The 72,089-nt window shown below is 40.3% G+C and overlaps 2 pseudogenes; both read left to right on the forward strand.

Annotated features, from left to right (window-relative positions):
* The first annotated feature begins 28,510 nt into the window (after positions 1-28,510).
* LOC148009784 (protein NARROW LEAF 1-like) lies at positions 28,511-30,405 on the forward strand (annotated as a pseudogene).
* Position 30,406: 1 nt separating this feature from the next.
* Positions 30,407-31,920, forward strand: LOC148009785 (pyrophosphate-energized vacuolar membrane proton pump 1 pseudogene; annotated as a pseudogene).
* The last annotated feature ends 40,169 nt before the right edge of the window (positions 31,921-72,089 follow it).

Consider the following 72,089-nt stretch of genomic DNA (forward strand, 5'->3'; position numbering starts at 1 on the left):
GGAGGGAGGAGAGAGAAAGATTGATTTTTTAACTTTTTCACTAGGCAAACATTATGTGATCAAGGATTAGCAATGAAGAGCAAAAAATTATAGAAGATGATTGCATTGATCTGTTTAATGTGTTGCTCTTGTAGCCTCCAACCCTCCTCCTTTAAAAAATGACACCATGGGGGGGCATGTTTGCTATATGCCGCCATTTCAAAAATGCCCCGACCCCCCATCACAAGAAATTTTGGGGACAATTGGCCCCCTTAAGATCCATGCCCATTGTGTTGGTCCCTTTTTTTGGTCAAATTCAAGCTTTAAATTGCCTAGCTTCTTGTATCTCTTCCACTTGACGAACTGATTTCAGATTTGAAAAATCCAACATGTTTGACTTGACATTTGCAATGGCCGAGAAGTTATCTCTCTTCAATCGAAGCATCGAAAAAATTACTAAAAATCCCCAACCACCACAACAGCTAAAGTTTTGCATTTCCGTCTTCCTCGGTCTCTAAAAATTGTCGAATCTTCATGTTCCACTTCCATCGGCTTTAAATTCCCGCACAAAATTTGCATTAATCCACTTTGTTTCAGCACTTCACATGTCTTTAAATGCTACTCTCATTAGTGACCACGGGATAGGGTGACTCAGCCCCCCTCGAATCCCACAAAATGATCTGCGCAAATAATAACCAAAGAAACTATCAAGCTACCACAAGAAATATACTCAACAAATCACAAGAACAGCTCTCAGCCTACTCCTTGATGCATGAGAATCCGCAAGGGATAGGTCCAACATAATCTGATAGAAATTTAGAGTGAGTCTCTTACCAACTGCTTAAACATGAATTGGCTAAAAACCCTATCAAAGAGCTCATCCTACTGGTGGTCTGAACTACCTACCTAACTTAGGACAATTGAACAAGGACCTCCTACTAGGCGAGGACTCCTATGGCCTAGTCACCATATTTTCCTTTCTTGTAACTCATTTTTCTCCCAATATTTCCATACTCGAGCATGTAAAAAGGAGGAAGCTAAGCATAGATTGACCCAAGGAGAATAGGGCATCGGCCTCAGGTCATGACTCGGTACCCAAGAATCTACCAAGCTCTCATGAGGTGACACTTAATCCTTTTTTCTTTTGCTCACTTTTATTTTCGCTCCAATCTGCCTTATTTCTTTACTTCAGCTAGTTGCTACCCGAAGGAAGAACAAGGCATCAGACTCATCTGCAGGAACCTACCACGCCTCCGCAAGGCAATAAATAATTGCTTGTAAGAATTTTCTTTTTCTTTTTTTTTCCATTTATGATTGAGGGGTTAGAACCCCTTTTTACACACCTCTGTACTTTTTTTTGTGTAGATATATTCAACACTTGCTTTTCTTTGCTATTTTGGTAGGCTTCTCTAACTGCCTTCTCCTAGAATAGCTGCCTAACAAGCATGAAGGACAGGGTCACAAGGACTACCCTCTATTACAGGTCTTTAATGCTTGACAATGTCCTAATAGGAGGTGGATGACTACATAAATCTCCCCCAACTATACCTAACCAAACCCTAGGACTTCATGCCTTGATTGCCAATCCCCACAAATGAAAAGTAAATAACCACTACATACACATATAATACTATTAGCTTAAGAGAAAAACTCAAAAAGGTGATGACACCACCTGGACACAAGAAGCTTATGCATAGCAAAGACTCCCTCTAGGCGCTTTGTCCAAATGAAATCACTAAAACATAAAACCATTAAACATACCTGCACCAAATAGACATATGGCCCTCTTGGCCTAAAGAGATATCACATTTCACAATCAACAGAACCGGCCCTCTTGGCCTTAGGAAATAAAACATTAGAACTTGACAGAGACAGACCTCTTGGCCTTATAAAACATTTTATTACCATTCAGCACAACACACTGTTGAAATAACTCCTTAGTCCTAACGTTATTTAATTAAAGCACAAAACTGACCAAGGATAAGGCCTCTTAGGCCACCCTACACTAAGTACATCAAGTTATTAGCTAACACCTTGCATAAATAGCAAGGGGTGTCTAAAGAATATGACAATACACAATTTGATGAGTCCATGATAGAGTAGAAAGGTTCTCACTTACTACCTGGCTCATAACCCAAACTAACCATCAGCAGAGCTGAAAGATGACAGGTCAGCAAGATGACCCCAAAGTAGTCCAGGGCTAATGTTAGGAGGTAATTGTAAGGGCTCCCCTAGACCACAATTGAAAAAGACATCTTCCACGAAAGCATAGTTAGCCAGGGAATCCACAAAGTGGTTCTATTGTTGAGAAACTAACTAACAAGTCACCATCTCAAAGATAGGAAACACATCCAAGTTTGCACGATGGTACATCCGTAAGATCGGATCCCACATAGTATAGGTCCCATTTAGCTTATTGATTACTAATTGAAGTCACCTTTAACCAATAATCTGGTGGATACCACCACATCGGGCTACATTTAGCCCCATGATCAAGGCATTGTATTCTTCCATATTATTAGTAAAAGAGGGTCCTAAATATACTCCCATCTTCATGACAACCCTACGTCGAGGATCTTTGATGACCACACCAATGCTCGAATGTTTAGCGGGTCCTCTTGAAGCTTTGTTAAAATATAGAGTATAAAACTAGGCTTCATTGATAGACCCGTCATAATAATCATCTCACTCGTACTTATGATAATCAAAATCAAGCTAAGAGAGAGGATGTATAATAGGCACAATCCCTCCTTCTTCACTGAACTCAATACAAATGCTAGTCAGAAGTCATTAACAATGGTGGCAATAGACCTTAATTTCCCATGTAAAGGATCGGTCTTGCCACTCGATAACTCGATACCCTTTGTTCGACCAGATCACTCGACCTTGGTGGTAATGTTGCTCAATATACAGATGCTCTAGATATGGAATCATGTGTCCCATCTGCTTGTCTTGGTACCTACTGCACATTAAAGATGGATCCTGAAGGACCTGCATAGGCACCAAGCCCAACATTAGCCCTTACACATAGTAAGACTTCATCTTATTCCCATTGGTTGTGTATTTGTACTCTCAACCTGACCGTTCACTTGAGGATTATATGGGATAGTCTTTTTGTGCTTAATCTTCAAAGCTTCAATCATCACAAGGCTACTATAACCTTATTCAAGAAGTGTGTCCCTCGATTAGACATAATCTACTTTGGTGGACCAAAACAGCAAACAACTTGCTCCATAATGAAACTGGTTGTCTCCTTAGCATTGTCCTTCACCGTTTCTCGAGCTTCAAACCACTTTGTAAAGTGGTCCCAATATAGCGCTTCCGCATAGTTGATGAAGGGTATATTGGTCCCGCAAAATCAATAGCCCATTTTTCAAAGGGTAATGTAACCAAAATGGGATTTAGAGGTCGCCTATGATTTTCCTTTGCATCGTGTCTTTGACAAATATCACAACGCTTAACATAACTGAAAGAATCTTGGAAAATCGATGGCCACCAATATCCAGCGCCACAAAGAGCTTTTTGGGTGGTGAGCTGGCCAACAAAATGTCCTTCACATGCTGAATTATGGCACTCCTCAAGAATAAATGGTACCTCATCGGCGGGTACTACACAACGACGATAGATATCATCTACTCCTCTCCGATACAAGGTACCCACAATAATTGAAAAGTGTAATGCTTGTTGCTTGATCTTTCTCTTTTCAGACTTCGATAAAGTAGCCCCAAATCCTCCTATAGGTAAATAATATGTTATTGATGCATACCAAGAAGGGATGGGAGCTGTATCGATTTGAATTAGACTTTCAATATCATTTCCCTTAGCCAGAATTTCCTTTGGCTCCCCAAAATCCAAAGACATTCTACAATACCCTGTAGCTTTGGTGGCTTGCTCCTAATCTCATAATTGAACTCCTGCAAAGTGATTAATCACTTTGCTAAATGGTTAGGCGGATGCATCTTTTTCAGCAACAATCTGAGTCCTTCCACCTTGGTAAAGAATACTACCTTCTCATATAGAATATAATGCCTAAATTTCTTCATCGCAAGACCATTCCAAGACACAATTTCTCCATGTACGTAAAGGTAACTTCAGATATCCCCAATTTCCTACTAGCAAAGGCAATCAGATAATACCATTTCTCCTCCAAAATTTGAGCTAAACAGCAGCCGATACTATGCATTGTGGTTGTTGAAAATATGTAGAAAACTTCACCTCTTTTCAGTGCTTTTAGGATTGGAAATTTTGCTAATTTCTGCTTCACATCCTCAAAGGATACCAAAAGGATACTTGATAGGCTTCATTCCACTCAAACAAATAGTTAAAAGATAGAAGGTTCTCGTCAATGGTAATGCTAGAAGGTCCGCCTTCCATATTGGGATTAAGAACTTACGGCCCCTTATCATCTTGCTTGGAGTTTCCCTTGATAGGTTTTGTCTTGGATTTGTCGACTTCTTTACCCATTTGACCTCTTGTAATAACCCACAGATTAGAAGCTTCAGTGTCATCGACACAAATAACTTCTCTAAGGCTAACTCCATTGCCACTAGGTAGCTCCTCTACCATAGCTTTTCCTCTTTGTAATATTTGTTCCGATCCTTCATCTTGCTGCACATTATTCCCTTGGGCTCGATGATTAACCAGACCTGGTTGTTTACTTCCTTGCTGGAGAAAGCTAATCTTACTCCAACATGTACTTTTCTTAAGGAAAATGACATCAACGGCTATTTGTCTATATTGTTGGCTAATCATATCAATATAGTGCTTCATCATATCCTTAACTTCACCAAGGACATTCAAGGCACTTGACTCATAGCTGTGATCATCTACCTGCTATTCCCTTGGCCTAACCATTGGATTAGGGATTGTCTCTTGATTCCCTATAACAATTATAGAATTTATCATTGGGCTTCCAACAGTTGGTGAGCCATCTGACTAGTCATAGGCATGGTCACATTAGGAGGAGCTGGCAACATGGGCACATTTGGAATTATGCTTCCTTTCCCATTAGGAGAACTTATGGGTATCCCTTGAACTCTATTCGTCATTGGTAAAGTATTTCCAAACCCTAATTTCAAATTCCAGTTTGACCTAAAGGCATAAGTTGCTTGTAATTGCGATTCTACCTCTTCTGCTTGTGTAATAGTTGTATCAATGTCGGCAAGAGCAACACTTCTCAACTGCACTTGAATGTTAAATTCTGGCCCATTCAAAAAGTATTGCAACTGAGTAGACGTAGTTGGAATAGGAATATAGGTTTTCAAATTACGGAATATCTTCTTTAATTTCTTGGTATACCCACGGACATTCTCGTGAGGTTCTTGACATGTAACATTGAGGACACATAGCCAATACTGACCTCCCCTTTCAAGGGCACACTCTCTTCAAAAGGTCGCAAAGAATAAGTCAATCAGAGTTATGATTCCAGTCTCTAGGTTGTGGTACCATACTGTAGCTCATCCTTTCAGAGTTATGTTGAAGAACATCATCGTGTCCTTCATCTTGAATTCAATATTTAAACATCAACTTTTGAAATTCATTGATATGCAATTTTGCATCTTCCTCTACTAACCCATTAAAAATGGGTAGAGGAAACCCTAAGGGTTGGCAAGTTTAATGTCCCTGCTCGGATTTAATGGGTTGTGCCACCATGGTAACAACTAGATTCACAAAAGGAGTTTGAACAATTGTAACTATCACTCTACTTGAAGTGGACGGACTGATCGAAAGAGGGAAAGTACTAGAGCTTCCTCCCCTCCTATTAACAAACTATGCATTGAGCTAGGTTTACTAAGATCCGGCCCTTGTAAGGATATTGGACCACTTCTTTGAGAAGAACATTTTCTATTTATTTCAGCTTGATGTCTAGCCCGTTGAGCTCTTTCTTTCTTTTGAAGCTCCGCTTGATGGTCTTGTGAGTCTATATCATTGATTTTTGCCATGCACTAATGAATTGGTCCTTATTGATTGAGATTTGGAGACCCCCACTTATTAGTGGCTCCTGGCAAACGCACCAACTGTCTGACCTAAAACGGGCCCCACATTGGCTCTAAGCACTAGCTGGGCCTCTCTATACTCAAAAAACACACCCTCTCGACCTCACGGCTAGGAGTGTCTAAGAGACATACTGCCCTAACCTAACTTCTATCATCAATTTTGCATTTTTTTAGTTGTAGTCCAACTGTTAAGCCTTTCCCACACTCCTCTCAGAGGGAGTACCTACACATAGATCGGTGTACAAACACCTCCTCAGCACAAATAGAAGGAGGCATCCCTCAGCTCAATGTCGTGGCCCCACTATAGCTCTTCTACACCTCAGGGACTAGCCCGTCAATGCAATGCTAACACGAATGACACAAACATCACAAACTCCACTTTATTTTAAAATGTTCCACGAGATAAGATATTTCCTCACTTAATAGTTTCCTAAGGGACCTGAACGCCTAAACCTATAGGTTAGGTATCTCACAACTCATTTTGGGTCTTATGTATAAGAAACCAATTGCAATGCATTCAGGAGTTCCACCATGTGACATGCGCAATGCAACTATGAATGCCATAGTGCTTAGATATTTTATGATTTATAAATCAACATTGTGAAGTGCAATAAACATGTCTTTCAATGATTTCATCCTACACCTCATGTTGCGTCGCTAAGGGTTAGCACCGAGCATTCTCATGTTGCTTGACCCCTTTACACTTAATTTATATATGTCCTATATGGCATGCACAAACAAATAGATAATAATTTCAAATGTTATCAGCAAGTAATCAACATCAAAACCCCTCTTCCCCATTTAGGTTATGCATCCTTGATAGGTGTAAAGAGTGGTCTTTCATGTGTTTTTCTTGTAAAAAGTAAAAAAAATGGACTTTAACATGAAGAAAAGGCTGAATTGAGGCTCATCTCTCATGCTCCAATCATGCCATACGTTCACAAATAAAAAACATATTTTTTCTTAATTTTCTAGTGGGAAAAACTAAATTTTCTTATTTTTTTACTTTTTCTTCATTTATTTAGATAGAAATTGTAATAATTTTTATTTGTGGGTTTGGAATGATCACAATCATTGAGAAGTGATTTTACATTCATTTCTAGCCCATATGAACTGCAAAATCACAATAAAATCCCCAAATTTTATCATTTTTATAAAAATTGAATAATTGCGGGTGTTACATGTTCTGATATAAATTGTTAAACGACTAAGTTTTTTGGTTTTTTTCAAGATTTTTGATAAATTTAAGCAATATCAATCAAAGACATCCATTTACAAACAATTTCATCAAACATCTATCATGCAACAAATGAAATGATTGCTTATGCATAGAAACCCGATTTTGAAGGTGCATATTAATGGTTAGGAGCTTGCTGATGCTCATTTTTTGCCGCTAATTCTCTCTCCAACTTTGATTGATATATGATCTCCTTCACTCCGATTCCATTATTCCGTTAGCATCTTGCATCCAACTCCTTCCCCTTCTCCCATAGAATCACGCATGTGAACAGCCATCCAAGAGAAGGGAGGAGAGAGAAAGATTGATTTTTTAACTTCTCCACCCGGCAACCATTCCATGATCAAAGAATAGCGATGAAGAGTGAAAAAATGCAAAAGATGATTGCATTGATTTGTTTGATGTGTTGCTTGTAGCCTCCAAACCTCCTCCTAAAAAAAACCGACGCCATGGAGGGGCGCGTTTGCTACATGCCCCTATTTCAAAAACACCCCCCCCCCCAATCACAAAATTTTTTGGGGCCAATTGGCCCCCTAAAGGCCCATTCCCATTGTGTTGGTCACTTTTGTTGGTCAACTTCAACCTTTAAATTGCCTAGCTTCTCGTATCTCTTCCGTCTAAATCTGATTTCAGATTTGAAAAATCCAGCATGTCCAGCTTGACATCCCGAATAGCCGGGAAGTTATCTCTCTTAAATCCGACTGTAAGAAAAGTTAACAAAAACCCACAACCACCACAATGGCCAGAGTTTTGCATTTTTATCTTCCTTAGTTTTTAAAAATTGTCGAATCTTCATGTTTCACTTCCGCCGGCTTGAAATTCCCACACAAAGTTTGCATTAATCTGCTTCATTTTGGCACTTCACGGGTCTTTAAATGATGCTTTCACCTGGCCACCCACAAGATTGCTAGCATCCACCGTGGTAGAAGAGCCTTGGGTGGGTGTAGCAACTGGGGTGGTGGCTACTAGGATGGGTAAGATGGGGTTGATTAGACCTTTGCCCTTGGCCTCGATTACTAGGGGTGGTTGTTTTTGGGTGCTTGGGAGCTGGTTCTTGGGCCTTCCTTCTAGGTGGACTCATGGTGCTTTGGCCTTCCTTCTAGGTGGACTCATGGTGCTTTGGCCTTCCTTCTAGGTGGACTCATGGTAGCCATGTCTTCTTCCCTTGAAGGCTACTCCATTGAGAGGCGGATGGCAAGGGCTATGTGTTCTTCTTCATTCCTTCTTAACTACTCGGCCTCTTGCTATGCTTTCCTCCTCCTTTCCACTTCAACCTTCCTGGATTCCTCTTTTACACTTTTCATCTCCTCATTCTCTCTTCTTTTTCTTTTTTCTTCGGCACTTTCGGACTTCTTTGGGCTTCTGTTAGATCTTCTTTTTCTTTCTTCTTGCTGGCTTCTTCGGCCTTCTTTTGTGGAGTCTTTTTCTTTGATTTCTTAGTCCCTCCTTCGCTAGATTGTGCTTGCCACTCTCCTTCTTTCTCACTCATCGTCCTTTTGTTGGATTGCTCTCATTCAAGGTGGGGAGATGACCTTTCTGGTGTCTCCTGCACCCCTTCTTCTTCATCATTCTCTACATCTTTTTCACTACCTCTTGGATAAGAGACGTCAAAACTCCCCCATACCCAATGAACATGGCTTTTGATGATGTTTTCTTTCTTTTAGCTCCACCTTTTGATGCCGGACATTCTCCACTTGTTGGTTTGCTCCCTAGGGCTAGTGCCTTGGCTGATTAGTTGATTGTCTTTCTCACATACCCATTCTTATCAACCTCATCTAATGAATGGGCTACCAGGATCTCCAACATGGGCACACTGATTCTATGCATAAGCAAATTATACCTTTGGCTAGAGAATAGGGAGTGGATGACTTTTGCTTGAAGCCTTAGTTCTGGATCCTATATGTCTTAGATGCTGATGGCATCATTGGTCAAAACTTGGTCCTTCTTCATGTTCAACATGTCATAGACATCCCTTTTGGGCCTCTTGTCCACTTTGTGCTCTAGCCCTAGTGCCTTCTCCACAAAGGCTTTACTCAACTAGATCTATACAGTGTCACATTATGTGTCGCGATCGTAGGTTCTCAAGAACTTTTTGCACTTAGTGTGGTCGATCTCTTGCCTAAATTTCTCAACATATTTAGTAAGATTGCATTATTCCACAACTCTTTTGGCAGCCTCCTCCTTGGCCACAACTTCTTTAATGTTGTGGATAGTTCTGAACTTTAGCTGGTTGTAGGCACAATTATCTAGGGAGATACGGTACTTTGCCCTTTCTTCTTCCGTAAATGGAAGCCGATGGGCCTGATCTTGTTGTGCTGCCATTTTGAGTTCTTGCCATGATACCATAGGTCACTATTAGTGTCCTTAAGATAATTTCTTACTGAAAGGTAAGCAGGAGTTGATTATGCTTTTATGGAAAGAATAATTTGCTTAAGTGAAAAAATAGAATTTTTCTTTAAGCAGTCCATTCATTGCAAAAGATTTATGACACTTTGCATCAGTCACAAGTTCATTTTCATCCACTCTTTTCTGCTTTTGGACATTGATTGAGGCTTTTTTTCCTGCAAGTTTAATTCACCTTACATGTTTGATTCACTTTACCCCCTCCCCTTTGGAATTGAGAAGAATCCTTCCTAGTATTAAGGTTGGAGAGGTCAAGGACATTCAACACGTGCTCGCAGTGTCGTACTTTTGCATGAGCCAAGCATAGAAGTTTGGATTGTATTCTAGATCAGCATAGTGGTCCATGTCGAAAGGACGGATGCCTACTTGAGTGATATAGGTGAGAACATCTGTGAGGAAGTCACTAGAGTGGATTCAATTGGCAATGTGTAACTTCTCCTCAGTCGAAAGTCGACTTAAATATGAGTGGGTCAGGATGTGCTTTTCTAGGGTTCACTTATTATGAATGGTGGTCAACACCCTATAGGAGGTTGGAGCTATAGACGTGGGTCATACTCTGAGGTTTTGATGGCATAGTGTTGCTTAGCGTTAGTCATGATTTGGTATCCCTGTAGCTCCCATTGAAGTCAGAGAGCATACCATTTCCTCAAGAAAGAGAAGTCGTTGTCAGCAAGCCATTTCAACTCCATTTCTTGGTCAGTGGCAAGGATTGTGCTCTTGTCATAAGATGTAATGAGGCATTGTTTTCGTGCATATTCTCAGGATATATCAGTGGCAATTAATTCCTCGGCTGGTTGGGGAGCCTTAACAAAGATGAATTCGGATTCCTTCCATAAACAAAAGACAGCATATGTACCTCCGTTGTTAAAGGCTCATCCAAAAGACCTAGGTCTAGTCGATCATAGCTTTTAGCAAGTGTGGTAAATGTGGTGTTCAACCATGGAAGGGAGGCAACCAAGTCATCCTCTGTATTTATAGTGAATTATGTGGCCAAAAAGAGAATTGATCTTCGTTTGTAAGAGGGTCTAAGGCCTGCACAAGTGGTTGGGGTTTGATGGAACTAGATAATTCAACAGTTGATGGTTGCCGCTTTGGTTGTTCTTCATGGCGCAATTCAGTCATTGGTGCACTTGGCTTGGCTTGTGATACAAATATTGAGCTACTAGATGATGGTGAGGTTTTAGAGACACTAACAGGACTAGGTTGAGGTAGTGTGTAAGTAGCAGGCTGCAACTTTGGTTGATAGACTTGTTTAGTCTCTATCGGCTTATGCGTTTGAGGCTCTATGGGCTTCCCACCGTGAAGTGTTTGAGGCATTGGAGTGTTTTCTATCATGTAGCTTGGTGTGGTCAAGGTTGTGGATGGCATTTGAATAGTGCCCTTGGCCATCTTGGCTTTGGGTACCCATATCCAGGCCTTACCCTTCTAATAGCCTTGTGCTTGCAATAAGGCCTTGGGGATCCTTCGCTGCTTGACCATTCGTCGATGCTTATAGTTCCTTTTGTGCCTCCTAGGTTTCGAATACGAGTTTCTAGCCTTGTGAGGTCATGAGTGTGCGCTTTTAGGTGGCGTCCCATGATGTTTAAGCATCCATTTGCGCTATGGTGCATAAGCCTTAGCTTTGATTTTGACAGTTTACTTGCTTTAAGGTTTGGCAGGTTGTGACGAGTTATGACCCCCTCCTTAGGCTAGGTGGTGGGGTACTCTAGTGGCGGCTTTGTAGGCTTTGATGGAGCTGCACTGTCCTTGCTAAAAGCCCTGACTATAAGAACGTTGCCAATGGCTAGATGAATGCACTATGACTAGTAGTCAACATTACAAAGTGTTTACTTTTTAAACGTTGCCGTGCTGCTATGCGCACACAGTGTGAAAAACTCTAGAGTGTGGCTTTCTTTTTTATCTAAAGAGCCAATGCCATATTAGTCATCAATGTCAGTGTCTGTAGTATGGATGGTCCAAAAACATTAGATTTTTGGACAAGTTTAACCAATTTTTTATATTCTCTCTTATGAAAATCCAAGAAATATAGACAACTTCTAGAATAGGATGACATGTAAAAGAAAGTAGGTATCTCTTAGCAATTTTGAGAGGATTTTATGTAAAAAGGAGGATTGGAAAAATCGTGCGATGTGTGATCGCTGTTTTTAGGTAGTGAGCAGCACTCGAAAGTGGAAGATAAAGAAGGAGTGATCATTCTGGCCAGGAGTCATGGTATTTTACCCTACTTTCGGAGCCAATAGAAGGATCAAATTGGCAGTCTGAGCAGTATAGAGCAAGGTATTGTTTTATGTACGTTTTCGTCTACAAGAGATTTATCTTCTCATAATACAAAAATAAACTAGCAGGCTCCATCTCTGTGAGTATTCTTCTGCATCTTCTATTTTCTTTGAACTCCTTCTCTTCCGTCTACTCCTCTCCTTGAATCTCCCTTCACCCTGCTATCTCTTATCCTCACAGTAGACTTTCGACCCCAAACGCTTTGACTATGGTGAACCTGAGCTATAAAACAATACTATAATAGTATAAGATGAAAAAGCTATTGCTTCATATATTAGATACAAAAGCTAGGTTTTTAGTAGGACCCATGGTAAAACAAGACTATGATAGTTTATGATGGGAAAAGCTCTCACCTCATATCTTACATATAGGTGCTTCTTCTACACAGTGTATTGGATCTTTAGTAAGAGGTTTCGTATGTTTTCAAAGGATTGACAGCATGAAAAGGGTTGTAGAATAGTATGTTTTTAGAGTACCAAAAGACATGAAACTAAATTATTTGTCAGAATCTCAACAATGCATTACTAGCATGTATAGAATGGTTGAACTTTCATCTATGCTAAAATCTAAGTTAAATGTTGAAAATAATATGGTACATGTGTGCTCTTTGGATATGCATCAGGTGATAGTATAGTTTATGAAGTAGAGATGTTTATGCTTAGATGACATGGTTGAAGCTAGGATTGATACAAAGTAAGATAAAAGAAATTGCATAACTCTCACCTCTAAATAGTTAGGAGATAATTGGGTTGTCTTCTAATTAGTGGAACTTGAGGGATCCAAAAGATTGTTGGCCATAGGTTTACCATAGGATCTCTTAAAAAGAGAAAATTGGATGTGATGACTTTCTTTTAACTTGTAGAGAAACATTGTTTTGTAGGTATGTTGGCTAGGCATTGAAGAGCTTTTGCATTTCAATCACATAAGATTGGCTAGGTGGATCTCAGTATCGTTGCATCTATGACCATACTCACTATTCTACATGTACCATAGAACTTGCACCTAATTCCAGTACCAATGCTCAACTACCTAAGCTAATTCATCTATTGAATGAAAAGATAAAGATAGGGATTTTGAATCCTTCTTCGGCTCCTTACACTAACACATGGTTCACAGTATCCAAGAAAAATATGATATTGAGATTCATTTAGGATATGAAGACAATTAATAATGTGACTATTAGGAATGTGGGAGTAGTCTTGTTATGGATCATTAATTTCAAGAGGCTTTTGATGGGAGAGCTATATATTCATTGGGTGACTTATACCTTTGTTATGATCAGTTCTAGTTAGCAATTGAAATAAGGGATCTCACTACCATGAATACACAATTGAAATTAGTGCAAATATACACTTTACCACAAGGAGCAATGAATTTTATTGCACACATGATGGATGCAATGAATAAACTATAGTGGGATTACGTATCTCATCTTACCATGCCTCTTCTAGATGGTTGGCCAGTAAAAGTGCCATGTTATGGTGGATTGCCTGCATAAAATATATGAATCCCAAATTCTGACATATTCTAGGAAAGGTTAATCATGTACATGAATTTCATGAGAATCTATTGGCTTGTCATAGAGGTGTCCTGACTACATTCAAGAAGATCAAAGAGAGGTACTCGAGGTGGAAGGCCATGTGCAAGGATGTTTTTAAGTTTGTTGAGACTTGTAGGACACATAAGATGTATTCCTCTTGTAGGCACCGTGATGGTTTGTATCCAACCTACCCTACTGAGGGGTCTAGCTTATAGAACATGTAAGATAATATATGATTTCAAAAGAAAGGGTATTTGATTTAGTAAAATTTATAAGATTATCTATATAAATTGGGTTTTTAAATTAAAATTTGAAAAAAATCCATAATTTTAGTAAAGTAAAAGGGATCATGTTAAAGGCATTATAGTATGTTAAAAAAGAATATTTCTTAAGATCCTTTGAACGCACATTATATGGATGATTTCTTATAGGTGGGGGGGGCCTACCCTCTCTCTATGCATTACAAATGGGTTGTATATGGTGGCTTGTAGTAAAAAGGATCTTAGGTGATCGAACACAAGGATTCCTTACCATTTTGCTATGATTCTTGTGTTCGGAGAATCAGAGGATGGCCCTACAAAAAATAGGATGGCCCTACAAAAAATCCCTCCATATTCATCATAGGTGAAGGATTCCTTCTCGGGCATTTGTTCCACCTAGCAGAGTGGACCTTTTTAACATGTGGTGATTGACAGCAGTACGATTGCACTCGGAGTACCCCTGAGAGGCTACTACTAAGCATGACCTCTCCTTGAGAACTACTCTATTAATGGTTAGGGTGATCTAGCGTGTGCTGAGGGTTCAACGGGAGCCCTAGTTATAACTAGGGTTTTTGGTTTTGTTTTTTTCTTTTTGTGTGGTTGATCCATCGAATTGCGCCTGCGTGGAATTCACCCCAGCAATCAGTATGGAACTCATCGGGTTGTCTCGTTTTGTACACCGTCAATATTTTCTGAAAGGAATTGACGAATCACGATGCTGTGGCCTGCCTCGTCGGTCGGACGTTTCGAGTTGAGCCGAGTATATAATACGCACCTTTCCATTATTCATATTCACGAGTTCACAACAGTTTGTGCTAACTCTTTTTTGACCAGAGCGACACAGATCAAGCAGCTAGTCCAACTGATATGGCGGCCTCTCTACCAGTCGACATGAGGGCATTTTTCGTTGGCTTAGCGGCAATCGCTTGGATAAGCCTGGGTAGGTATTTAATAAACGTAGACGAGCATAAAGTGCGATCTACCTTTTATAAGATATGTTTGCTAACGGCGGTACTGTTGCTCATGTGTTAATGCAACTGCAGGTCATGTCAATGCTGCTGCCGCGGCCGCTTGCACTGCCGAGCAGAACGTGGTGGTGGCACAAGAGGATCTTCACTTCAACCATCCAATAAGCGCAGCCAGCGTTTCGTTCACGTGTCCTTGCAAGACAAGCCAGGTGCAGCTCAGCTGCTCGGACCCCGCCTGGAGCGAAGCCCGGATGCTGGTGGAGCCGTCGCCTTTGCGCGTGTTGGGCAATGGGGTCTGCCTTCTCACATCGCCCTCGAGCTCAGATTTCTTTTCCCCCAACGACCGAGTGGAATTCGCCTACCTCCACTCTCCCCCTCTTGACCTCAAGCCCCTGCACGCAACCTTCCAGTGCTAGACAAGGTGGTAATTCCACGCAATATATTTGCGGAAAGTCGGAATAAAAATGTCCTTTCCTCTGCGTTTTCTGTTGCCGACGTAATGTAATTCGACGTTGCCGACATGATGCAGAGCCCTTATTGAGTTCTATACAGTTGCATCCAATTGGGACTTCCGCGTTCAGCAAATGTACTTACTAGCAATATGGTCTTTCTTTTCTGCTCTTCTCCTTGGTAGCTTTCTCTTCCGATTCCTCTGTTTTGTAAAGCTGGAGGCGTCTTACGCGTCTCCTATACTGGGTTTTGTACTGTTGCCGTTGCCGCCCGACGGTCATTAGTCTACGGTCCATGACTGTGTTGCTGATGTGCACATCATTCCGGGTTGGGAGAAAGGTAAAGTCATGGCTATCATCGAATCTCCAGGCATGGTATTATATATACCCAAAAATGGCAATGGTCTCATTGGTCCAAAGAAGGCATGCATGCCCCTTCGGTATGAACTAGAAGCATTGCAACTATTTGATGCTCCTAGCATGAAGGTAATTACTAAGGTCAAATTTGTAGAGTTTGCAGTTTGTGGACTCCTGCATGTGTGTTGAGGGAATGACCACTTTCCCTAGACTAGTGAAAGAAGCAACCATTTGAAATATATAGGTAGAGAGAGCGACTATGAACAAGAAAAAGAGAAGAGCACAAAGGAAGGAGAGCATGTGAGACCATGGCTCGAGTGACGCAAGCAACAATGAGCCTTGAGGTAAGGCCCTTTCTCCTCACTACAAGAAAGGGGTGTCATTAGTGAGCCAACCCAGAAAAATGTTGAGCATCCCTTTGTGATACTCGTAAAAAGCATGGCATATGTGCCATTATTTGCATCTCTTAAATGAGGAATTTGAGCATTTCTAGTAACATAAATCTATGATAAGTTTTGAGATGCTAGCAAATTGAATTTTGATGCATAAATGACACCGAAGAAATTGTGTTGCATAGGCGATACCTTGGATTTGAATTTCCCATAAATACTTCTACTTGTTTCAACTCCTTTTGGTCCAATATTCTCTCAATCTATAGTAGAGGGTGGACACCATCATGAGGATTGTATGAGCTAGTGGTAGGTATTTTTCTCCCTCATATTGCCTCATATTCTTGATTCAGCAAGACATTTGTCCTTTTCCTTTCATGGAGTTGTTATTGAGTTTTCTTCATCGTCACCTTGTCTTGAGTTTAGGGTTTCCCATTTGGTTACTATGTCTCTGGTCGTGGCTTGTGCACAATTTAGAGTTTTCCCTCTTGTTGTCATCACATACCACAAACTTGACTACTTATTTGCATCTTGACTATAATGTTTTGCAAAGAGCAAGATGATGTAATTTAATCTTGTTTAGTACAATGCTTGTCTTATGAGTTCTTTTCACTCTTGATTCTCACCTTACATACCTCCATGTTAATGAGAATTGATACTTTGAGATAGAATGCTTGTTTTTTTTTGTTTGATGGAAATTGGCAATTTATGATTTGTTTGCTTTTCTTTTTTGAGTGAATATGATGCCAGGAGGCATATTCCACGGTGGATTCCGTAAGATTTTTTTTACCGGGGTTCATACACAAAGTGGATTCTTTGTGCGAGAAGTCGATGGGGACGCCTATCCTTTTCGGGCGTTTTATTAATTTTATGTATACATGGGTGATTCCATAGCGGGTGATTCCGCAAAATACATATTTAAATTAATAAACATTTATGAGTTTAGAGTGCGCACTCATGATAAATTAAGGTTAGGATTGATTTCTAACCAATTTATTTATGTAGCTGAAGACTGCTAGGTATTCACTTTTGTCAGTTTAATTGTATTATTTTACTAATGATTGTGAATGCTTCAGTTGATATGTAGAGATAGCAGCGGTGGCAGTAGAAAGCATTGGAGGATAGCGTGTATTCAAATTATCGTCAATATTTTGATGGGCGTGTGTCTTAGGAATGACGCCTATATTTTGTCGTGCTTATTTATCAAGGCACTTGATATTTAATTATTATTTTTGTATGCGCATGGGCGCACGATTTAGATATTTGTATTGGGCATTGTATTTGGGTATGCCTGACTTCTTGGGCGCCCATTAGCTTTAATTCTATTTGGCACAAAAGCAAACTCAAAAGCTAAAGCATGCTATTTTGTAATTTGGGCTATTATTTGAGCTTGAAGATGATTAATATATGAAATACATGCTTTGTGGAGTGCTCACACAAGGCATGGGGAGAGATTACACCTAATTGGTCTCTTGTTCATGTCGTGCAAGCTTTCTACATTGATTTGTGTGCAAAAAGTAGAGTTCTTTTGTTCTTGGGGACCTTCTGACGCTCACTACGCGCGCTTATGGCATCCGATCTGCACACCAGTGGTATCAGAGCGAAGCTGAGATTGAGAGCTTCCAATCGCTTACCATCTTGCGCGAAGGCGGAGCTCCTAGAACGATCGAGCTCTACACTCAGTTTCGTCGCGAATGGTCGATACTATATTTAAATTAATAAACGTTTATGAGTTTAGAGTGCATACTCGTGATAAATTAAGGTTAGGATTGATTTCTAACCAATTTATTTATGTAGCTGAAGACTGTTAGGTATTCACTTTTGTCAATTTAATTGTATTATTTTACTAACGATTGTGAATGCTTCAGTTGATGTGTAGAGATAGCAGCGGTGGCAGTAGAAAGCATTGGAGGATAGCGTGTATTCAAATTATCGTCAATATTTTGATGGGCGCGTGTCTTAGGCATGGCGCCTATATTTTGTCGTGCTTATTTATCAAGGCACTTGATATTTAATTATTATTTTTGTATGCGCATGGGCGCAGGATTTAGATATTTGTATTGGACATTGTATTTGGATACGCCTGACTTTTTGGGCGCCCATTAGCTTTAATTCTATTTGGCACAAAAGCAAACTCAAAAGCTAACGCATGCTATTTTGTAATTTGGGCTATTATTTGAGCTTGAAGATGATTAATATATAAAATACATGCTTTGTGGAGTGCTCACACAAGGCATGGGGGAGATTACACCTAATTGGTCTCTTGTTCATGTCGTGCAAGCTTTCTACATTGATTTGTGTGCAAAAAGTAGAGTTCTTTTGTTCTTGGGGACCTTCTGACGCTCACTACGCGCGCTTACGACATCCGATCTGCGCACCAGTGGTATCAGAGCGAAGCTAAGATTGAGAGCTTCCAATCGCTTACCATCTTGTGCGAAGACGAAGCTCCTGGAACAATCGAGCTCTACACTCAGTTTCGTCGCGAACAGTCGATACTAGTGTGTTCCTGGCGGTCAAGAATCCCCTTCTGCACTCTCTGATCGCAAAGGACCAGCCTCTGGAGGTGAAGGACCACGTAGATAGCTCCTTTTTCAAGTCGTCTGTAAACAGTAAGCTCCATAGCCAAAAAGCTTAAAAGCTTTATCTCAAAGGTTCAAAAGCTTAATAGTACGCTTAATAAGAAAGCTTAAGCCCTTAAATTTGACGAAATTATGCCGCGGGATGCTGACGCCACAATCGACGGCGTGAAAAACGGCCCCCTCAAAAATCCAACGGCGACAGCTTAAGTCTCCTAAAGCTTAAGTCAATTAAGCTTTAAAGAAGCTTAATCACCTAAGTTACACTAAGCTTACTTACTCCTGCAAGTTACTTAAGTCACAGAGGTCACTACAGACTTATTCAACAACTCCCATAAAGGCAGTTCATACGCAGAAGCATAGAATCCATTTATTGCTCTCTGAAATAGACTCTGTTCACACCTGCAGACTTGCTGAACCAGTTTTAGCAAGAACAGAAGGTCATACACAGGTCATACGAAGATTATACGTCATTTCTACGAAGACGATTGTGACAACGAATACCGTAATTGTAAAGGACAAAGACCATAAAAGCCGAACAAAATATACAAGCCTTGTATACCCGCCTTTGAGCTACGCTCATCTCGCTAATAAGATTTCGAAAGTGTGAGGTCTTTTAGATTTTACAGGATGACTGAACAAAATATGGACAATTTTATGGTTGAAGGTGATTTACCCAAACCAACGATGGAGCAAAAGTTGGATTTGATTATGATGCAACTCGATGAAGAAGGAAGAGCCGGACAAGCTTTCCAAGCTCAATTGGCCAATTTGCAACGATCTACCACCGACCAAGATGGACTACAACCCGAAGATCTTATACGACGTACCATCGATCCGACACTTGAAGCCCAATCCATCCGCAAAGAAACAAAGATAAGTAAAAGAAACTTCAAATTTCGTACTTTCAATGGATCTCGAGATGAAAAGACTGTACTTTCTTTTATCAGTCAATTTGATGATTACTTCTATGAAGAAACATATGCTGAGAAAGACAAAATTAAATGTGTCACTAACCATTTAGTCGATCGAGCATCTTTATGGTGGATTGCAGTCCGCAAGAGCATTGATTGTCCCACTACCTGGGAGAGTTTCCAAAAGAAGTTTTTGCAGAATTTCATTCCTCCTCAGTTCCATGAAAAAGCCATCAAGCAATGGGATCTTCTACAGCAAAGAGATCGCGAACCTATTTCCCAATACACTGAACGTTTTTGGAATGCCCTACTACAACTACGCATGCTCGAAGATGTACCTGAAGCGACTCATAAACGCAAGTTTATGTCCGGCCTACTTGGACATTATTATGTTGAAGTCAATATGTTCAAGTCAACAACCCTTGAAGATACAATTTCCTTGGCTCATGACACTGAAGACAAGATTCGCGGAAGAGACAAGCGACCACAACAATTTCCAACTAATGGTAACTATGGTTCCAAACAATTCAATTCAAATTTTCGAAGATTCAATCAAAGTCGTTTTCTTCCATCTTCATTCCGTAACTCTTGGACACGACCACTTGCTTTGCCATCAAATACCAATCCAAACCCTAAGCTATCTTCACAGCCAAATCCCAACATTTCTAAACTTCCTGCCATTACTAACAATGTATCTAAAGCCAAACACATAGTTTGTTACAAATGCTATCAACCTGGACATCTAACAGCCAATTGCCAAACCAAAAAGTCACCTGTCCATATCAATTATCTTGGAGCAATGGAAGAAGAAGAACGTGAGGAAATGCCTGACTTTACGGAAGATGATGATGACATTGGTACTACTTCAGATACTTTGCCAGGTATGCTAACTCCACATTCTTTGTTAACAATGAAATGTTTTGTGCATGGTAAAGAAAAGATTATTTTACATGATGATGGAAGCACACATGACTTTATTTTCACAAAGTTAGTTAAAGAATTGAATTTACAAACAGTTTCTACACATTATCACATTAAAGTTGCATTCCTAGGAACAAGATATAATGGAACACAAGAGGTGCATAACTTCGAAATTAAAATTGGTGAATATACTGAACGAAGAAATTTCCTAGTTGTACCTTTGCAGTCTAGTGACATTATCTTATGAATGCCTTGGCGTCATCAATATAATCATGACATAGATTATTCTACACATTCAATTAAAATTTATTTTCAAGGAAAATAAATCACATTGCATGGTATGCACGCTTCTAATAATTTTCCACTGCTTATTCATACTCAAGCTAAACGTGCATTACGCAAAAGTAGCAAATCTTATTTAATATGGGTGAATGAACTTCAAGCTAAAGAAAAACAAATGCATCCTAGGCATACACAATTTCTTGCCCAATTTCAAGATTGTTTTGCTGATGATTTACCACTTGGATTACCACCTTCACGACCTGAAGCTCACAAAATAGATTTAATTCCTGGAACAAAACCACCATGTAAAGCACCATATAGACATAACCAAATTGAACAGAAAGAAATTCAAAATCAAAAAGAGGAATTGCTTAACAGAGGATTAATTAGACCTAGTAGTTCTCCATTTGGCGCACATATTTTATTAGTAAAGAAGAATAATAATACTTATCGCATATGCATTGATTATCGTGCCTTAAATAAAATTAATGTTAAGAATAGATATCCGATTCCTAGGGTAGATGATCTTATTGATAAACTACAAGGTTCTGCCATATTCAGTAAGATAGATCGTAAATCTGGTTATCATCAAGTAAGATTGGATAAATCTGATATATTCAAAACTGCATTTAGAACACAATTTGAACACTATGAATTTCTAGTGATGCCTTTCGGTCTAACTAATGCACCATCTACATTTAATCGCATGATGAATCGCATATTTCTAAAATATCAGCATTGTGTTATAGTATTCTTTGATGATATATTAGTATTCAGTAAAAATGAGAATGAGCATTATGAACATTTGTCTTTAGTTTTCAAGTTGTTAAAATACAATCAATTGTATGCTAATCTAGAAAAGAGTGACTTCTTCCAAACAGAAATTGAATATCTAGGACATATTGTTTCATCAGAAGATATTAAGATTGACCCTAAAAAGATAGAAGCAATTTTAAATTGGCCCATACCCATAAATATGCATGAGTTATGTTCTTTTCTAGGTCTTGCTAGTTTTTACAGAAAGTTTGTGCGAATTTTCTCATTACTTGCATTACCTTTGACTAAACTTTTAAAGAAATGTATTGTGTATAACTGGTCTGACAATCAAAAAAAGTCTTTTGATTTATTGAAACATGCATTAACCCATGCTCCTATATTACAACTACCTGATTTCAATAGACCATTCTTTTTAGTAGTTACTGATGCTAGTGCACAAGGAACTTTCAATCGTTCCCCACATAGGCAATTTGGTGAAATATAGGAAATTCTCCAATATTTCCTATGTAGACAAGTGCGTATTCCCCATCTATAACTAGGAAATTGCATTCCCTACATCTTATAATAGGGAATATAGAGCATGCCCTACATTCCTTTGAAAGTCCCTACGTTCCCTACATCTTATAATAGGGAATATAGAGCATTCCCCACATTCCTTTGAAAATCCCTACATAAGGAATTATAAGGATGTGATTCCCTACTTTTATGTAATAGCTGGGAATTAAAGGTACAATGAGGATAAGATAAAGATGATGTTTATCACAATTCTCTATTTCTCAATTCAAGTTGATAATGATGGTTTCGAGAAGGTAAGCACAAAGGTCACAAGAAACTCTAAACCACTTACTATATAGAAAGTTCACATTATAACTAGGAAGATTACTAACCAAACTAGGAATAATGTAGAATTTTCTGGTTATAACTAGATAATTTTGCCATCACTAGTCTCTTCTAACTAGTAACATCCTTTTCCTAGATAGTATCTAGAAAATTGAAGCCCTATCTAGCAACATTATCTAGCAAGTTATTGTATAACTAGTAATAATATCAACCTAATTAGAAAATTTTACTTTTTACTAGTCATAACTAGCAAGTACTATCCTCTAACTAGGGAATTATAGATATTCTATCAAGTTAACTTGGAACTCATGATTTTTCTAGGTATAACTAGTAAATAAATATTCATTGATTAGACATTTACATTTGTATAATACTTACTCACAGCTAAGCTTTTCACATTGACACAAAAGCAAGACCACAATTGTTGAAAGGTAATCACAATAACAAAAAAGAAAATTAAAAGAAAGATGTTTAGTACACATGAATAACAAAAACTCTGTGGCCCCAACAACAGAGTCATTGCATTTAGCAACAATAACACTTACAATGTTGAGCAAAGTACATGGCCACATTGACCAAGCATATATCATGGCCATGACATCCATCTTATTGCAAAGCTCATGATTATATTAGTGAGAAAAAAGCATATTGCACCAATGGATTAAATAGAAACTCCACACACTAACATCATATTCCCTACTGTCCAAATGAGCAACAAGAGCAAACATTCAAAGTGCATTGCAAGAAAACCACACAATCATATATACCCCATCATGAAAATTAGATAGCCATATTAAAAAGGAAAGCACATTACCAAGTGCATGACCATATTGGTCATGGAAGTGCACATGGAAAAAAAGAACCACCAAGTCAAAGCGCGTAGCCATATTGAGAAAAAGCTAAATTGCATTGCCCAAAACATGTGGCTATAGAAAATAAAGCAAACTACATTGCTAGTTGTATGATGAAATATTATCACCTTTCAAACTAGCACTAAACTTATAAACTTCATGTCTTAACACAAAAATGTAAGTACCAAGGATTCTAGTGATTGCCAACTATTGTAGCTAGCTCTATGTGGAAGCTTGCAACATGATAGATGGGAAGCTACTTTAAGGTTCACTATGAGGTGACTTGAATAACAAGAAGGCTACACCTAAATAGCCTTACAAGGGTGGAAGTATATTACCTTTACAAAGAACTAGTGCTCCAAAACAAAGAAATCCTCATTGGATATTCTCATTTTATTAGGGTTTGAAGTTGAGAAATTCCATAGAAAAGTATCGATGGGAGCATATCAAATTCTCACCAATCTCAAAGGTAGGTGAAATAATTCAAACAATGTAGAAACTCTTGCAAATTCTCAATGGAACATTGAAAGTGCATCATAATAAAAGGAAAACACAAGAGGAAAAGAAGAACAAATTAAGATTGGAAAATTTTTGAATTTATCTTTTGAGAAAAAATAAGAGAGCTAAAAAAAAGGCATGTTTTTTGTGCTAAGAACATGCTCAACAAGGCCAATATTAAAATAGAGTACTATAAAAAGCAAGGAGGGGAGGAAAGCATGTTGGGCTATTCTCTCCTATACATCTTAAACCTTCCATGTTGGGTAAAAAACCATAGGTTTGAATCTCTATAAGAGAGGCTGAACCCCTAGAGGATCTTAATGCACTCTTCGTGAGGATTTCAATCATGCTATGAATTTGGCAATTCAAAAATTATGATGTGTGCAATCTTGTGTAGCAACTTCTCCTATAGGCATCTATTTGGCTAGTATCATCTTGTGGTCATAACAAACATCAAGTGTAACATCCATGACAAGTCTATTTATGCTACCCTCTAATCCCTCCTAACTTGCTCTAGCCCTTATTCCTATAAGTCAAGCCTTAGAGGTAATTCAAAGCTCCCAAAAATCTTGGAACAACTCAAGGAAATTCATGAGCACTATCATATCCCTTCTCTACCCTTAGAAATAATAGACACATGAATTTTTAGCAAGACCATTCATATATACTTGTGAAGATCATATCCCAACGACTATATTTATGGCCCCAAAAAAGATTATTACGAATATTTTAAAATTACTCTATGAAATTATCATTTTTTCTAATTATAACAAATATTTTGAAATTATTCTCTAAAATTATTATTTTTCATGGAAAAATCTGACAAAATTTTTATCATTGTAGTTCAAGCCATTGGCATTTCCATCCCAATATGCCTTAGCATCCTATAAGATGCCAAAATACTCACTAGTGGGTTGGGATCCCATGATCTTTTAGGAGATAGGTGTTTTTGATTACATAAGTGCTTGAGAAGGAAAAAGGCCAAGTGACCCTATTATATAGGATACCTTTAATGCTGAGGGAAGCTTATCATGGCTCTAAGTTAATAAGTTCCCTACTGTGTGTTGTTGACAGAAGTAGTGTAATCACATACAACCCAATCTTATGGGGTTGGAAGCTCACATCCTAGGCTAGACAATTGTTTTCTCTATAGGGAGATGGATTTTATACTACTTCATGGAATGGTGTTTTTATATATTATATTTTGTGCAATAGAATGTTGTTTCCCAAAGTGTTTGTAATGTGCTAGATGTTGTGTTAATGGACCCTATGTAACATGATAATAAAAGGAAGCTGCTTTTTTATGTTGTAATAGTATGGTACCTTTGCTAATTAGATAAGTAAAATAAATCCCATCAAGGAACGTGAGAATACCTCAATCCTGATGACCAATCATCTATGGCTAGATGGGCCTAATAATTTGGGTATCTTTTCTAAACATTAGATGGAGTTATTAATACATGATCCTCCAAATTCAGTAGGGCATATATGAGGCTCAACTTCATTTTTGGGGGGCTAATGTGAGATGATGCCTTATCTGCAAGGGGATCAACATTTTATTCTCTTCCACTTCTCACTCTCTTTGAACCAAGTGCCAAGGTCATTCACCTTCTTATGTGCAACCAGATGGTGTGAAGCTGCAGAGCAAGAAGGATGCAGTTCCTGCTGTATATGTTGATTGCCTCCAGATTGTCACCTCCAAATTGCTGAGCTGTGCAACCTCATCCAGAGTTTGGATGTACCATACATCCATAAGTCTGTTGACAACAGATTATTCAAAGGCAGCACAGGTTGGTTGTATCTTTTGAGAAACTTTGCTACAATCTTCACGCTCAAGGTGTGCCAGTGGCCAATATTAAATGAAGATCATTGTAACTTTAGTTATGCTTTTGCATGTCTTAGACATTGTGGATTTATGCAGCTATTGTGACTTGTACATTCATAGTCTATCATTCCTTTGTCAACATGGTGGTCATTTAATTCACTTTCAAAGTTCACGTTTTGGAGGTAGATATATTTTTTGTCTTATGCTATTGAAGAGTTTGTCTTATAGAGTACTTCTTTGAGCATGCTTGATTTTTGAATTTAGGAACTTTGATGTCATCAAGACATGAGATGATCATTCAGCTTCAATCAATGCAGCAAAATTTGCTTGTGGTGGTTTCAATTTGCTGAGTGCTAGTGCAGACAAGTATGGCTTCCTCCTAAAGTCATGGTTTTTACTTTGAATTTTTAGATTCTCAAGTCTATTTTGTTTTGGCTCAATTGTAAAACCACTTACCTGTAGATCAGTGCTGTTTTGCAACATAGAGGCAACAATAATGGGCATCAAGAGTACACATCAAGGTTAGCAATGTAGGGAGCATATTATTACGACTCTTACTAAGTGTTCTAGTAATGGGATGTTTTATCAACTTCTCAAAGAAGTGGAGCATTACATGAAGGATTTGCAAAAACATAAACGTGAAGTTGCCAAAATTTAGTCTAAGGGAAATGGTATCTTATGGGGTTGGTGCTTCAACCAATTAATTTTATAAATTGATGAAGTAAAAGAAGCAACAAGAGTTCATCACTATGATAGATGATCAAGGAGGAATCATGGAATTTCTGTAGGGATGTTTCAATCTCTTTAGAATGTATTTGTAAATGGTCTATGCTTAGGTCCATTTGAGGTAAAGAGGTCGATGTGAAAGGGTGTCTCATTGCCCCATTACTCTTTGCCACCATAATCACCAACCATTAAGAAAACACTTGGTCTCCCAATTCTTTGCCAATAATAACTAACCAATATTGTGCAAGTAGAGAAGCAACTAGTAGATGTAGTTGATGAAAGTGTATGAAAGTTTTCTAGGCTATCTAGGGTTGTAACTAATGTGAGCAAAAGCAAGTTTATTTACCTAGGATTGAATGAGTTAGCAAAGTTGCTAAGGGAGCCAAGCTTCCAAGTAGCATAATTGAAGCTGTAGTTGCTTGATTCTAAATAATTTGGGTGATTTCAAGATTTCTAGCATCAGACCTTAATTACTGAGCATATGATGGAGGAATTTATTTGATTATCTTGTACATTATGTATGCTACGATTCAAGTAACATGCAACAGTGACTTGGTACAAGTAGGTTGTGTGGTAATCCTCTTGAGTAGCTTGGTACAAGTAAGTTTTTTTGGGTTTCAATAGGCATCCATGGTAGAGGATCTGTGTGTCTATGCTCGCGCTCTGTTGCAAAGTGTTTGGGCTCCTTCCATGGTAGAGGATCTGCGTGTGGTAGCATCTCCCTTCATGTGGGTCGCCCACTTCACAATCATAGCAGATGCTGGTGCTTCTGTATCAGCATGTTGGCCTTTGCAGCTAATGAGAGACTGCAAGGAGATCACCATTGTCGTGGCCAATAGCAGGACCACCAGTTGCCGCGACCGTACTTCGATTGAGCTGAAATTCAGAAGAGTCTGGGTGTGCCAGGAAGCTTATGTCTCAAGGTAAGGCTCCTCCTCCACCTGCATTGAGCTTTTGCGAGTCCTGAGGCGCCCCTTGCACTGTGGATCTGCACTTTTGCTTCGCGCTACACACTGTAAGATGGGGGAAACACAGACTCAGACATGGATCCGCTGAGGAAGCACCACAGAGTTTGAAGTAGAAGTGATTGACATTCCTCCAACTTTGACTCATGGTGAGGGAAAGTATGCTGCCTTTCCCTTCTCGAACATTGGGGTTTTGCTCCTTAACAAGTACCTGTTGAGCATCTATGGCTACAAGTACCCCATATTTTTGACCATGCTTCACATGTGCTATGTGTTGTCTACAGTTATGTTGCAATAGCATGGCTAGAGATTGTGCCAATGCAATACATCTTGTCAAAGCAGCAGCTTTTGAAGATTATTACTCTTAGTGTCATATTTTCATTTTCTGTAGTGTGTGGCAACACATCCCTGAGGTACTTGCCGGTATCTTTTAACGAGGTCAGGTTTACCAGGTTTGGAAAACAGGTTCAGCTTTCTGAGGGAGAGATTAAGCAGCTTTGCCAGTATTCCAGAGACATCTTTCTCCAAAGTATTCAACAGCCCAGGAAAGTAATCCTTCAAGATGTTTGTGGTGTTCACACTGGCTGTAAGCAAACTGCATTGATGGGACACAGTTCAAACATTGAGAAATAAGGCTTTGATGCTTATCCTGATTGTTCAGGATGAAGATGACAAAGTTAATATTTCAAAAACCAAGTTGTTGAGTCCCGTGATACAAGAAGTTTCTTTTGGAGCTGCTTCTGTAGAGCTCTTGGAAAACTTCAAATGAACAGTCAGATCTGTTTTTTGGGAAAGTAGATATTACATATTTAATTTGTGGAGTCCTATATTAATGATGCAATACAGTTCTGTTTGTTGGTCATGGATGGTGATGCACAATCAGATCATTATTAGGAGTCCTCTGAAAAATTCTTCAGCTACTGTTGTTTAGAATCACTTCCAGAGTGGGCTTTCTTGCTTCTTGGAGTTTCATCCAAGCAATGCTTTTGGGTCCTACATTTACCCACATTGTTAACAGCAAGCCACTCAGTGAGTATAAGGAGACCGGTTACATGAACTCAGTCAGTTTCGATGCTAAGAAGGCCATTCTGTATTTTCCCAAAATAAGAGTGGGAGATGATACAGAGAGGTTGTTTAGAAACCTAGTAGCTTACGAGAGCCACTTAGCAGATAAGCTTCCTCTCTCTCTCTCTCTCTCTCTACATTTCAAGATCAACATTACTTTTGGATGTTGATATTGCCATGCTTCATGATGATCATCCTCGTTTGTTATTCCATTGATGAGCATCTATATTATAGCTGATGATACATTGTTTCGTTTATATTCTTTCTAGCTGATGAGGGTCTACATTCCAGCTGATGACACATTATTTCGTTTATATTCTTTCCAGCTGATGAGGGTCTATATTCCAGCTGATGACACATTATTTCATCCCTCGCACACTATCCAACAGATTGCCTATACATGAGAAGCGTTATGATGTCAACTAAAGATCCACAGGTAATACTAGTTTCAATGTAGTGGACTTCTTGCTTAACTTCATGGTCCCTTTTTTAGAGAAGTTTCCTTGCCTGGTTTTCCATGAGTAATGTGCAGGAGAAAAGTCCAGTTTTGTAAAAGTGCTGAATCATTATCTAAGTTGGCAAGCTGACACATAAATATTATAGTTATACCCATTTGGATGATTTCAGGGACCAGCTGGAGGCATATGGTGTGATGTTGATGTGGTAGAGTTCTCTTATTTTGGTATTCTAGCCGCAACCCCTAAGCAAGAGGTATACACAGAGCTGGCTGAAGGTTTAAGGGGCAATGACCCATCCATCAGTCCAGGATCTCAAGTAAAAAGCTAGTGAATAACTTCAAAGTTTGAATACAAACTACTCGTCTTGAAATTTAGTCATTCTATAATTTTACGTTTGTTTTGGAGGTGTGCATCTTACAACCAAGTTTCTAAATTGTCTCAAGGATCCGTTGCATAGCCTTAGAGCATGGTCATAATCTGGATGTGTCTACTCTTTTGATGTCATGCTTGTGGTCTTAGTTTAATTTTTCGATCAACTGTAGGCCCTTTTATGTAATCAAGATTGATGTCTTATATTGATCTAACAAACTGTTTAGTATTTTTTATTTAATTGAGTTGTATAAACTAGCATATCAAATGAGGGCATTTGATGCATTATGATAGTGTATAGTTTAGTGGCAGATTAATATGTCTACATTGATATTCGAGGGGCATCACTCTCAAATCTATCATCATTTTGTTTACCGATATACTCAATTGTACCATGATGATGTCCATATTTGTGTATAGAAAATAGAAATGACCATCTCATGTGTTTCTGTGTTTTTGGTGTCATTAGATGTTTTCTGCACATTTTTCCCCTTCTTTCCATAAACTTTGAGAAATGCTGGGAGTGTGTACATGCTTCATCATATATCAATTAAACAACTGATGGTGTTTTTTACACTATAGAGGTGAAGATTGGCAGATTTTTAGTTGCAATATATGTAAATAATTGTTGCATCATTACTAGTTTGACAATTCTTATACGTTTCTCTCTTTGGTGAATTTCACAGGTTGCAGGTCAGGAGACATTTGGTACACTTGGAGCCATAGTATAGAGTAGGACAGGGACTCATCAGGTTGGGTTTCTGACAAATCGACATGTTGCGGTTGATTTGGACTACCCCAACCAAAAGATGTTCCATCCACTGCCTCCAAATGTTGGACCTGGTGTTTATTTGGGTGCAGTGGAAAGGGCAACGTCTTTTATTACAGATGAGCGGTGGTATGGCATTTTTACAAGTGTGAATCCAAGTTTCCCTCTTTGCTACTTGTTTTTGAGCTGTCTGCTGTTAAGGCATTCTTTATTGTCCATTTTATAAACTTCTCTGTGAGTTGAAAGAAGAATTCTGGTTTTCGTTTCTTGATATGACAATATTGATACTTGATGATGTTTGCTCATGGGGCAGAGACATTTGTGCGAGTTGATGGTGCTTTCATTCCATTCGGGGACAATTTTGATGTCTCCAAAGTTACAACTACTGTCAAAGGGGTAGGTGAGATGGGAGATGTTATAACTATTGACTTGCAAGCAAGCATCAACAGCATCGTGGGGAGGAGGGTAATAAAAGTTGGTAGAAGCTCAGGGCTAACAGAAGGAAGCATCATGGCATATGCCTTTGAGTACAATGACGAGAAGGGAAATTGCTTTTTCACTGATTTCCTAATTGTGGGCGAGAACCAACAGGCATTTGATATGCAGGGCGACAGTGGCAGCCTGGTATTGATGCTTGAGGAAGGCAAGAAAAAGCCTAGCCCTGTGGGAATAATATGGGGAGGCACAGCGAATCGTGAGTGCCTGAAACTTTAGAATGGAGATGCACTTGTGAATTGGACAAGTGCAATGGACCCACAGTCACAACATCATCAATGGATCATCAGACTATGACGAGGAGGATAGATTGGATGAGGAATCAGATGCAGCAGCTATTAGGAAATGCGCTGAAATTCAGCAAGCCATATCCATAGGAGCCACATCGTTTTTGCTGACAGAGTACAAGTATTTGGTTTATCTCATGGGCATATTTGCTGCTGTCATTTTCTTGTTCTTGGGATCTATGAAGGGGTTCAGTACTAAGCCCCAGCCTTGCAGATACGATCCAAAGCAGGAATGTGCCCCAGCTCTCTTTACACCGATTTTCACTATAGTTGCATTTATATTGGGAGCTTTGACGTCCATAGTGTCGGGATTTTTGGGCATGATGATTGCAACATATGTGAATGCTCGAACAACTTTGGAAGCCAGAAAAGGGATAGGCAAAGTATTCAAAATCGCCTTCCAATCAGGTTCGGTGATGGGTTTCTTACTTGCTGCTAATGGCCTCATAGTTTTATACATCACTATAAAACTGTTCCAGTTTTATTACAAGGATGATTGGGAGGGCCTTTTTTAGGTCATCACTGGCTATGGGCTTGGATGCTCATCTGTGGCTCTATTTGAAAGGGTTGGAGGTGGAATCTATACCAAAACTACGGATGTTGGAGCAGATCTTGTTGGAAAAGTAGAAAGGAATATCCCAGAGGACGATCCGCAAAATCCAGCGATCATTGCTGACAATGTGGGTGATAATGTGGGAGATATTGCTGGAATGGGTTCAGATTTGTTTGGCTCCTTTGCTAAAGCTTCTTGCGCAGCTCTTGTTGTGGCTTCCATGTCATCATTTGGCACAAATCATGACTTCACCGCTACGTGCTTCCCTCTACTCATTAGCTCTATGGGCATTGTGGTGTGCCTCATCACAACCTTGTTCGCAACTAATGTGTTCGAGATCTCAAATCTAAGGGATATTGAATCTACACTGAAGAGACAGTTGCTGATATCCACCATCTTAATGACATTCGGTGTAGCTTTTGTTTGTTGGTTGGCACTATCATCCACATTTTACATATATGATCCTAACGGTGGTGCAAAGATGGTTCAAAACTGGAAACTATTTTTTTGCGTTGGAGTTGGATGCTTTGGGCAGGGTTGGTAATTGGCTATGTTACAGAGTATTTCACCAGCAATACATATAGACCAGTCCAGGATGTTGCTAATTCTTGCAGGACAGGAGCTGCTACCAATGTCATCTTTGGTTTGGCACTTGGCTACAAGTCTGTAATTGTTCCAATATTTGCTATTGTTGTTGCCATCTATGTCAGCCATACCCTAGCAGCCATGTACGGGATCACAGTTGCAGCTCTTGGAATGCTTTGTACCATTGCCACCTGTTTAGCCATAGATGCATATGGTCCCATAAGTGATAATGCTGGTATCGCAATCGGTCTCTGGATTACCATGATACTTCTTACACATCTCTCCACAAGAAGCGCAGCTACAATATAGACTATGCGGCCGTGAAGGCTTTCAAGATGGATAGATTTCTCAACCAAAGGACTTCTTCAAAGTCCAGCTTGCGGCATCAACAGCCCCCAGTTGACAGCACTCTGCTCTCCGAATTGGTCTCCATGATCCACACTTTGGGGGAGCGCTTTCTCAGATTAGAAGAGATGAAACTGTGGATGCAGAGAGAGTCTGAGCGATTTCGTGATGATCTGGAGGCCAGGCATACAAAGATGTTTCTAGAGTCCCAGAAGCAGATTGCTGAGATGTTTGCTTGGGCTCTGAGCAGCAGTAAGAAAACTGATGAGCTCTTGTTGCTGATGATTGTCGGTATTTTGTTCATCATTTGATTATTCTAAATGTTTCTTTCTTCCAGCTGATTTTTGGCTCTTCATGCTTTATTTCATATCATTTCATCTATATTACAGCTAATGCATTGAAATTATTCCAGGCTTTGTTTATAAGAAATGTTTCGAGATGATGGGATGATATTTCATTTCATTCTTATTCCAGCTGTTGAAATGTTCCAGCTGATGTTTCATTATTATTCCAGCTGTTGAGTTGTTCTAGCTGATGTTTCATTGTTTCCAGTTGTTGTTTGTCTATTTTCAGTTGATCCGTCTGTTCAAGCTTATATTTATTCTACTTGATGTTTTATCTATTCTAGCTAAGGAGCTGATGTTGCAGCTAAGGTCTGCTCACTTGATGCACTTCTGGGGTTCCACTTCTAGTGTCTCGTGTCTCTCTTCTCTTCTCTCTTCCTCCATTCCTCGTCTCCCTCGCGCACTATTCAACAGGAAGCCTGTAAGATGCTTCAAACCAGAAGGAGAATTTTGTGAGCCCATAAAAGTATGAACAATGAATTCCTTGTTTTCACCTACTCAATTTACTATCAGATGGTGTAAAGAACAAGGCAAAAAGGTATGCGTGTTTTGATGTTTTGATGTTTTACAAATGCGTGTTTTGATGTTTTACAAATGTCTCTTATGTTTCTAAACTTTGGTTTATTATGTGGACATAAAGGTAACAAAATCACAAATGATGGTACAAGAGATAATGGAACAATGAAAGCTAAGGAGGTCATTGGCCCTAATGTCTCTTCAAATCAGGATACAGGTATATGTCTTTATTTCTACTAAACTTTGAATATTAAAATTTGTACATATTTTACATCTTGCTTTATTAGGTGATTCATTTTGAGATTAACTAGCTTTAATTAGTCTCTTTGTCTAATTTAAAATGTTCATAGTTATTCATATTTTTAAACTTTGAGTAATTGTGTGTATATATATAAATATAGATTAAAGAACAACAAAAGGTGGGAAAAGAGGTAATGTAAGAAAGGGAGATCAAGAGGTTACTTGCAATAATGTTTCTTCAAGTCAAGATGCAGGTACCAACTTTAAGGATCAAAAACTTGTACAAATTTGGTGACCCAAATTGATACAAAATATCTAATTACTTTCTTTTGTGTTATTGAAATTTTTCATAACCTTGTATTATTGTGAGCTTTGGTTAACTCTATGTATATATAGGTAAACAAGTTACTAAAGATGACACAAGAGACAATGCAAGAAAGGAAGACATTGAGATTGCTTGCCTTAACACTTCTTCAAGCCAAGAATCAGGTATTACCGACTTTCTTATGTTGATAATGAGTCATTTTTTGAAATGGTTATACTAACTAATGATATTTGATCACTTGAGTATCAATAGGAGTGATACGCATACCATCATATGATGATATCTATCGGCCACCCATGTTGAAATTTAGAGAAGAGGGTAGACAAACATTTATTACTTTGCAACATATTGGAGATTTAAGGGATAAAACAATCAAGACACACATGTTGCTTAATTAGTTTTTAGTTCTATGCTCCTTTAAAATTATTTTCATTTTTCTTTTGGTTGCTAGAAGTAGATGTTGATGTCTTAATTTGTTTAATCTATTTTGATCATTAGATGTATGTTATTGATCCTTACTTAGAAATGATGACATTCTCTATATAATTTTCTAGTTAAAAATTTATTGTGCAATTTCTTGTTTGATATTAGCATGTCTAAGAGGAAGGGCAAAGTAGATAAAGTGATAAAGAAAAAATAGAATTTCCAAGGAATTCCCTAGTTGAAAGTACATGTAAGTAGGGAATGTAAAAAATAGGAAAAATGAGAGATTTCCTAGTGAGAGTACCTAGGGAATCACCTCTAGAAATTTTTTCCTATATATGAAATATTTCCTATATAGGAATTATTCCCTACATAGAAAATTTTGTATTTTCCTATGTAGGAAATATTTCGTATGTAGGAAATATTTCCTACATAGGAAAGGTCTTATGTGATTCCCTACTTATTCTCACTAGGAAATGTCCCATTTTCCCTAGTTTTTACTTTCCCCACTTATATGTATTTTCAACTAGGGAATTCCATGGGGAATTCTCTTTTTTTCCTATATGGGGATCGATTGAAAGTTCCTTGTGGTGGATGTGGAATAGGAGCAGTCCGTATGCAAGATAATCATCCCATAGCTTACTCTAGCTGTAAACTCAAACCATCCGAGCTTAAATACTCTACCTACGATAAGGAATTGCTAGCTGTAGTACAAGCCTTACGTCAATGGAAACATTACTTAATGGGATCTGAATTTATGATCAAAACTGACCAACAAAGCATTAGACATCTCCTTAGTCAACCCCAAATATCTGACTGACATATTAAATGGGCAGCTTTTATTCAAAGTTTTCATCCCCTTATACAATATCAACCAGGAAAAGAGAATTTTGTAGCCGACACTTTGAGTAGAAGACTGACAATTCATAATATTTATGTGATATCATTTGATTCCCTTATCCCTATGAAAGATACTTATCATCAAGATATTACTTTTCAACTTGATTGAAATAAATTAGTTGCAAATAATTGGATTCCTATTGATTCATTGTCTTATAATAATTGATTCACTGTCTTATAATCACGCATATCATCCATTATGGTGTCATCATGTACATCATCATTAATTGTTGGATTGTCATCTGCTATCTCCATGTCGGTAATATTACCATATATTAGTTTTGATCGATTAGATATAGGGATGGCATACCACCATCGGTTATTGTTTACCATTGGATGATACACAACCTGTATTTGAAAAGCAAAAGCAAGAAACTTAAATACTTATTATATTGTGTATATGCATCACATGTATACATATAAAAAAATTAGCTTTTGCATATATACCTGCTCGCATTGTTGAGGTAGTACTAATGTGTCATTCTTGTTTTGGTGAAATTTTGTAGAGTCAATGATTACAAAACCACTTGGATGACATCTGATTATGCAATGCTCACCATTTGTTACCACTTCTTTAAACACTTCACATCCAATACATATATAAAGAATCGTCTGAAGTCAAGCTTCAGAATATCTTGGATCAAGCCACAATAACCTTCCATGGTACCATTGGCATCCTCGAAGTGAGCAAGGACACCACAATCTTGGGTATTTCTCTTTTCATCTATACGTTGAGTTCGAAGATGTTTATCCTCACACCAAATAGCATTGAATAATGTGCACTAGTAGTAAAAGATTAAGATCAAACATGTCAATTATTTATATAAAATATAACTTATAGAAACAAATTAATTGATAGTATGTCTCACCTTTGATAAGCAACCTCGTGCGTATTCCCACTCTTCTTGAGATATACTAATTTCCTTCTCTTTTTCCATTCTCTCCATTTCCTCATGTAACCAATCTATATCAATATGATGTGCGAGCGCATTTAGATGATTTGGAAATGAGACATTACGTCCATATTTGGTGCGAAATGCTTGTCTTTCGCTTTTTCTTCTTGCCCTTGCTTCATGATATAGTGTCACCCATTTGCTCATTACATCACTATTGAGCACACAAAAACTATTTAACTTACGAAGTTCTTCTTTTGTTAGCACTTTACTCATTCCTTTTCCTTGAGGTATTATAGAGATCATCCTCAAGTCTTCATCATCTTTCCATAGTCGTGGTTGAGAGTGGTCCACTTCAGCAAGATATTCAGAGATATAAACAAGGGATGATTGCACTAATCAACCCTCAGCCATGCTTCCCTTAGGCCGTGCTTTTTGCCTCACAAAATCTTTCAAGATTTTCATGAAGCACTCAAGAAAAAACATCCACCTTGCATGAACTGCCCCACAAAGTGCGATCTCATCAATCAAATGTATGAGTAAATGTAATTGAGTAGTCAAAATGGATCGAGGAAAAATTTCCTCCACCAAACAAACCACCTCAATAGATAATACTCGAGCATCTTGCAATGTGTTTGGATCAATTTCCTTCGACCTCATGTATATGTCAGGATGTATTTAAGAATTGTTTATTTTTGTGTAGAAATTCAAAGATATATAATGAAAAAATACAATGTATACACACCTCACAAGCTCTCCCATCTTGTAAATGATATCACGTACATCTTTGGATACACAATGTGATATGCTAGTAGGAAGTACAAATTGAATGCAAACAATATTCATAGATCAAATGATTAGTTGAGGAAAAATTCATCATACCCCAAATTTTACACATAGTTACTCCACTAATTACTATATTCATGGTTAGAGATACCCTTACTTGAATCATTTTGTGCCAATCATGGGACTTCAAACCAGATAGTTGCTCCACACCTCTTTTCTTTTTCTTTATGAAGGCTTCCTTGAGACATCTCATACATCCTGTGGGTGTTCGAAAGCTACATATTTGTTCCTTCACTATTTTTTCCTCGTTCTTTGACAACATCCAAGGTGCATGGGGTAGCTTAATCTTTCCTCTGGGTCCAATGCATGGCTAGGCTCGTCTCATGCGACCAATGTTAAATCCTCCCTTACATTGACTGAATCACGAGCCCCTATCAAGTGATCCCATAATGTAGATACAACATTTTTGAATATGTACATGGAATCCAACAGGTGATTGACCTTGAGTTCAGTCTAGTATGGAAGACGAAAAAATATAGAGAACCTAACAAACAAACAATATATTATGTAAACAATTCATCATGCTAAATACTTTAAAGTCAATCGAGAGAAATGCACTTCTTACCGACTCATGCCGAGTGGAGGGTGGCTGTCGGCATTAATCCATCTCTCCTTCCAATCTCGAATGGTTAGAGATTGTGGAGTCATTCCATTAGTAGGGAGAACATATTTGGGATGGTCAATAGGAAGAAATCGATGATGATTGTCATAGATAACCTTCTTTAAACGTGTCGGCCTAGAGAAAACTAGAGAGGGACCGCAAATAGGACATGCATGATATCCTGATGTGGTTAAACCTGAACAAACAAATGAATTAATAAAATGCAATTGATTCAACTCTTGAATTTCAAATATAGAGTTATACACATGTACCTGAACACTCTCCGTATCCTAGAAAGTCATGCATGGTCCACAACAACATGGCCTTCAATATGAAATCTCTAGAGGATGCAGATGCGCTTGTATCTTGCACCTCAATACCTTCCCATAATATTTCTAACTCGTCAATCAAAGGCTCTAAGTAAATGTCCATGTTTTTTAGCTTGTGCTTTCTAGGAATCAGAAGGGACAACATTACATGTCCCTTTTTAATTGCCATGGATGGAGGAATATTATAGTTCACCAATACCACTGGCCATACACTATATGATGTGCTTTTGATGCCAAATGGATTGATTCCATCCATACCTAAACCAAATCTCAAATTTCTTGGCTCTTCTTTGAAAACGGGCCACAAATTATCTATATGTTGCCATGCCAGTGTGTCTGCAAGGATCCTCTATTTTCCATCACTTGAACGATGACTAGCATGCCATGACATGAGCTTTCCAATAGACTTACACTTGAACATAAGTTTTATACATGGAATAATCAGAAAATGTCACAAAACCTTATGAGGCACATCCATTGACTTCATCTCCACTTCGTATCTTGATTCGCTACAAACAAGACACTCTCGTGCGAACTCATGAATCCCACGAAATAAGACACAATCATTGACACATGCATGGATCTTGACATAATCGAGGCCTCCCAGAGATGTCAAGTAATGTCTTGATTGCTCTCTCTTAGTTGGCAATTTGTTTCCTTTTGGAAGCATTTGTGATAATAACCTACATATATTTTTAAAAGTGAGTTAAAAAACCACCAACATATGTTTCTGTCTGATTTCAAAATAGAACAATTAATATTATGATTTATAAGCCAAACTTAATTGATACCTACTTCAATAACGCATCCAAACTGACATTACTCCATCCATAAATTGTTTGCAAGTTAAGTATCTCGAGGGATGCACGAAGAACGGAGTACGTATAACCTTCATACAACAGAGTAGATGATGCTACGTATAGTGGATCATCTGGCTTTGTAGAGTGACCTTCTCCCTGAACCGATTGCAAAAATAGATGGTGTACCATGTTGTCCAAAATCTCATCCTCTACGACTTGATGGGGCATTTCATGAGGGCTACTATCATGATCGTCAATCTCCACTCTTCTTGAAGACTCTGCCTCCTCACGTCGACGTTTTGCAACCTCTTGATGCTCGGGAGGGAGCATCTAAGGATGTGGCACTGCATCCTGCTCAACCACAAAAGGGAGTTTCATGTACATTAATATATATTGAGTAACATAGACTAGCAATCTTAGTGTTTAAAAAAAACAATGAATACCGGTGATTTTTCTCGGTCCCATTCTCCATACAAGCTGAGGTGTGACATTGCAACTCAATGTGTTCGAATTGAAATGTGGTATGTGGTGTACTTTCAATGCTTACTTAGTCTCTTGTGAAGCTTTGAATCTCTTGCCTATCATTGTTTCCATTTGTTTAGTCAAAATCTACATAAACATCTCATAAACATTCTCTTGCCTATCATCATTTCCATTTGTATAATCAAAATCTACATAAATAGTACTCTTTGGAAAATAAGGTGCAATGTTGCTTTGAAGTTACTACACAACATTTCAAATGCCATTTTTGCTATTGTTGTCATTCCTTATATCCAACAAGAGATTGATTCATTTCTCTTGAGATAGTAAATATTCCCATGTAGTGTTGCCACTGTACTTTTATCTAAGTGTGAGTTGAAAAGGTTTGATGTGGATATGAGATAAGTGTGATACAAGATAAGGTTCATAGGTTGGAGCTAATAGAAAAATGGTGATTTGGTGCTAGGAACTGCATTAGAGAGCTTATATGCTAAGTGTGCTACACTTGTAAAAGTGCAACAATTGTTCAAAAAAAGCTTATAGCACCACATGTAGTCTCTTGGATTGGCCTCATTGCTCGATATCTGGACATGGACATCATTATAATGGTTTGAAATGCTCTAGGAACATCCAAGATGAAGGTCTCTCTCTAAATGCTCTTGTGCAGGTTTACGCACTTACATGTGTCTAGGTCTATGAGTCAACGAACATAAACATACTTTGTCTAAATTAGTGCTCAAAAGAGGGAAATGCAAGGGGAGATATATATATATATATATATATATGAGAGATAAGTCTATGAATCAATGAATATAAACACATGTTGTCTAAACTACTATTCAGGTAGCGTAGGAAATGCAAGGGAAAATAGCGAAAGAGAAAGATAGATCTAAGAAACTTGAAAGTGTGTATATTGAACTTGCCCGCATGTGCGTACACACACACACACACAAAGAGAGAGAGAGAGAGAGAGAGAGAGAGAGAGAGAGAGAGAGAGAGAGAGAGAGAGAGAGAGAGAGAGAGAGTGTGTGTGTGTGTGTGTGTGTGTGTGTGTATGTGTGTGTGTGTGTGTGTGTGTATGAGGAAAATTTTAAATCTCGACAAAGGTGGAGAAGTGAGCTATCCATTCTTGCAAGTTGCAATGGTGGTCCTAAGGATATTGAGCATGAAAAACTAAAATAGTGTGCAACATGAAAATTAGGTGCTCCTCTACTCTTCTCCAATCTTTGGAATAATCTTAACAAAGATTCATTGCTTAACCGCCACCCAATGATAATCTCCAACAACACCATCCCAAAGTTGACAACATCGACTTCAAAGATGCCTCACAACCATGGGACAATCGCAACAGCCATGATGTATTCCACATATGAAAAACATGAATTCTTGTGAGCTGTCACATAGAAACATGCCTTTTTCTTTCGCTCCACTTTAACCACCGGCCAGTGCAAGGTCTCCAGTTTTCAAGCACAAAGTGAAAGTAGATGCCTTGTGGTTGGATTGCCTGTACAATCCAACCTAGGTTTTTTGAAGAGGTCAAAAAAATTGAATCAATGTCCACAAAAGGATCTATTCAAGAGCAAAAGACTACATAAGCACATTTGCAAATGGGGGTTACTTGAAAGAATCCCCTATGTTGCAAGAACTTTAATAACTATGTATGCTAAATGTGGTGCTCTTGCAAAATCACATCAAGTGATTGACAAACATGTTGTTCATGATGGATTCTCTTGGACTACATTGATTGCATGAAATGTGCAAAATGGTCACGGTGATGAAGCTCTAAAATGCTTTGATAAGATGCAACATTACCTTTTTCCATCTCAAATTCAACATGGGCTCGTAACAAGCAACAACCGGCACGCATAGGGGGATCCATGCATGTATTTATCCACAAATCACTACATAGGGGCCATAATATCAGCTTGTTTCATCATGATTCATAACAAATACCCCCTCTCTCTATATGGTAATCAACCTATACACTTCCTCTCTTGAAATTAAAAACACAAATTAAAATATATCTCTCTTTCTCACACATATACAAACACACATAGCCCCCTCTCTTCTTCCTTTTTTTTCTTTTTTCATAAAGTCTTCCCCCCTTTTCTCAAAACCAATCTCTCTCTCTCTCTCTCTCTCTCTCTCTCTCTCTCTCTCTCCCCTAGTCATGCATTACTTCTGATGTGCGGTAGTGGTGGTCTCCACACTGACTTGGTATTCACCATGTCATTTTCTTAAGGCCAAAATATGTCATCTTCGAGTCATTTTCTGGTGCCCTCCTTGCTGTGTAGTCCTATGTGTGGTCTTTCTCAGCTAGTTCTTTGGGATAAATCCTACGTGGATGACTTGCCTCATCAACCTCTAGCATGCCCTAGCCACCTAGCGTGCCCCGATGTCATGCATTGAACAGTGTATCCCCACATCCAGTACTGAACAACTTCACTGATTATATCAAGCAAAGTAATATTTCAACAAACTTGGACTATATGCCTTCATTGATAAGCTTTTCTATTGTAGTATAAATAGCAGCTCACTCTGAAAATTGGCTACCATGTTTCTATCATTTTGATTATAATGACATCTATAGCACACCCATGCTATATGCCATCAGTGTTTAATCCTGCAAAGGCTTCTAACTATGAGAATATTATTTTGAGGGGCTTGGAAGGGGATGTAGAACATGGGTTTCTTCACAAGGGGATGTAACATGGGCCCATGCTTACTAGGCATATAGAACATGGGCCTTGTGAAGAAGCGTTGAGATGTTACAAAATGATGTAGCTGCAAAGCATCCCTATAGATGCTATTACATTTGTCATGTATTTGAAAGCTTGTGGGACCTTGGGGGCATTAAGATAGTAGGATAGGAAATACATAATGAGATCAAGAACTCAAGCTTAGGAAATGATCCTACAATAGGAAATGTGTTGGTAGACATGTATGGGAGGTATGGTTCTGTTGCAAAAGGTCACGCGTTTTCAACCGCATGCTGATAGGAGATGTTGTATCATGGAGGCATATTGTGAGAATCATGAGAATGACAAGGCTTTACAATTTTTTGAGGAGATGCAAGAGCAAGATATGTTTGTGGATGATGTAACATTTGTCCTTTGCTTGAAGTCTTGAGGATATGATGAAGGCATATTGTGAGAATCATGAGGATGACAAGGCTTTACAATGTTTCGAGGAGATGCCAGAGCAAGATATGTTTGTGGATGATGTAACTTTTTTCCTTTGCAGTCTTGTGGCGTTTCACATGCCTAGATAAAGGATGACATGTGCATGGTGAAGGTTTTTAAAGTGGGTTTGACAAGGAACTATCTACAAGCAGTGCGATGGTTGGTATGTATGATAGATGTGACTCTCTTTTGCAGAAGAAGAACAAGTATTTGATAACCTGTCAGTTGCAAATGCATTCTTCTAGAAGGCACTCATGGCTAGATATGTTGACCACGGGCATGGTGAAGAGGCCATTGTCACAATTAGCTATGCTTTGAAAGCATGTGCTGTCATAGGATTAGGTGACAAGGGTTAAAAAACTCATAATGAGATTGTTAGACTAGGGATGTTGGAGGGCAAGATTGTGTTTAGAAATGCTCTTGTGGATAGCTATGCCAAAGGTAGTGCACTTGCAAAAGCACAAGAGGTCTTGGATTAGATTCTTGCTTGGGATGTAGTGTCTCAATGTCTTGGAGTGCACTTATTGCAGAGTATTTTACATGACTTGAGATAATATTAAAATATTAAAGTCCCTCGCAACGGTGGAAAAATCACAACAACCAGCTTAGTTTTCCCCAATCGATCTGATTATGACGTATTCCACACCTGTAAAGCATGAAATCTTGTGAGCTCTTATAGAGACATGGCTTTTTATTTTGCCCCACTATAACCATAGGCCAATGCAAGGTCTCTAGATTTCAAGCACAAAGTGACAGTAGATGCCTTGTGGTTGGATTGTCGATACATATATATATGAACTGAACAAAGCAGTTCACGAATCACAACAGAAAGGAGTTGTCTTTCCAAAAAATACTACTTAGTCCTCATGTTGTGGGACTAATGAAGGCTTGTGCAAAGAAAAGGGATCTATTTAAGGGCACAAGGCTACATGAGGATGTTTGCTTGAAAGAAGCCCCAATGTTGCAAGCACTTTAATAACTATGTGTGCTAAATATGAATCATGATGGATTCTCTTGGACTACACTGATTGCAAGAAATGCAAAAAAAGGTCACATTGACAAAGCTCTAAAATGCTTTAATAAGAAATGGCTTTACATGTGCATTGAAAGAATGTGCCAGTGTAGGAGCACTTGTTAAAGGCAAACAAATTCATGAGATGAGATTGTCAGATTAAGGTTGTTGGAGAAATATATCATTTATGGAAATGCTTTGGTGAAAGTGTATGCCAAGTGTGGCACATTAGGAAAGGGACAAGGAGTGTGCCACACAAGAAATACAAAGAGGTCAATCAGCGGAGCCAACACTGGGGGCAAGCCATCTTGGGGGAGCATCTTGAAGAGACAACATTGCTCAAGCCATGTTTTGAGAGAGGGAGAATGCAAATGTGAGAACAGTCTTTGATGATTTTAACTCTGCAGAGGAGATCGACAACGAAGACAATGGTGAGCAAACTTCTGTAGCATCTGCATTGCAAGTGGAAATAGAGATGGTGTGCTAATAAATTTTTCCTCTTTCCACCTTTCTATAAAGAGCTAGGTATAGCCATGCCTCAATAGCATGGTGAAGGGATTTAACTCCCCTGCTCTCTTTTTCATTACTAATTTGTATTAGGCCTGTTACAAACCGGGCATAGGAGGTGGAAAAAGAGATATCTGTTGCATTATGTGTCAAAAGATAATTGGATCCGATTTTTGCAGTTGGTGGATACTTTTGGGTGAGGGATCTCCCCCATCCTAAAATTCAAGTGCACCCAATGCACAAGAAGACAACACATTTATTCAAAAAGGGAGCTAGATGACTAACCAATCCCCACATTGTCAAGATCGTGGGAGAGAAGGAAGGAGTCTCACTTGTAGCTTTCTTGCTTGCACAATTGGGGAATACACACAAGGGTGGAGGCTGAAAACAGTTTTCCTCTTCTTAGTTGTGTAAGCCAAAAAGAACTCTTGTACAAAGAAATAGAAGAACCCTATATATGGGTCTCAAACCAAACTCAACTAACTAAGGTGGCATACTAACTGAGCCACGAACTAGAGTAGATAAGGATAGCTGTCATCTAGCTATTATTCATGGGCCGTGTACCAACTGCATCTGCAACTGACAAGTTGGTGACATAAATGCACAACGGTCACCCTGGCATATCACGAGTGGAGCTCGATATCTCAACACTCCCCCTCGATCTCAATCCCAATTCCTGCACACCAAGCAGGTCTCTGAACTTGCGCAGCTTGTCTGCGCCCAATGCCTTCGTAAATATGTCAGCTACATGATCCTCTGTGCTGACATAAACTAGATCAATAAGACCTAATAAAACCCTCTCCCACACATAGTGATAATGCACCTCAATGTGCTTTGTTCTAGCATGATAGACCGGATTATTTGCCAAGTGTATACTGCTCATGTTGTCACAATGAATGACAACTGGCCCATCTGTAGGCTGACGCATATCATAAAGTAGCTTATGCAACCAAGCTACCTCACATGCAGCCATTGCTGCACCCCTGTACTCAGCCTCTGTGCTCGACAAGGCAACTATAGGCTGTTTCTTACTGCTCCAAGTAACTGCAGCACTCCCAAAAGAGAAACACATACCCACTGGTAGATCGTCTATCAGAAATACTACCAGCCCAATTAGCATCAGTGTATCCATGCAACTGTATCTGAACCCCAGTCTCATAAAATAGTCCATACTGCAATGTGGACTTCACATACCTGAGTATGCGTCTAGCCGCATCCAAATGCGATTTCCTTGGAGCCTGCATAAACTGACTTACCAATCCAACAGCATAGCTCAAATCTGGCCTGGTAATAGTCATATAAATCAAACTTCCTACTATGCGTCTGTACATAGTAGGGTCTTCCAGAAGCTCACCTGCATCTGCGCTCAGCTTCACATTTTGCTCCAAAGGAACTGAAATAGGCTTACAGCCTGTCATCCCATATTTGGATAGCATGTCCAATCCATACTGCCTCTGCAGGAGCTGTATCCCACTTGGTGATCTAATCACCTCAATGCCCAAGAAATAACGCAGCTCTCCCAAATCCTTCATCTCAAACTTTTGCTTCAATAGCATTTTCACATGAAGGATATCTTCATCACTGTCACCTGTCATAATCAAATCATCAACATAAATGACAAGTAGCATAATACATTTCTCTGTTTTTCTCACATAAAGTGAGAAATCTGCCTTGGAAATCTGAAAGCCAATAGTGACAAGATATTGTCCTATCTTGTCAGACCATGCTCTAGGTGCTTGCTTCAAGCCATACAATGCTTTCTTAAACCTGCAAACAAACTCAGGATGAACAGCATGCACGTAACCTGGTGGCTGCTCCGTATAGACCTCTTCTTGCAAATCACCATGCAGGAAGGCATTCTTTACATCCATCTGATGTAAAGACCATTCCTTTGATGCAGCCATAGCAATGACTGCTCTTACGGTTGCCATCCTTGCAACCGGACTGAATGTTTCTTCATAATCAATGCCATATGTTTGTGCATACCCCTTGACTACTAATCTTGCCTTGTATCTATTCACAGAACCATCTGCATTGTGCTTCACCTTATAAACCCACTTACAGCCAATTCCATTCTTACCTTTAGGCAAAGGTACTAATTCCCATGTAGCATTTGCTTCCAAGGCATCCATTTCTTTATCCATGGCTTTCTCCCATTTTTCTTTTCCCATGGCTTGCTCAAAAGAAGTGGGTTCTGGTTCCTGTATCACTTTGAATATATATGCATAGTGAATGGCTGTAAATCCTTGGTATTTCAGCCTATCCACAGGATACCTAACTCTGGTGGACCTGCGCAAAGTAGGTTCACTCCCAGGTGCTCTCAAAACATCCCTAGTCTTCCTTACTCCAGGTGTAACAATAGAAGGAATACCCAACTCATCATCAATGCTCTGTTCTGAGCCACTGGATTCACCATCCACATAAGAGTGACCTGCATTCACATCAAACATGGGCTGATCTACCTTCTCTTTTCCTTTTCGTGATACCTGCATACCACTATCTGCATTGCTTTGAGAAGATTCTCCTTATCTCAATCTGCTTGTCCATGGCAAAGAATGTGAACCACTGCTAGAGGATGCTCCAAGTCCACTAATATCTTGTGACTGCTGCTGTGAATTCTGTGCAGCATTACCATTTTGTGCATCTACATTATCAATCACATTTACTGGTTTATACCAGCTACTCATCTCATCAAAAACAACATCTCTGCTCACTGTAAACTTACGAGTAGAAGGGTTATAGCACCTATACCCTTTCTGCTGCAAAGAGTAACCAATAAAGATGCACTTCTCAGCTTTTGGATCCAACTTGGATCTCAACTCATCTGGCACATGAACGTAGGCAATGCAACCAAAAATTTTCAAATGAGAAATATATGGTTTCCTACCAGTATACCTCTCCTCTGGAGTCACCCCATGTATTGCTGCAGTGGGAGTCCTGTTCATTATGTAGACTGTTGTAGCAACTGCCTCAGCCCAATAAAATTATGGCAAGTCTTTTTCGTTGAGCATGGCACGAGATACCTCTCCAATATGCCTGTTTTTTCTTTCTACAATTCCATTTTGTTGTGGGGTATGACTGCATGAATATTGCTGCTTTATGCCATGCTCCTGCAGGAACCTTGCAAACTCATTTGAGAGGTACTCTCCCCCTCCATCTGACCTTAGGCATTTTATTTGCAGGCCTGTTTCTTTTTCAACCATAGCTTTAAGAGTTTTGAAATGCCCAAAAACTTCACTTTTCTTTTTCATAAAATACACCCAAACTTTTCTGCTATAGTCATCAATAAAAGTGACAAAATAATGACAGCCTCCAAGAGATGCAGCTTTAGTAGTCCACACATCAGAGTGGATTAATTCCAATGGCTTTTTTCTTTCTTGAACATGTCTAGGAAATGGTTTCCTTGCCTGTTTTCCAAACTGACAGGCTTCACATACCTTATGCATTTCTGCAACCTTGAATTTTGGCAATCCTGCAACAATATTTTGGGCATGCATTGATTTAAGTCGCTGTACATTAACATGACCAATGCGTTTATGCCAGATATCAATATCTGCAACTACACCGGTCCCATGTGCAAACATTGCTGCACTCAATTCAGGCATGTCTGCATCCAACGTAAACATTCTACCCTTCTTCTTTCCTTTTGCTATCAAGTGACCTTTATTTTTCATATCCTCAACAAAGCATCCATGAGGATTAAATCTGACCTGCAAGCCCTGCTCAACCATTTGACCGATAAAAACCAGATTCTTGGTGATATTCGGGACATGAAATACATCGGACAGGTATTTCTTTTTCCCATCCTGCATAGACAAAGGAATTTTTCCAATCTGCACAATAGGATGTGTAGTATCATCACCAGTCTCCACAAATCCTGGTTTTTCCATTTTTCTTGCATCCTCCATCCATTCTGCATGACCTGTCATGTGGTTTGATGCACCTGAGTCAACATACCATACATCGTTGCTTTCTTCTGCACTTGTCACAGAATTGTTCATGTGCTGCACCATAAACAAATGCTCATTTCTGTCATCACCTTGTCTACTAGAAGATGCATAATTCCCTTGTTGCAATTTCCCATTCATGATGTCATTCTGCTTTTTATAGCAGTCTTTAGCCATATGACTCATTTTACCACAGTAGTAGCATTCAACATTGATGTTTGCATTTTGGCCTCTTTGCCATCCACCACGACCTCTTTGGCTCCCCCTGCCTCTAGAGTTACCACGTCCTCCTCTATAGGACTGGTTTTCTTGAGTTTGCTGCATATTCTGATTTCTACCACGGCCTCCACATCGACCTCCTCTACCTCTGCCTCTACCTCTTCCAGCATTTGAGTAGAAGACAGCTTCTTTTGAAGTTCCTCCTGAAGAAGATGCACCACCATTTCTCTGCTCCTCAGAAATTAGAAGAGCAATCAACTCCTCAAAATCAGGAAATCTTTCACGGACGGAAATGGATGTTTAGAACTGTGCATAATCCTTTCCTAGACCATTCAAGGTCACAGAAACTAAATCATCATCTTCCACTGGCAACCCAATGGAAGCAAGTGCATCTGCAACCTTCTTTACCTTCATGTGGTAGTCATTGATGCTCATATTTTCTCTTTGCACATTATGCAACTCTTGCTTGAGCTGCATTTTCCTGGCTTGCGTATTTGTGCTATACATTTTTGACAAAGTATCCCATTCCTCCTTTGGCGTACTTGCATCCTGAATATGCACTATCATAGAGTCTGAAATGCTGATAGACAGCCAATACATAACTTTCCTGGCTCTCTCATGCCATGCTTTAAATGCCTGCATTTGCTGTTGATTGGAAACATCAGGAAGAACTGGTTCTTCTTCATTTCCTGCAACAAATTCCCAATATCCTTTTCCCATAAGAAAATTCGTCATTCTAAACTTCCATGCTTGGAAGTTGTTCTTGTCAAGCTTTTTAGTGACAATCTGTGAGAGAGAATCAGACGTCATTACAGAACACTGCAAAAAATTCTGTCACTGCAAAGAACACAGCTTCAGCCTCACAAAGGCAAATCTGCAAAACTGATGAAAGTGGTATTTGACCACACAGTCACTTCCTAGTGACGATTTTGCATCAACAGGCAACAAGGATGATTCTGTAACTCCCAATGTCTCTGCGCACAGGCATACGATGCAATTTCTACAGTAACTTTTCACCAACCTGTAGAACAGTGGTTGCACAGCATAAAACTGGGCCTTTTCCTAAGTGCGTGCAGAAAACTTCTGCCTCCAAAACACGCCCCGAAATGGCCTCAAATCAAAAAAACAGGGTCTCAACTTGAGACAATGCACTCTTGCAATTTTCGGCTGTGCTACCTGCAGAGATCTGCTCCCAACCAGAAAAATGAAAGCAACACTGGTCCTCTTACCAGAACGCCGCGAGCTTGGCTTGCTTTCTTGAGCTCCTTACCATGAACAAGGCTCTGATACCATGTCAAGATCGTGGGAGAGAAGGAAGGAGTCTCACTCGTAGCTTTCTTGCTTGCACAATGGGGGAATACACACAAGGGTGGAGGCTGAAAACAGTTTTCCTCTTCTTAGTTGTGTAAGCCAAAAAGAACTCTTGTACAAAGAAATAGAAGAACCCTATATATGGGTCTCAAACCAAACTCAACTAACTAAGGTGGCATACTAACTGAGCCACGAACTAGAGTAGATAAGGATAGCTGTCATCTAGCTATTATTCATGGGCCATGTACCAACCGCATCTGCAACTGACAAGTCGGTGACATAAATGCACAACGGTCACCCTGGCATATCAGGAGTGGAGCTCGATATCTCAACACATATACCACAATCCCAATACCAGTGGGCCAAGCCTCTTTTGGTGAAACATATGGGTGCAGTTTAGTGTGTAAGCTGATAAATGGACAAATTGCATATAGCCCTAGTGGTGCGCAGATCGGTCGCAGAATGCTCACGTGGTGAATCCCGGAAGGTCCCCAAGAACAATGAACTCTACCTTTTTGCACAAAAAACCATGTAAAAGCATGCACGACAAGAGACAAGAGACAAATTGGGTTCAATCTCCCCCATGCCTTGTGTGAGCGCTTCACCAAGCATGTATTTTATGTATATTTCAATCTTCATGCTCAATAATAGCCCAATTTACAAAAATATGACAAGCTTTTAGCTTTTGAGTTTGCTTTCTATAAAAATAGGAAAATAAAGCTAATGGACGGTGCCCATAGAGTCTGGCATGCCCAATCTCAATGTCCAAATAGAAATAACATATCCGTGCGCATAGGTGCATACAAAATAATAATCAATAATCGATGTCTCAATAGACATAACAAAATATAGGCGTGGCGCCTATCAAAATATAATCCAAAGGTCGAATACTCGCTAGACTCCAATGCTTTCCTCCGCCACTGCTGCTATCTCTACACATCAACTGAAGCATTCACAATCGTTAGTAAAATAATACAATTAAACCGACAAAAGTGAATACCTAGCAGTCTTCAGCTACATAAATAAATCAATTGGTTAAAAATAAATCCTAACCTTAATTTATTACGAGTGCGCACTCTAAACTCATAAACGTTTATTAATTTAATATGCATTTTGCGGAATCACCCGCTATGGAATCACCCATGTACACACTAAATTAATGAAACGCCCGAAAAGGACAGGCGTCCCCATCAACTTCTCGCACAAAGAATCCACTTTGTGTATGAGCCCCGGTCATCTAAGTTTACGGAATCCACCGTAAAACCTCACGGAATCCACCGTGGCACGGAATCCACCGTGGAATATGCCTCCTGGCATCACCTAGCTGTTTGAGGCTGTGTGTAACTACCCTTAGTTTTATTAGTCATTTTTTTTAAAGTTTTGTAATTATTTTAGTTTTATTAGTCACTTTTTAAAAAGTTTTATTAGTCATTTTTAAAAAAATCTAGCATCAATGATTGTGTTTAATCAGGTATTCAAATAATAATTATTATGTCAATAATGGTCAACATTCATAGTGCCCCTTCATTCACATGTGATTTGGGAAGTGTCCAGTGCATAGGTGGTGGTTGGTGTCTAAAAGATTGTAGACAGAAGATGGATGGACACTTTTTGACTAGGAAAAATGTCTGCCACCCAGTGTGTAAGCAAATGGCGACAAGTGACCGTCTAAGTTAACTTTTCCTGTGCCCACCAACAAAACTGGGTGTAGATTGGGTGGGCAATGGTGGTGTGCAACAAACCTGAGAGAGTATAGATATAGATGGTTGTGTGGTTTATAAGAGAGGCATTTGTGTTTATTATGTAGAATCAACAAGAGGGGTTGATGGATTGGTGGGCCGTGGGGGATGCCACACTTATAAACTGCCCTCCAAGCACATTTTTTGGTAGGTGTATGATATATAAATGGCATCTATTTTGACATGGCCACATGACCGCCCACAGAAGGATCCTCCTAGCCTTGCGTTACCTCTGCCTGTCTTCTTCCTCCATCAAGCTCCACTCCTCCTCTCTCACCCCTGCCACTCTTGAGATGCTCCACTCCCACCACCCTAGGAAGAAGCTTCACAGCAGAGTAGGTCGACTTCGATGATGCATCGTCTCCCTTCGTATGGCCTTGCACCATTCTGAGAGGCAAACAAGACTATCCTAAAATTTGCCACTCAAGGAACTTTGGACAACTTCTAGTTGCAGAAGAGGCAAGGTGAAGCCAAGTCTGAAGAGGAAGGCACATGCTACCTCTCCTGTGAGCCCCAAATGGCTTCTCCCACACACCCCAACCATAGCTCCTTGACTGCAAAGGATGATTGTGCTGACGTTGTGGAGGTTTTTAAAAGGTGTTGACACTCCAAGCAAAAGAAAGGGCGAGAGACCTTTGCAAGACTTGCAAATAAAGAGTGCAATGTTGACCTTGACTTAACAGAGAAGGATAGAGGTGGCAATGCCATGACACACGCATACAGTAGAGAAGCTAGCAGTGGTGAAAATTCATGCAGTTTAGACTGCCTTGCCTTGGTTCCTATCATGGACTTTAGCTCAAGGCCTTCAGCAAGGCTGCCCTCTCTCAAGATTCAATGGTTGAGACTGTCGATGCCCCAATCCTTTACCAAGGTCCTCTCCCTTCTTTTTTGAGGCCCTCACCAATAGAGTGCATGGAAGTAAGAAAAAAACTATGGAAGCTGTACGGGCCCTTTGAGGAGTATGCTAAGCATAGGAGTGCTAGAATCATTACTCCAGAGGTGATTGATTTGGAATATTCTAAGCAAGTGAATGCTTCTGTTTAAGGGACAACAAATGCATCTAAAGGGAATATCAAAACAATATGTTGCTATGGATGGCTGCATCTTAGGGTACGGTGCATTGTACTTGACTTACTTATTGAAACCCTCTCTAAGAACACCATAGATACAAATTCTAGGTGAGCATTTGCCTCGTTGAAATGAAGGTTCCCAAATTGGGAAGAGGTGAGACATCTCCTTTCTCCCTAGCTAGCTAGTGTCCTGATGCATTGTTCTGCTATTAGTAGATAGGGCAGCCTATTTGTTCAGGGTGATTTGTTGTTTCAGTTAGTTTGTATGTTTCTTCAAGGTGACCTTAAGAGCACTAGCCTAGATGACTTTCTAATTTTTGAAAAGTTGTCTAACATAGTAGTGTGAATTCAATATCTCTATCATCATGTTACGTTTTGGCAATCAAACTTATACAAGTGTCATGCCAATCAATCATCAAGCCAATTCATGACTCTTCAATATGGTCATGTTAGAAATAAACCTTGCCATCTTTTTCAAAGGATTAACGATGACCCGTGTTGCATCAAGGTGTAAGGTTTTACTAGTTCTAGGCAATTTCTTATCAAATCCACACACATGCCATGCTAGGATTTGTAATGGGTGCAAGTGCCCATCTTGATTGTTGATTATGTTTATAAACTTGTACAAATGATTCATACATTGGCAATAATAGTTACAAGCCAATTGAGGTTAGCATTCTCTATATGCCTAGATTTTGTGCACTAGTGGATGGGATGAAGGCTGTGCAGAGGGGCGAATAAGTGTAACATTTCCCCTACAAATGCCATTCCGTGCCTCTCCCATAAGAACCCCCCTCCCTTTCAAAATTCTAAAGCTACCTTAAGATAAGTTCAATTTTTTTTTACCTCTCTCTCTCCCTCTGCCGAGAGCATGTCGAAGAGAGAGAGTGAGAGAGGGAGTAAGAGTGGAAGTGAGGGAATGCTGTAACATCCCCGATTACCAAGTACGCATTCTTTGCATGAACCTCCGCTTAATAGGAGGTCATTAATTGAATTATGGTAAAAAAAAATTATTGATTATCCCTCTCTCCTCCAGCCGACTGTCATGCTGGAGGAGAAAGGAATAGCACGAGCCCTCAAGCTCTTGCTGGAGCTCGCGAGAAGGGAATAGCAAGGGGTGAGAAAGCTCCTTGCTGGAGCTTGCTCAAGGAGGAAAGCATGCACTATGCCACGTAGGGGAGGGAGGAACCTCTCCCTCTCCCTATAAAAAGCGTGGCTATGGGAGCCTTGAGAAGGGAGTGCAGTCGAGACTCTGCTGTGCAAGAGTGAGAGAGGTGGTCACTGGGAAGAGAGTTCCGTCAAAATTCTGACGCTGCAGTCGAGACGCTGCCGATTTGTCGCCATGAGCCAAGGAATACTGTACGTCGCAAGGAGGTCACCACCGAGGAACTGCCATCTGTCAGAGTCGCATGCCACCATCTCATAGCCCAGGGAAGACTGTACGTCGCCAAGAGGTCGCCGCCGAGAACTGCCATCTGTCAGAGTCGGGGGCGAACTACCATCTGTGAGAGTCGCCTGCCACCATCTCAAAGCCCAAAAACCCCACGTGCTTCTTCCTAGAAGCTTTAGAAGCTTCTAAGGGGGGGCTCTATAAGCCCCCTTTCTCCCCCCCCCCCCAAAAATTGCCTTGAAGGGTCTTCATGTGGTATCCTTAAGCCTTTCCCCAATCAATTTTTTTTCCCCACCCCCTTTTTCCTTCGTAGTTCTACCCCCTTTTTCCCCTTGCCCCCCCCCCCAAAAAAATTCCCTCCTAAAGGGCTCTTTAAGCTTTTCTCCCCCCCGCCCCCACATAACATTCCCTTTTTAAAGGGCTTATACACCCCTTGCTTCCCTTTTTCCCGTGGAGTCTCGACAGACCTTGAAAAAGGCCATTAAGCCCGTTCCCGTGGCTTTACTAAGCCTCACCCTTAAAAGGTTGTAAAACCCCCTCCCTGGGACTTAAAACCCTCCTCGTGGACTTACCCCACCCCCCGGAAATCCAAAGCCCTTAATCCTTTCTTGTGGGCCTTTCCCAAAAGGCCCTATCATGGTTCTTATACCCCCTGCCCTCTGGGATTTTTCCACCCATTTCCGTGCGAATTCCACCTAATACCCTTCCCGTGAGGTTTCCCACAAGTCCTCAAAGCCTTCTTGTGGGTTTTTTCCTCCCCTAGCTGGTTTTAAAGGCCTTCTAAAGCCAACTCACAAAGGGAGTTGCGTATGAAGGAGACGGACAAGATCGTAACTCTACGCCCAAGGCGACAAGGCTGAATTCGCAATGGCTCCTAAGAAAGCACAAGGCGCTGCCGCAGGAGGATCGTCTCCTAACATCCACGTGGACATCTCACCACAAGTCCACGTTTTTCTTCCTAATTTTTATTTTATGTTGTTATAATTCAATCGTGCGTGGATGATTTTTGGAGATAGGATGCATTTTTCGTCTTAAATACTTTGGTCAATGTAAAAGGATTAGCTCACGACGATGGAAGAGTTTGGCCATTAGTATTTTCAATAAAACGAACAAAATAAAGTGAGCAAAAGATTGATATGCATTTCTAGCAAGTAGTTTTTGTGCATTGCAATGAATTGAGCTTAGATTAATGTCCATATTTACAAAACGGAATTATGAAAGTACACTCCCATTAAGCATGAAAGGAATAAACCGCATATTGCATTATTGAATATCTTTTTTTGAAATGATTCGTAAAGAAAGTTATTAGCAATTGTAGAAAATTGCTAGGACTACATGAAGAAGATTTAACTAGGCAAGTGGTCTAAAAACTTAATTTAACGGGAGGGTGTGTAAGTTCTGCATATGACAAATTCATTCGAAAATGATAGTAAAAGGCTGCATGTTTTAGCATGAATCTTGTTTGCATGTTATAGGATGATTAATTGGAATTAGGCTATAACCTAACCTATGCTTGATCTTAAACCAAAAAGTTAGGGTTTGAAAATCAACTTACGTGTAGACAATGAGTCATGTGGTTATGGAAATGATGGCGTAATTATCTTCAAGAATAGACAGGTTAAATTGGCATAAACCTAAAAACCTAAAACCGTGGAGTACTTGTTTAGAAAAGGGTTAATTCAATGCAACGTATCCCAAGGAACTAATTAGGGTTAGCATGGTGAAAACATTTACCTAGTCGCACGTATTGCCAAAACTGAAACTTCTATACCCTAAATACTTGCCCACATTCACGGAATGTAGGGATAGTAGGACATACTTGCGAGAAAAGATCTAGGGTTTTTTTCCTAAGAATCTCTCGCTAAAAATATGAAACTCGGAACCCTAAGACCGACAATGTCATCCTAATGCAATTAGGAACGGATTGTTATATCTAATCATGACACCGTGATTAGAAGACACTGTTGATGGATAGGATAGTCCCATAGTTTGATGCGATACTTGTGCAACAAGTTGCAGAGTTGCATGATCTTGTGATTGGATCACAAGGGAATGGCCAATTCCTCGGAATGAGGTTGGCAAATTCTTATGCAAGTTATCTTGCAAGAGGATAAATAATCATCCTAATATAGTATCTTTCTTGGGTAAAGATAATTGCTTGGAAGCAAAAGACCAACCAATAAATTGGAATAACATATGAACTTAAAGTATTGGTCAAGTCGGGTTAATAGGGTATGCCCTAACCCAGGATATAGGGATATTGCCAAGTCAAAATTAATCCCAGATCGAGTGTTGGATGCATTCGGAAAGAAGGATTCACTCCTTAGCAGTTGGCCAACAATAACGACCAATGAAAATGATTGTGCTTGTTACAAATTTAAGAGCACTGTTTTGCTTTGTTTGATCAAAGAATTAAAGGATAAATGGATATCTAATGCTTCAAGATGAAGGCCTGAAGGGAGAGGCAGCTTCAGTTACCCCCGACTGCCTGCCTGACCCTAACCAAGGTGGTTGTTAACCGCGCCGGAAAGGTGGACCGAACCCATCGTGAGAGGTCTCTGCGTTAAGCACTACTTGGAGCAAGAGGACGCTTGGGTGCTAGGGGGGCTCTGGCCATAAATCCCTCACCTTCCAGGCCCTGCACAAGAGGCTAACGTTACTCGGGATTAGATCTCGAGGCCCACATACTAGTCTATGGGCAGAATCTTGGATTAGTGATCCCTATGGATTGCTGGATAGCCTTCGGGCAAATTGTGGATATGCCTACAGGCTAGAATTTATGTATTTCAAAGATAAATATGATAACCTGTTAAAAAGGAACTTGTTTGACATTGCTTTTCTATGTCAAGTGCTATGATTACGTGAAGGAACCAGTGCCTAACGGGCTAATTAAGGAAGCTGATTGATACATGTCCAACTAAATGTGTTAGGTAATTAAATAACTAAAACAACCTGAGAAAAGTGCGGTGGATGTGGCCATAGATCCGTCTTACGGATGGGTGGTCCCGGTTGGACGGGAACTTTTCTCAATCATGATAGACAGCAAAAAGATCGTTCAAAGAACACAAACAACAAGAGCGTTGACCTAGAATTTAAGCTATAAATGAACTCGATTTACGTTGTTTTAGGGGAATGGAATGGGACTATGCCTTATGGCAAAGAGGTTGAGCTTCGCATCCCTCTCGTTTCCCATTCTCCTTGAACCAAGTGCAGCATAAATCTACTTCGGACCTAGCGTTTCTGTGTAAAGTAGTTCGCTCGGGTTTGACGCTAGTTGTCGTTAGGAAAATACCAATAGGGAAACCCTAATTCAGGTCGGTCCTAAGTGGGAACGGCCGGAATACTTCCACTACGTGGCAGACATGGAAAGTCCTAGATTGCAAACCTCGTAACATTCCATGGGAATGTCGAGCGGAGCTTTCTAGACATCCTTTTCGATGGACTACTAAGACGTGTCTTGAAGATAACAAATGGACACGTTAGAGTTGGTATCAGAGCGAACCAACGAAGGATTTGTTTTTATGAAATCTTAGTAAGATAAAGTAAAGCAAATGTTGCTGTTTCAAACATTTCCTTACTTTCAATGCTGTCTTGCAGAATTATGAAGCATGGAACAGGTTCTTAGTGTTCCGTGTCATGTTTATGACTGCGCCATCGCCTTTGTACATGGAACGAAGGTGGACGGGTGCCTTGGGAATCTACTATATAGCTGCCTACCGATTTGCATACCTTCAAACCAACCTAAAGAGGATCAAGTGGTTGGAAGATCGAAAAGTCGTGAAGCTGTTCATTTTTGTGGAGGCTCACGTAAATTCAACTTTACATATTCAAGGTTAGAGGGTTGAACTGAACTCATATATCTATGAGGAAGTGACCCGTGTAATCCCCGCCGACATGATCAAAGTGTTGGGGCGCCCTGAAAAGAATGGGTTCCAAAGGAAAGGATATCTTGATCTTCCAATGACTTACCAATTCCTGAAGATCCATGACCCGAAACCATAGTATTATCCAGTTCTTGTAGATAAATGTAATACAACGTTATTCTCCCCAAACTAAATGTAAACAGTTGGCTTATCATTGCAAGAAATGTTGTATTCCGAAAGGGCTATGCCCATATAAATATAAATAAGACTTCTTTTTATCAATGTCTAATTGTGCATAAAAAGTTAAGTGGTTAGATTGCTTGGTTGATAACAGAAATGGAGATGAAATATAAATCATAACGATTATTATGTAATAACCTTTATCCAGGCACAACCCCAGGTACAGAATCCCAGTTCGCCTCCTACATCAAGTACTGTTGTAATCCAAGAGAAGAAGTTTCTTCTCAAGTAGATTAATCCACCCAAATTCGATGGGAGAGACAGGTCCATCCAAGCAGATGCTGAAATTTGGATTGAATCCATGGAGGATTACTTTGAAGCAGCCAGTACTGCACCCACCAACTAGGCTATGCTCGCCAAGCTAAAGCTCACCGGCGAAGCCAGGCTTTGGTGGAAGCAATGGTGCAAAGATCAAGGGATCGCGGAAGGATCCGTTACCTGGGAGAAGCTGAAGAAATCTGTGCAGGGAAGATACTTACCACCTGCGTATCGCATGCAAAAAATGAATGAGTTCTACGAGCTAAAACAGCTCGGACTCACTCTTGACGCATACTATTCTAAATTTGTCTCACTTCTTAAGTATGCGCCACAAATGGACATGACACAACAGGCATAAAAATTTTGTGCTGGTTTAAATCTGCCAGTGAATACCGTCTCGAATCTATGCGCCCATCGGATTTACAGGACGCACTCATTCGAGCTGCCCCTATAATTCAGGAGGTGCAGGCTAGACCAAGAGGCAACAAAACTTGGTCTTATAATGACCCAAGCAGAGGAGCATTCACGCCTCAAGTGAAGAGAGTTCAAGGTCAGAATCAGGGACAAAGAAAGAAAGCAAAAACTAACAATGTTAACAACTTTGTCCCTACTCAAAGCAATGGCCAAAACCTCCGTTGTTTCCACTACAACGAGCCCGGCCATTTCAAGAGGCAATGTCCCAAGCTTGGAGGAGGACATCGCCAAGCACCTTTTCAAGGAACGGGCCATGGTCAGGGAGCCGCTACCTGAGGTAGAGGAAGAATCACCTGCATTGCCAATAGGCGAATGTGCGAAGAATAAGAAGATCCGACCATGGAAGCAGAGTTTGAAAGGGCGACAGTCCATGCTGCTCTTCACAAGAAAGGGCTGAATCGCCAGTTCTCGGTGATTTAGACACCGTCGGACTATCAAGGTAAAAGTTTCAAGACCTTGATTGATTGTGGCAGTACAAATTCCTTTATCTCACCAGCTTGTGCAAAAAGATTAGGAATAGCCATAGTAGAAGCACCTATCTTGCTTGTGGAACTCGCAAATGGTCGTGAGGTTACTTGTACCAAGCAAACTGCTAAGGTGGAATTCTTTCTAGGAGGAAAGAAGACTTCAGTCAAATTCAGAGTCATGAATTTAGGTATCCATGAGTGTCTACTTGGAATGGATTGGCTTAAGCCTAATGATGCCCACATTCATTGTGGGAAGTGCCAAATTTCCTTTCGAAACTTTGAAGGGGAATTGGTCACAACTCAAGGAGAAGCAGGGAAGCCAAAAATTCAATTGGCCAAGGCATCTCAGATTATAAAGGGATTCAGAAAGGGACTACCTATCTACTTGATTAAGCTCAATAAGTTAGATCAGAAGTAGGAGTCTAGTGAAGGACCTTCTTGGCTAAAGGAATACATGGATGTATTTCCTGAAGAGTTGATAGAACTCCCGCCTCAAAGAATAGTGGATCATGAGATCAAGCTAGTACCAGGAGCTGCGCCAATTGCAAAGAAGACAGTATAGAATGTCTATCCCGAAAGCAATCGAGCTGAAGGAACAACTCAAGCAATTGCTAGATCAAGGCTGCATCCTTCCTAGCAGCTCACCATGGGGAGCTCTCGTACTGTTCCAAAAAATGAAAGATGGTTGAATCAATCAACTGTAAAAAACAAGTACCCTATTCCTAGAATAGATGAGCTTCTTGATCGTCTTCAGGGTGTGAAGATCTTCTCCAAGATTGATCTCAGGTCTGGCTACTATCAAATAAGAATCAAGGACGAAGATATTCCAAAGACGGCCTTCAACACAAGATATGGGCACTTTGAGTTCCTTATGTCATTCGGGCTTACGAATGTGCCTGCCACCTTCAACAAGTTAATGCAGGATATCTTTAGGCCATATCTTGATGATTTCGTGCTCGTCTTCTTCAATGACACTCTAGTCTATTCTAAACAGGAAAAAGATCATGAACCCCAACATTGGATTGTCCTTGAGACAATGGGGGCACATAAGCTGTATGCTAAGATGAAGAAGTGTGCATTCTTCAAACGTCAGATTGAATATTTGGGATTCATCGTATTAGCAGAAGGAATCTCAGTGGACCTAGCCAAGGTCAGAGATGTGCTAGAATGGCCAATACCAGCAACTGTCAATGAAATATGTAGCTTTCTTGGATTGACAGGATGGTATAGGGTCTTCATCAAAAACTATGCTTTGATTGCAACACCTTTGATGGACTTACTAAAGAAGCAAACATCCATTGCACGGTCAACTCCCGAACAAACCAGCTTTGATAGATTGAAGCAAAGTTTGGTATCAGCACCTATCATAAAACTTCCAGACCTCAATAAGGAGTTCAAGGTAGTAACAGATGCTAGCATGCTTGCCTTAGAATGTGTGCTTATGCAGGAAGGTCATCCTGTAGCATACTCTTCAAGGAAATTGAAGAGTCATGAGAAGAATTATGCTACGCATGATCTAGAATTGTTAGTTATCATCCATGCTCTAAAGCTTTGGAGACACTACCTGTTGGGTAACAAGTTTACTCTAGTAACTGATCATAAGAGTCTCAAGTGGATCTTTACCCAGAACGAGCTCAACGTGAGGCAACGTTGGTGGATTGAAGTGCTGGAAGAGTATGACTTTGAAATCAAGTACCGACCTAGGAAGGAGAATGTAGTTGCTGATGCACTCAGTCGCAAAGCATTCCTTAATTCCCTAATCTTGCAGAATCCATCAACATCCAGATCTCTAGCTACAAAGGTATCCATGCCGAACAACCCAATACTTGAGCTAGCTAGGGAGGAAGCATGCCATGATCTAGTCTATCAAAAGATGCTAAGGGAAATCTCTATCAAGGATCAGGACCAAAAGCTGCAGACTAAATATCATGAATTCTCTATCAATAATGGACTTCTCTAGTATAGAACGAGGCTATGCATACCGGCAAGCCAGTCACTTAAGCAGAAGATATTGTGGGAAGCTCATGATTCCCCTTTCTTAGGACATCCTGGCTATGCCAAGACTCTGAATGCAGTTAGGAAGAGCTACCATTGGGAGAGGCTTAAAGGTGACATTCTCAAATATGTCACCGAGTGTTTGTCTTGTCAATGTATCAAAGCCGAACATGTCAAAATGCCAGGGAAGTTGCAACCGCTTGACATTCCCCAAATGAAATGGGAATTCATCAGTATGGATTTTGTTGTTGGCCTACCCCAAGTTCAGGGGGGATACAACTCCATCATGGTTGTGGTTGACATGCTTACTAAGGTTGCACACCTTATTCCAGTAAAGACAAACTATAAAGCCTCAGACATTGCAAGATTGTTTATCAAGGAGATATTCAAGCTACATGGGCTACCAAGAAGAATCGTTAGTGATCGTGACTCTCTCTTCACATCACACTTCTGGAGAGCCATCTTTGAAGCCATTGGGACTCAACTCTGTTTTAGCACAGCTTACCATCCCCAAACAGATGGCCAAACAGAGCGAGTCAATCAAGTCATCGAGGATATGCTTAGGGCATATTGTTGTCGTGAACCAAAAAGGTGGATTCAATACTTACCTTTGGTTGAATTTTCCTACAATGCTTCTTACCAACAAAGCATTCATATGACCCATTTCCAAGCATTGTATGGTCATGACTGTCGAAGTCCCCTAAACTTCTCAGATCCAACCTTAAGAGTTGAAGCTTCAAGGCAGATGTTGGAAGAGATGGATGACCAAATAAAGTCAATAAGATAGGACATCCAAGCTGCCAAGGATAGACAGAAGGCATACGCAGATTTAAAGCGTCAAGATAGAATCTTCGAGGAAGGAGACATGGTCTTCATTCGCGTACGCCCAAAGAAGAGTTCTCTATCCTTAGGAGATTGCAGAAAGCTAAGTCCAAGGTATTGTGGACCATACAAGATCCTCAAGTGCCTAGGACCTAATGCCTATAGACTGCAACTCCCTGAGAACATAAAAGTTCATAACGTATTCCATATCAGCCTATTGAACAAGTATGTACCTAATCCTAAACATGTACTCGATGACCATCAAGTTGTAATGCCTAGTCAGGGAGTCCTTAACCTAAGGCCTGACAGGATCTTAGATGTTAGGGAGAGACAACTGAGATCCAGAAACTTGAGAGAATGCCTCGTCCAGTGGAAAGATTATCCCGAAGAGGATGCCACTTGGATAGATGAAAGCACTCTCAACCACCAATATCCCCAGCTTATCTCGAGATGAGGACATCTCGATTCCTCCAAGGGGGAGAGAATGTAACATCCCTGATTACCAAGTACGTGTTTTTTGCATGAACCTTCGCTTAATAGGATATCATTAATTGAATTATGGTAAAAAAAATCTATTGATTATCCCTCTCTCCTCTAGACGACTGTTGTGCTGGAGGAGAAAGGAATAGCATGAGCCCTCAAGCTCCTTGCTGGAGCTCGCAAGAAGGGAATAGCAAGGGGTGAGCAAGCTCCTTGCTGGAGCTTGCTCAAGAAGGAAAGCATGCACTATGCCATGTAGGGGAGGGAGGAACCTCTCCCTCTCCCTATAAAAACCATGTCTATGGGAGCCTTGAGGAGGGAGTGCAGTCGAGACTCTGCTGTGCAAGAAAGAGAGAGGTGGTCACTGGGAAGAGAGTTTCGTCAGAATTTTGATGCTGCAGTCGAGACGCTACCGATTTGTCATCGTGAGCCAGGGAAGATTGTACGTCGCCAGGAGGTCACCACCGAACTGTCAATCACCTGCCACCATCTCATAGCCCAAAAACCCCACGTGCTTCTTTCTAGAAGCTTTAGAAGCTTCTAAGGGGGAGGCTCTATAAGCCCCCTCCCCCCCCCAAATTTTCCTTGAAGGGTCTTCATGTGATTTCCTTAAGCCTTTCCCCAAGCAATTTTTTTTCTCCACCCCCTTTTTCCTTCGTAGTTCTACCCCCTTTTTCCCCTTTGGCCCCCCCCCAAATTCCCTCCGAAAGGGCTCTTTAAGCTTTTTCCCCCCTACATAACATTCCCTTTTTTAAGGGCTTATACACCCCTTTCTTCCCTTTTTCCCGTGGGGTCTCGACAGACCTTGAAAAAGGCCATTAAGCCCTTTCCCGTGGCTTTACTAAGCCTCACCCTTGAAAGGTTGTAAAACCCCCTCCCTGGGACTTAAAACCCTCCTCGTGGACTTACCCCACCCCCCCGCAATCCAAAGCCCTTAATCCTTTCTTGTGGGCCTTTCCCAAAAGGCACTATCATGGTTCTTATACCCCCTGCCCTTTGGGATTTTTCCACCCATTTTCGTGTGAATTCCATCTAATACCCTTCGCGTGAGGTTTCCCACAAGTCCTCAAAGCCTTCTTGTGGATTTTTTCCTCCCCTAGCCGGTTTTAAAGGCCTTCTAAAGCCAACTCACAAAGGGAGTTGCGTACGAAGGAGACGGACAAGATCGTAACTCTGCGCCCAAGGCACTCGCAATGGCTCCTACGAAAGCACAAGGCGCTGTTGACATATCGAGCTCCACTCGTGATACGCCAGGGTGACCGTTGTGTATTTATGTCACCGACTTGTCAGTTGCAGATGCGGTTGGTACACCGCCCCTGAATAATAGCTACATGATAGCTATCCTTATCTACTCTAGTTCGTGGCTCAGTTAGTATGCCACCTTAGTTAGTTGAGTTTGGTTTTGAGACCCATATCTAGGGTTCTTCTATTTCTTTTTGTACTTGAGTTCTTTTTGGCTTCCACAACTAAGAAGAGGAAAACTGTTTTCAGCCTCCACCCTTGTGTGTATTCCCCCATTGTGCAAGCAAGAAAGCTACAAGTGAGACTCCTTCCTTCTCTCCCACAATCTTGACATGGTATCAGAGCCTTGTTCGTGGTAAGGAGCTCAAGAAAGCAAGCCAAGCTCGCGGTGTTCTGGTAAGAGGAGCAGTGTTGCTTTCATTTTCTGTTTTGGGAGCAGATCTTTGCAGGTAGCACAGCCGGAAAGTGCAGGAGTGCATTGTCTCAGGTTGAGACGCCCTTCGCGGTAAAGCAAGAGGGCAGTATATGCTGCGGGCGAGGGCTTTAGCCCTCGGCGACCTTGTTTTTTTGATTTGAGGCCATTTCGGGGCCTGTTTTGGAGGCGGAAGTTTTCTGCACGCACTCAGGAAAAGGCCCAGTTTTATGCTGTGCAGCCACTGTTCTACAGGTCGGTGAATAGTTACTGTAAAAATTGCATTGTATGCTTATGCGCAGAGACATTGGGAGTTACAGAATCATCCCTGTTGCCTGTTGATGCAAAATCGTCACTAGAAAGTGACTGTGTGGTCAAATACCACTTTCGTCAGTTTTGCAGATTTTCCCTTGTGAGGGTGAAGCTGTGGTTTTTGCAATGACAGAATTTTTTGCAGTCTTCTGTAATGGCATCTGATTCTCTTTCACAGATTGTCACTGAAAAGCTTGACAAGAACAACTTCCAAGCATGGAAGTTTAGAATGACGAATTTCCTTATGGGAAAAGGATATTGGGAATTTGTTGCAGGAAATGAAGAAGAACCAGTTCTTCCTGATGTTCCCAATCAACAGCAAATACAGGCATTTAAAGCATGGCATGAGAGAGCCAGGAAAGTTATGTATTGGCTGTCTATCAGCATTTCAGACTCTATGATTGTGCATATTCAGGATGCAAGTACGCCAAAGGAGGCATGGGATACTTTGTCAAAAATGTATAGCACAAATACGCAAGCCAGGAAAATGCAGCTCAAGCAAGAGTTGCACAATGTGCAAAGAGAAAATATGAGCATCAACGACTACCATATGAAGGTGAAGAAGATTGCAGATGCACTTGCTTCCATTGGGTCACCAGTGGAAGATGATGATTTAGTTTCTGTGACCTTGAATGGTCTAGGGAAGGACTATGCACAGTTTCGGACATCCATTTCAGTTCGTGAAAGATTTCCTGATTTTGAGGAGTTGATTGCTCTTCTAATTTCTGAGGAACAGAGAAATGGTGGTGCATCTTCTTCAGGAGGAACTTCAAAAGAAGCTGTCTTCTACTCAAATGCTGGAAGAGGTAGAGGCAGAGGTAGAGGAGGCCGATTTGGAGGCCGTGGTAGAAATCAGAATATGCAGCAAACTCAAGAAAACCAGTCCTATGGAGGAGGACGTGGTAACTCTAGAGGCAGGGGGAGCCAAAGAGGTCGTGGTGGATGGCAAAGAGGTCAAAATGCAAACAGTAATGTTGAATGCTACTACTGTGGTAAAATGGGTCATATGGCTAAAGACTGCTATAAAAAGCAGAATGACATCATGAATGGAAAACTGCAACAAGGGAATTATGCATCTTCTAGCAGACAGGGTGATGACAGAAATGAGCATTTGTTCATGGTGCAGCACATGAACAATTCTGTGACAAGTGCAAAAGAAAGCAATGATGTATGGTATGTTGACTCAGGTGCATCAAACCACATGACAGGTCATGTAGAATGGATGGAGGATGCAAGGAAAATGGAAAAACCAGGATTTGTGGAGACTAGTGATGATACTGCACATCCTATTGTGCAGATTGGAAAAATTCCCTTGTCTATGCAGGATGGGAAAAAGAAATACCTGTCCGATGTATTTCATGTCCCGAATATCACCAAGAATCTGGTTTCTGTCGGTCAAATGGTTGAACAGGGCTTGCAGGTCAGATTTAATCCTCATGGATGCTTTGTTGAGGATATGAAAAATAAAGGTCGCTTGATAGCAAAAGGAAAGAAGAAGGGCAGAATGTTTACGTTGGATGTAGACATGTCTGAATTGAGTGCAGCAATGTTTGCACATGGGACCGGTGTAGTTGCAGATATTGATATCTGACATAAACGCATTGGTCATGTTAATGTACAGCGACTTAAATCAATGCAGGCCCAAAATATTGTTGCAGGATTACCAAAATTCAAGGTTGCAGAAATGCATAAGGTATGTGAAGCCTGTCAGTTTGGAAAACAGGCAAGGAAACCATTTCCTAGACATGTTCAAGAGAGTGAGAAGCCATTGGAATTAATCCACTCTGATGTGTGGACTACTAAAGCTGCATCTCTTGGAGGCTGTCATTATTTTGTCACTTTTATTGATGACTATAGCAGAAAAGTTTGGGTGTATTTTATGAAAAAGAAAAGTGAAGTTTTTGGGCATTTCAAAACCCTTAAAGCTATGGCTGAAAAAGAAACAGGTCTGCAAATAAAATGCCTAAGGTCAGATGGAGGGGGAGAGTACCTCTCAAATGAGTTTGCAAAGTTCTTGCAGGAGCATGGCATAAAGCAGCAATATTCATGCAGTTATACCCCACAACAAAATGGAATTGCAGAAAGGAAAAACAGGCATATTGGAGAGGTATCTCGTGCCATGCTCAATGAAAAAGACTTGCCAGATTTTTATTGGGCTGAAGCAGTTGCTACAGCAGTCTACATAATGAACAGGACTCCCACTACAGCAATACATGGAATGACTCCAGAGGAGAGGTATACTGGTAGGAAACCAGATATTTCTCATTTGAAAATTTTTTGTTGCATTGCCTATGTACATGTGCCAGATGAGCTGAGATCCAAGTTGGATCCAAAAGCTGAGAAGTGCATCTTTATTGGTTACTCTCTGCAGCAAAAAGGGTATAGATGCTATAACCCTTCTACTCGTAAGTTTACAGTGAGCAGAGATGTTGTTTTTGATGAGATGAGTAGCTGGTATAAACCAGTAAATGTGATTGATGATGTAGATGCACAAAATGGTAATGCTACACAGAATTCACAGCAGCAGTCACAAAATATTAGTGGACCTAGAGCGTCCTCTAGCAGTGGTTCACATTCTTCGCCATGGACAGGCAGATTGAGATTAGGAGAATCTTCTCAAAGTAATGCAGATAGTGGTATGCAGGTATCACGAAAAGGAAAAGAGAAGGTTGATCAGCCCATGTTTGATGTGAATACAGGTCACTCTTATGTGGATGGTGAATCCAGTGGCTCAGAACAGAGCATTGATGATGAGTTGGGTATTCCTTCTATTGTTACACCTGGAGTAAGGAAGACCAGGGATGTTTTGAGAGCACCTGGGAGTGAACCCACTTTGCGCAGGTCTACCAGAGTTAGGTATCCTGTGGATAGGCTGAAATATGATGGATTTACAGCCATTCACTATGCATATATGGTCAAGGTGATACATGAACCAGAACCCACTTCTTTTGAGCAAGCCATGGGAAAAGAAAAATGGGAGAAAGCCATGGATGAAGAAATGGATGCCTTGGAAGCAAACGCTACATGGGAATTGGTACCTTTGCCTAAAGGTAAGAATGCAATTGGCTGTAAGTGGGTTTATAAGGTGAAGCATAATGCTGATGGTTCTGTGAACAGATACAAGGCAAGATTAGTAGTCAAGGGGTATGCACAAACATATGGCATTGACTATGAAGAAACATTCAGTCCGGTTGCAAGGATGGCAACCGTAAGAGCAGTCATTGCTATGGCTGCATCAAAGGGATGGTCTTTACATCAGATGGATGTAAAGAATGCCTTCTTGCATGGTGATTTGCAAGAAGAGGTCTATATGGAGCAGCCACCAGGTTATGTGCATGCTGTTCATCCTGAGTTTGTTTGCAGGTTGAAGAAAGCTTTGTATGGCTTGAATCAAGCACCTAGAGCATGGTCTGACAAGATAGGACAGTATCTTGTCACTATTGGCTTTCAGATTTCCAAGACAGATTTCTCACTTTATGTGAGAAAAACAGAGAAAGGTATTATGCTACTTGTCATTTATGTTGATGATTTGATTATGACAGGTGACAGTGATGAAGATATCCTTCATGTGAAAATGCTATTGAAGCAGAAGTTTGAGATGAAGGATTTGGGAGAGCTGCGTTATTTCTTGGGCATTGAGGTGATTAGATCACCAAGTGGGATACAGCTCTTGCAGAGGCAGTATGGATTGGACATGCTGTCCAAATATGGGATGACAGGCTGTAAGCCTATTTCAGTTCCTTTGGAGCAGAATGTGAAGCTGAGCGCAGATGCAGGTGAGCTTCTAGAACACCCTACTATGTACAGACGCATAGTAGGAAGCTTGATTTATATGACTATTACCAGGCCAGATTTGAGCTATGCTGTTGGATTGGTAAGTCAGTTTATGCAAGCTCCAAGGAAACCACATTTGGATGCGGCTAGACGCATACTCAGGTATGTCAAGTCCACATTGCAGTATGGACTATTTTATGAGACTGGGGTTCAGATACAGTTGCATGGATACACTGATGCTGATTGGGCTGGTAGTATTTCTGATAGACGATCTACCAGTGGATATGTGTTCTCTTTTGGGAGTGCTGCAGTCACTTGGAGCAGCAAAAAACAGCCTACAGTTGCCTTGTCGAGCACAGAGGCTGAGTACAGGGGTGTAGCAATGGCTGCATGTGAGGTAGCTTGGTTGCATAAGCTACTTTATGATATGCATCAGTCTAGAGATGGGCCAGTTGTCATTTATTGTGACAACATGAGTAGTATACACTTGGCAAATAACCCAGTCTATCATGCTAGAACAAAGCACATTGAGGTGCATTATCACTATGTGCGAGAGAGGGTTTTACTAGGTCTTATTGATCTAGTTTATGTCAGCACAGAGGATCAGGTAGCTGACATATTCACGAAGGCATTGGGCGCAGAGAAGCTGCGCAAGTTCAGAGACCTGCTTGGTGTGCAGGAATTGGGATTGAGCTCGAGGGGGAGTGTTCACATATCGAGCTCCACTCGTGATACGCCAGGGTGACCGTTGTGTATTTATGTCACAGACTTGTCAGTTGCAGATGCGGTTGGTACACCGCCCCTGAATAATAGCTACATGATAGCTATCCTTATCTACTCTAGTTCGTGGCTCAGTTAGTATGCCACCTTAGTTAGTTGAGTTTGGTTTTGAGACCCATATCTAGGGTTCTTCTATTTCTTTTTGTACTTGAGTTCTTTTTGGCTTCCACAACTAAGAAGAGGAAAACTGTTTTCAGCCTCCACCCTTGTGTGTATTCCCCCATTGTGCAAGCAAGAAAGCTACAAGTGAGACTCCTTCCTTCTCTCCCACAATCTTGACAGGCGCCTCCGCATGAGGATCGTCTCCTAACATCCACGTGGACATCTCACCACAAGTCCACATTTTTCTTCCTAATTTTTATTTTACGTTGTTATAATTCAATCGTGCGTGGATGATTTTTGGAGATAGGATGCATTTTTTATCTTAAATACTTTGGTCAATTTAAAAGAATTATCTCACGACATAAGAGTTTGGCCATTAGTATTTTCAATAAAATGAAAAAAATAAAGTGATTAGAAGATTGATATGCATTTCTAGCAAGTAGTTTTTGTGCATTGCAATGAATTGAACTTAGATTAATGTCCATATTTACAGAACAGAATTATGAAAGTACACTCCCATTAAGCATGAAAGGAATAAACCGCATATTGCATTATTGAATATCTTTTTTTGAAATGATTCGTAAAGAAATTTATTAGCAATCGTAGAAAATTGCTAGGACTACATGAAGAAGATTTAACTAGGCAAGCGGTCTAAAAACTTAATTTAACGGGAGGGTGTGTAAGTTCTGCATACGACAAATTCATTCGAAATGAAAGTAGTAAAAGGCTGCATGTTTTAGCATGAATCTTTTTCGCATGTTATAGGATGATTAATTGGAATTAGGCTATAACCTAACCTATGCTTGATCTTAAACTGAAAAGTTAGGGTTTGAAAATCAACTTATGTGTAGACAATGAGTCATGTGGTTATGGAAATGATAGCGTAATTATCTTCAAGAATAGACAGGTTAAATTGGCATAAACCTAAACACCTAAAACCACGGAGTACTTGTTTAGAAAAGGTTTAATTCAATGCAACGTATTCCAAGGAACTGACTAGGGTTCGAACGGTGAAGACATTTACCTAGTCGTACGTATTGCCAAAACTGAAACTCCTATACCCTAAATACTTGCCCACATTCACGGAATGTAGGGATAGTAGGACATACTTGTGAGAAAAGATCTAGGGTTTTTTCCTGAAGAATCTCTCGCTAAAAAGATAAAGCTCGGAACCCTAGGACCAACAATGTTAGCCTAATGCAATTAGGAACGGATTGTTATATCTAATCATGACACCGTGATTAGAAGACACTGTTGATGGATAGAATAGTCCCATAGTTTGATGCGACACTTGTGCAACAAGTTGCAGAGTTGCATGATCTTGTGATTGGATCACAAGGGAATGACCAATTCCTCGGAATGAGGTTGACAGATTCTTACGCAAGTTATCTTGCAAGAGGATGAATAATCGTCCTAATATAGTATCTTTCTTGGGTAAAGATAATTGCTTGGAAGCAAAAGACCAATCAATAAATTGGAATAACATATGAACTTAAAGTATTGTCAAGTCGGGTTGATAGGGTATGCCCTAACCCAGGATATAGGGATCTTGCCAAGTCAAAATTAATCCCGGATCGAATGCTGGATGCATTCAGAAAGAAGGATTCACTCCTTAGCAATTGGCCAACAATAACGACCAATGAAAATGATTGTGCTTGTTACAGATTTAAGAGCACTGTTTTGCTTTGTTTGATCAAAGAATTAAAGGATAAATGGATATCTAATGCTTCAAGATGACGGCTTGAAGGGAGAGGCAGCTTCAGTTACCCCCGACTACCTGCCTGACCCTAACCAAGGGGGTTGTTAACCGTGCCAGGAAGGTGGACCGAACCCGCCACGAGAGGTCTCTCCGTTAAGTGCTACTTGGAGCAGGAGGATGCTTGGGTTCCAGGGGGGCTCTATCCATGAATCCCTTGCCTTCCAGTCCCTGCACAAGAGGCTAATGTGACTCGGGATTGGATCTCGAGGCCCGCATACTAGTCTACGGGTGAAATCTTGGATTAGTGATCCCTGTGGATTGCTGGATAGCCTTTGGGCAAATTGTGGATAAGCCTATGGGTTGGACTTTATGTATTTCAAAGATAAATATGATAACCTGTTAAAAAGGAACTTGTTTGACATTGTTTTTCTATGTCAAGTACTATGATTACGTGAAGGAACCAATGCCTAATGGGCTAATTAATGAAACTGATTGATACATGTCCAACTAAATGTGTTAGGTATTTAAATAACTAAAACAACTTGAGGAAAGTGTGGTGGATGTGGCCATAGGTCCGTCCTACGGATAGGTGGTCCCGATTGGCCGGGAACTTTTCTCAAATCACAATGGACAACCAGAAGATCGTCAAAGAGCATGAACAACAAGACCGTTGGCCTAGAGTTATAACTGATCCCGATTTACGCTATTTTAGGGGAACAGAATGGGACTATGCCTTATGGCATAGAGGTTGAGCTTCGCATCCCTCTCATTTCCCATTCTCCTTGAACCAAGTGCAGTGTGAATCCGCTTCGGACCTGGCGTTTCTACGTAAAGTAGTTCGCTCGGGTTTGACGCTAGTTGCCTTTAGGAAAAGACCAATAGGGAAACCCTAATTCAGGTCGGTCCTAAGTGGGAAAGGCTGGAATACTTCCGCTACATGGCAGACGCGAAAAGTCATAGATCGCAAATCCCGTAACATTTCATGGGAATGCCGAGTGGAGCTTTCTAGACATCCTTTTCGATGGACTACTAAGACATGTCTTGAAGATAACAAATGGACACGTTACACATGCACCCCCTAGGTGTGGGGTGGTGGCCCCTGTCAAATGGCCGTCTCCCCCACCCATGAACCACCCCCTCCCCACTATATAAGGATAGCCCTCCCTCCCCCTCTAGGACCGTGGTCTCCAACGCCACTCCTTGCTCCACCTAACAGGCCGCCAGGCTACCAGACTGTCACCACATAGCTTCATCATCATCATTTCGTCATCATCACCATGCTCAGCATGATTGAGGAAGAGGAGACGCTGTTAGGCTCGATTGACAAAAAGCAAGAAACTAAAGAAGCTTCTTAAGAAGCTTCCACTAAATGCTTCTTAGGGGTGCTTCACCCATAGATCGCGTGAAGGACACAATTTGTTGTGAAGGGAGTTCCCTTACGGGAAGGAAGGACTGCCAACTTGCAGAAAATTTCAGCACACCCTCCACCTGCCCGACTTATTCCCAAATTTCAATTGCAATGGCCCCAAAGCACCACACAAGAGGAGCATGCATGGGAGCAAGAGGAGCACGTGTAGGAGTCCCCACCCGAAGCGGAAGAATCGATAATACCCCTCCTGCGGATGTTCAGGTTCCATCAAATTCACCTTCTTCATTTCTCCATGACATGGGTGAATTAAGTATAAATTCACACAGTACTTTGTTTTAAAAAGATCATAGGAATATTCAAAAAAGTTTTAAATTGCATGTCAAGGTACTTATATTTCTCACACCATCATGATGAAAGGTTGTTGCATTTTTGAATATATGGTTCATGTGTTAAAAGATGCACTTATGCAATAATGTTCTAGTTGCATCTCGCATATAGATTAAACTCTAGGTTGGATTATCGATCAAGGCCTACGCCTTGGACATTTGAAGAGGATAATTTTAAACAATCATCGGATTGTTTGATTAGACAATCTTACTAGGGGCAAGTGGTCCATAAGGGAAAAGGACGTGATCTTAGGGTTCTCATCTTAAAGATTGAAGGACCAAAGGTTACGATTTCACAAGAAATCCTAGAGCCAAATCAATCTTTAGTCTAATGGGACTAGGGTTTTGGATTGGGGTCAATGGAACTCCCAAATCCTATACCTT

The sequence above is a fragment of the Lygodium microphyllum genome, chromosome 30, assembly GCF_053477565.2.
Source record: "Lygodium microphyllum isolate KBCC chromosome 30, Lygodium_microphyllum_v1.1.10, whole genome shotgun sequence".
NCBI lineage: Eukaryota > Viridiplantae > Streptophyta > Polypodiopsida > Schizaeales > Lygodiaceae > Lygodium > Lygodium microphyllum.